At 41.8% G+C, this 72,089-nt stretch overlaps 1 protein-coding gene across 1 annotated transcript; it reads left to right on the top strand.

Annotated features, from left to right (window-relative positions):
• The first annotated feature begins 19,321 nt into the window (after positions 1-19,321).
• Positions 19,322-71,848, top strand: LOC116318446. The gene is made up of 11 exons (XM_039605360.1): positions 19,322-19,469; positions 22,736-22,837; positions 23,125-23,264; positions 23,524-23,636; positions 36,782-37,101; positions 58,305-58,457; positions 58,783-58,899; positions 59,472-59,573; positions 59,861-60,000; positions 70,170-70,276; positions 70,991-71,848. Exons 1-11 carry the CDS (start codon positions 19,436-19,438, stop codon positions 71,124-71,126), a joined length of 1,464 nt encoding a protein of 487 aa, XP_039461294.1. The 5' UTR covers positions 19,322-19,435; the 3' UTR covers positions 71,127-71,848.
• Positions 71,849-72,089: the final 241 nt, after the last annotated feature.

Below are 72,089 nucleotides of genomic sequence, written 5' to 3'. Positions count from 1 at the left end.
ATTTAGTAGAATTAAAGAGGGTCTGTAGACTATAAATACAAAGAAAAAACAAAAGAGTTAGATTAGTTTGAAGAAACAGGAAATATGGCTCTGTGTGCCTGTGGTGTGCGACAGGAAATAGTGAACAGGACGCGTGCCCATAAAAGGTAACTGAGTGTGTAAAGAAAGAACACAGAGAGACAGACGAGTTAACTCTAGGCAGACGAAGCAAATGGAGGTTTTAAGATAAAAAATGAATATGATACTAATTATATGCTTTAGTGTGCCAATACAGGTGGACTTCTCTCAACATTGGAACCTTGAGTACAGCGGCAGAACAATAGATTAACAGAATTGGGAGAAAATAAGCCAGTCTTTGGCTCAAAATTGTGCAGCTTGATCTCTCACTTTGTCCTTGACCCTGAGAAGAAACTCAAAGGACAGTCAAGGACAGTCAATTTCCTGATGAAGACCGACAGAACATCGTGGACTTGAAGAATTAACTGGAGCTAAAAGGCAGTGCAAGCGAAAGCAGTAACACTGACGACGACTGATGAGTCCAGCAGTATGAAAGAAAGCACGTGATGCAACATGCATGCTGGTGAAGAACAGTGTGATGTGTCTGCTTGAAGGCACTGACTCTCATATTTGCCATGCTTGGAGCAATCTTGGAAGAGAAGACTGAAAAGATGAATGGAGAAGAAAACAGAACAAATGAAAAGAAGACTGAAGGCACTGAATGTGATATTTTGCCATGCTGGGACTTAACCTAAAAGAAAAGACTGTAAAGAAACAGAGAAGAAGACAACAGCTGAGTTGAGCCTGTGTTTGCTGGAGCTCTGAAGCCCGAACAGGACACTGTGAATGAAAAAGGACCAGTGAGAGATGAAGCTGGACGAGTTTGACTGCGAGAATATAGGATATGATTGGATTGAAATTGAAGCCTGAACTCATGATTGTTTAGGGATGTCCACCACAGCATAACAAAGAGGTAAACAATACAAAAGGTAAAAATAATGAAAGAAAATAACTGACAACTATATTAATGAATAGAAAACACACATACACAAGTTGTTACATGTGAGATTATTTTTGAAATGAATCAGAAGTGAGATAGTTTGAATCTAAAGCTCAGTGAAAAGATGCATAAATTAGATATGAATACATAAGGATGCAACGAAGAAAGCAGCTTACACTCAATTAACATGAAATGTAACGAGGAAGAAAATGCTTACATTCATATTCATGACATAAACATGACATAATTGATATTTCTGACCAGAGAGAGAGAAATGGGTCGTTTAAACACTCGTGATAATAATGAAAATGTCTTAGTTTGTTGTTTTCAGGAGTAAAGCAGACCCGGACCAGTTCTCCACGGCAGCAGTCGGAAGAAATTATAGGTTAACATCAATGGATATGTTAAGGCAAGTTTCTGGTTGAATTGTTCACAGAATGATGTGTCCATGAACCTGAAAAGCAAGCCCTAACACCTGGCTGAAGACCAGGAGGGCTGTTAGGTAAGGTGGGAAATCAAAAATTTGGGTTAGTAATTCGGGGAAAGAGAAAACTGACTGGTTAACTGGAGAATTGGGAAGGTGTCTGGGAGACTGCGAAGCCATAGATGCAAAATAACACACACAAACAGAAAATGCATTAACCTTACAAAGACAAGCTCATGAAGATTAATGCATAGAGATTGATTAAAAACCTGGCTAAGAACACAAGCATATGCAATGAAGATCAGCTTGCTACTTGTATGAGTGAGAGAATGGTGTGAATGTTTAATAAAATAGACTTAAAGCGTGAGGTTGAAGTTGACTCAGAGAAGTTAGATGACAGGGGAGTGAGCTATGGGAAAAAAAACAAAAGAAAAGTTATTAAAGTAGTTTTTATAAGAGTGCCTTAGGAGTGCTCTCGTACTGAGTGATCAAAACAAGTGATTAGTATAGAAAGAAAATGAAAATAATTCAATAATGTGATAAGGTTTAAACATGTATTTCTCTTGTCAAGTTGGCTGTTGAGCTGTGACTCAGTATGCAAATTAGCTGGAGTGAGTGAGTGACAAAGACACTTCCTGTGTGTGTGTGTCTCGGAGGCTTTCAGTTCAAGAGAGAGCGGTGACGGTGGAGGATCATTTGGTGAAATATATAATGGTAAAGTAACAGGATATTTGATTACGGTGGTCAGGTCTGTTCAGAGGGGCAGATTTGGACAGGAAATTTATAATTTAGTGATGATACGTTGTTGAAATCGGTCTATATCTTATGCTGAATGAAAACATGGCGGAGTGAGGAAGGGAGACATTGTGCAAACGGTCTTTGATCTTTTGACGAGGTCCATGTTGCACTGAACGGGTGAACTTTGGGATTGTTTCAGATTTTTGAGGCTGTTGTTTCTATTTCAAGAGAGGGAGTTTGATTAAATACGGATATGTCTGAGAGGGGCCCGAAATTTTTGTAGTAGTGCACTCAGAAAAAACCTGTCAGGTGATTTTGTTTTGTACTTTGATGAGCTAATAATCAGCTCTCTGTTTTCATTTTTGTTCTAAGCAGGCCTGGAAGAGAGTGAACTGACGGCGCTGACAAAATTACCGAGTACGAAAATCAGGTGGGCTTTCCAGATCATAATTGGCGGCGGAGGAGTCTACCGATGGAGACCTGATTGGCGGCTAGTCTCTGTCTAAAAAAGGATTGTAGCGATTCAATCCAGTCAAAAGTATAGAGAACTATTTTCCTAAAAAGGAAAACGAAATAAAACAAATGATTGAGCTCATTTTGCTGATGTGGAGCATTTCATTATTTGCGCAGAAGGCTGCAGTATCAGCAAAAATATCATGTGTGAATGCATGTGAGTGAATGTGAGTGATTGGACCAAGGGGGGAAATAAATAAAACGTTGACAAACAGGAGGAGTGGAAGACTTAATTCTGGGGATGCTGATGTTTCCTTTGAGTGAATTTCTGTTTTATTGATTTGGGTTAGACCATGTTATTACATTATAAAATGCTAAATGCTAAAAGGGAAACACTGTTTGATGAAACTTAAGTTACCATTAACTGAGGTAACACATGATTAATAACTGTTCTGTTTAAGTTAATTTTTGTCATGATACAGACTGGATCATAACGGGGGAGTTGAGTATGAAATGTAAAGTACAGGTTTTGTTTCCAGGAAATTCCAAGGATCCAGACTTTGAAGGGAGCAGGAGTTCAAGAAGATTTGACATGATGATTAAATTGATCTTATTCCTTAAACACAGGTTTTTAGGGCCGGAGCAAAATACCAGAGAGGAGGATTGCTGAGCTGTTCTGAGAAATGAAATGACTAACCTTTTTTCCTTTTAATTTGTTAAGCTTGGGTGAAGCATTTTGAGTTTTTTGCCACATGAGATGTGTCAAAAAAGAGAGGGGTTTTAGATTTAATTTGTGGTTTTAGATTTAATTTGGTTAATTTGAAATGGGTTTTAGTATGATTTTATAACTATTGGGGTTGTTTGATAATGTAGATATGGTAAAACTGGGGCTGAGATTGTTATTTTTAAAGAGAGGATTAAAATGAACTGAACTCGGTTTAGAAGATAAATTGCTGGTGTTGATAAGAAGTTGTACACCAAACTTAAAGGGAAACTGTGGGAATAATAATAATGGGGAAGATTAGTGAAGTTTGTATGAGTAGAAAATGTGTGATTTCTTTTTGACTTTTAGAATAAGTTGTTATAATGTAGGCTTTAGAAACAGATAGTAAATAGATGTATTTCTAGGGTAGAGGAGAGCTTTTTATGAGGATGATTTCATACACATTGCATTCTGTGCCTTTAAAGGAGTTGTGGCTCAGAGAGTCGTCTCTTGAGGGTCACAAACTTTTGGTTAGCGTTAATGATTAGCCAATCTACTGTGAGAATGACCTGAGTTATTGAAGGCTGCACACGCTTACAGACATATAGAGTTCACGAACACACCTGACAGTATTGATTCCAGGCAAAAGGCCTGAAATCCATTTAGCATTTAACTGAACAAGAGTTTGCGTGTAACTAAACTGTGTGACATGTAAAATATTGAGATAACACATGCAGCTCTAAATTAGTCTTATTATATAAAAAGCAGTTACAGAATAACAAATGCTTGTTGAAGTGACCAAGTTTTTGTTTAAAACAGAAGCAAAAGGGGAAAGCTTATATACTTTGGTTAAGTCTGATAAAGTATAAATTAGAGTGTATCATAACAGTAAGAGCAGCAAAATGAAATAAAATGATATATTAGAACAGGTTATAACACAGGAAATGGGGGTTCTAAAATACAGTTAGAGTTCAGCTTTTAGCTATGATGAAATTTATCTAGGAGCAATTAACTATGTGCTTACACTTAGTGATTAAAGTGGTTGTTTTTCTTTGATCCTTTAGTAGAATAAGCGGTTATAATGATTTTCTTGATACATTTTCTTGTGATAGGTGACTTTAGATGAGAGTTAAGGCACTTGCAGCAGCAGCGACAGTTTTGTGCACAGGATGTTGATGATCAGATAAGGAGCAACAGGAAGCACATGCAGAGACGTGCAAGCAGTGCTTTAAGAGTTTTACAAATGCTGAGTGATGTTGATTAAGATATAGAAATAAATGTCGAAAAACCAAATACGTAATTAGGTTTATGTTTTGAGTAATATTAGGTTGAATCAGGTTTGAATAAAGAGAGCAATTGAGGAACAGAGTAAGTTAGAGCCGTAGGAGGAGAAGGTGTTTTCTATCCTTTGCAGGAGGCCAGATTTCCACGAGAGAGGGACCAAGGAAGAACCTAACTTTACCCATGGAGGGTTCTTAGGGGGGAGCTGGCATCTCTAGAGAGGGTCAGAGTAATGTTATAAGTGGTGTGGTGACCCTCTACGAGGGCCACCACAAGAGAGGGAATTGTCAAGAGGAGAAATATTTTACTGCTATTATTTGCTGCTATTTTTATAATCATCATTACCATTTCATTATTAATAGTGATGTTGCATCCAGATGCATTCAGATGTTCAAATATATTGGTATTATATTAGTCTTTATTACAGGTCCAAGAAGAACCACTTTAAACTGTGGAGTTGAATCTATAATTTTAAATGTTTTTCAATGCTCCTATATAATAATCTTAAATGTTTCTGTGTAGACTGCAGGGACAGGAAATACACTCTGTGCCAAAATGAGACAGGAAACATGCAGAAGTGAAACTGAAAGCCGAGGTTTAGCCGATGAAGTGAAGGGTGAAACAAAGGGCAGCAGAAGCTGACACATACACATACATATTAGATAGACTCATTTAGTAGGTAAGAGTTTAATTATGTTTTGCTTGCGATTGCAAAGTGGGGTGCGTACGTGTTGGTCTGTTCCAGGAAGTACACCAGATGTCCCAGAGATAAGCGACAGCAAAGACGAGCTGGGGGAAGCACCTGGCTTCGACGCGAAGATGATGTTCTGTTTTAAACTATGTCAAAGTTAACTGAACGTTTGTGGTTTTGCATTGACGTATGCTGTATTGTGTCTGAGAGAGGGGGGAGCAGTATCACCCCCAACCCTATAAAACCTTTGTCTGACTATTGTAAAGTAGTTCAATACTGATTGGGTTGTTGAACTCACACATGTGTTCATTAAAATGCCGTCTAATTGCACCCGGCTGGATCTGTGGTTATTTTTGGATTCCTCCTCAACATTTTTGAACCTTAACAGTAGCCAAAAATGGCCACCTCCTTTTTGTGTTCACAAAATGCTATAAAATTCATATATATTAAAACATTTTTCTACTTTCATTGACTTGATTTTTAAATTAGCACTGGTCCTAGTCATGAAAACCAAAATATAATTCAAATTATAGTAATGGCATTACTAACGGCGTCACTTTTTTCAGTAACGAGTAATCTAGCTAAATACTTTTTCTATCGTTACAGCGCTTTGGATTGGAGGATTATACATTGGAGGATTATACATCTTTGCCTCTTGTACAGGTTTGTAAGGGTGCACAGCAGCTAAAAGATCTCCTTTGTTTTATAAAAGTCAAAAATAGATCTCAGGCTGCTATTGCAGGGAACTGCATACAGGGTGAGCCCTGGTTAGATATCCGTGGGAACTGGATTGTAGAGCAGTCTCTCTTCAGTAGTGGGACCCACATGGTTTTCCCATCATGAGGGATCCACTCAGTCGCTGGCTCCTTGTTCTCAAAAAATGCAGCTATTTTCTTTTCCATCAGCTGCTTGGCCTCCACCTCCATGCCCCCCAACCCCAATCCCCGCCAAAGAAGAGGATTCAGGCACTGGCTAGTACTCATCATCAGTGGTAATGAGGTCAGCCTCTTTAGAGATTGTCCCCTCATCTTTTGGAAAGGAAATTTCTTCATCTTAGGCAGATGTCTTTTCTTCAAGGGCAGAGGACTCCTTGCTGTCCTTGCTCTCTGACCAGATCATATAGACAGTACTTGAAGCAGTCATGACCTTCTTGCCATATTGCCAGAATAAATGATCTGGAAGCTGGTTAGGTGAGGTTAGTAGCACTGTCTGGACCTTTGTAAACTCCAGGAAATAGGGGGCGTGGTCTTTGGCCTGCTGCAGAGGACCGGTGATGCAGTGAGCTCACAGGGTGGAGCTGAGGCAGGGGAGGGAACAGGTGCACAGGACTGTTTAATGAGGGAGACCTGTCTTATGTCTTTGGCAGTGAGAAGGAGAAGACACACAAACTGGGAGTGACGGAGTGACGCAGGACCAAAGACATTTTTTTTAAATAAAGGACAATTATAATCTCAACCCAGAGGTGTCTGCATGTGGGTCCTGTGCCACAAGTGGTGCCGAAACCCAGGCTACGCCGTGATGTCAAACCCCCCCTACCCGCTTAGCCCGCCGCTCAGCCAGCGGCTCAGCCTGCTGGGTCCTGTGTCACAGTTTACAAACAGTGTTTGTTGTTGTTTGTGCTGCAGCTGCAGGTTTGAATTCTGCAAAATGCCCTGTGATTGGGTTTTTTTGAAAGTTCATATTTTGGGTATGGTATCTTTTTATGAAAAAATACAAGAGTTAAAGTGCTTTTAGCATGTGCTTCAAAGCTAAGTTTGACTGGGAACCTCAAAGCTCAATAACCTGCCTACATCATCTCTAAGGAGCTTGGAAAGAAAAGTGACTGGACTCCATTAAGTTGCTTGAAGACGTTTGACCAATCATCCAAGAAGCTTCTTCAGTTCTCGGGTCAAATGGTGGAGAGTCCCAGATTTAAGCTCTATTCAATTCAATTCAATTTTATTTATATAGCGCCAAATCACAAACAAAGTCACCTCAAGGCGCTTCATAGGTACAGAGAAAAACCCAACAATCATATGACCCCCTATGAGCAAGCACTTTGGCGACAGTGGGAAGGAAAAACTCCCTTTTAACAGGAAGAAACCTCTGGCAGAACCAGGCTCAGGGAGGGGCGGGGCCATCTGCTGTGATTGGTTGGGGTGAGAGAAGGAAAACAGGATAAAGACATGCTGTGGAAGAGAGACAGAGATTAATAACAGATATGATTCGATGCAGAGGGTCTATTAACACATAGTGAGTGAGAAAGGTGACTGGAAAGGAAAAACTCAATGCATCATGGGAATCCCGGCAGCCTACGTCTATTGCAGCATAACTAAGGGAGGATTCAGGGTCACCTGGTCCAGCCCTAACTATATGCTTTAGCAAAAGGAAAGTTTGAAGCCTAATCTTGAAAGTAGAGATAGTGTCTGTCTCCTGAATCCAAACTGGAAGCTGGTTCCACAGAAGAGGGGCCTGAAAACTGAAGGCTCTGCCTCCCATTCTACTTTTAAATACTCTAGGAACAACAAGTAGGCCTGCAGTGTGAGAGCGAAGTGCTCTAATAGGGTGATATGGTACTACAAGGTCATTAAGATAAGATGGGGCCTGATTATTTAAGACCTTGTATGTGAGGAGCAGGATTTTGAATTCTGGATTTAACAGGAAGCCAATGAAGGGAAGCCAAAACAGGAGAAATCTGCTCTCTCTTTCTAGTCCCTGTCAGGACTCTTGCTGCAGCATTTTGGATTAACTGAAGGCTTTTCAGCAAGTTTTTAGGACTTCCTGATAATAATGAAGTACAGTAGTCCAGCCTGGAAGTAATAAATGCATGAACTAGTTTTTCAGCATCACTCTGAGACAGGATATTTCTAATTTTAGAGATGTTGCACAAATGGAAGAAAGCAGTCTTACATATTTGTTTAATATGTGCGTTGAAGGACATGTCCTGGTCAAAAATGACTCCAAGGTTCCTCACGGTGTTACAGGAGGCCAAGGTAATGCCATCCAGAGTAAGAATCTGCTTAGATACCATATTTCTAAGATTTTCAGGGCCGAGTACAATAACCTCAGTTTGATCTGAATTAAGAAGCAGAAAGTTAGCGGCCATCCAGGTCTTTGTGTCTTTAAGACATTCCTGCAGTTTAACTAATTGGTGTGTGTTATCTGGCTTCATGGATAGATAGAGCTGCGTGTCATCTGCATAGCAGTGAAAATTTATGCTATGTCTTCTAATGATGCTGCCTAAGGGAAGCATGTATAATGTAAATAGAATTGGTCCTAGCACTGAACCCTGTGGAACACCATAATTGACCTCAGTGTGTGAAGAGGACTCTCCATTTACATGTACAAATTGGAGTCTATTAGATAGATATGATACAAACCACTGCAGTGCAGTACCTGTAATACCTACAGCATGTTATAATCGCTCTAATAGGATATTATGGTCAACAGTATCGAACGCTGCACTGAGGTCTAGCAGGACAAGCACAGAGATGAGTCCACTGTCAGAGGCCATAAGAAGATCATTTGTAACCTTCACTAAAGCTGTTTCTGTGCTGTGATGAGCTCTGAAACCTGACTGAAACTCTTCAAATAAGCCATTCCTCTGCAGATGATCTGTTAGCTGTTTGGTCCCTCTGTTCTGTGTCATCCCTACCTGTGTACCCCTATGGGCTCAAAATGTGGTCATAAATATTTTGTACTTGTAAATCAGGATTTGTATGTGTAAATAAGATTTGTGTGTGTAAAAAGAATTTGTGTGTGCATAAAAAAGATTTGTGTGTGGACTTCGCCAAAAAAAACCCTGCAAGTTACAAGTACGAATTTTGACCCTATTTTTCTTCCTTTCATCTGATTGGTCAATGTCATGTCAATCACAAATGTAACAATCCATGACAATCCATGATCGGATATGGGTCGCATAGGGTCAAAAAAGTCGGATGATGCGTTTTCGCCTGCAGTGTGAACGTAGCCAAAGTCTTGTTAACTCGCCTTTCTTTACCTTCCATGGCTTCCTAACCCGTGGTTTGGCATGTCTGCAAGCATCAGTGAATTCTTTCATTTTCATTTGCTTATTCTTAACTCTTTCTTGGCTCTCGGCGAAGGCGGTCACACTTTTCTCCTCTCCTCCTTTCCCTTATCTTCCCTGCTTAGCCTCTGTCTTTGTCTTGTCTCGTGTTTTTTGTATTACTTTTCCCTGGAACACTCTCTCACAGTCTGTTCTCTAAAACCAAAAAGAGAATTATGGATTTGATCAACTGGTCTCTGAATGCAATTGACACCCTTTTCTCAACGAGAAGTCTGGGCTCGGGAGAGCCCGAGTGTCCTGGACGTACTTTCCCTGCCGGATACATGATGGACGGGTGGCAGAAATGGAGGATCGTGTGCCTGGCGGGACTGTCGATCGAGGACGCTGAAGATATCTACCTATTCGGAACCATGATAACAGGGTTCTTGCTGATCGGAGCTGGCTTGGCCCTGGCTTATCGGAGAATTAAGAAAGCGGAACTGGCTGTTCAAACCCCCACAAGGCTGCCCGCTGGGATTGAAACGATGGGACGAGGCGTGGTCGATGAGACTCAGAATAAGACCTCTGAGAGCAAATTGGATTACATCTTGGAGAAGTTCACTCAGAATAACACCTCTGAGCGCAAGTTGCATCACATCTTGGAGCAGCTCACTGTGGTCGTGAGTTCTCAGAATCTGCTCTTTGAGCACAAGAATGACAAGACCACGGAGCGCAAGTTTGATAACATCATGGAGAAGCTCGCGGCTCTCCAACGGGAGATCGAGAGACCAGTGTCGGACTGTTAAGAACAGCTTTGAAATTCTCATGAGTTGTTCGCACTAAAGAAAAACCACCATCATAATGCGGCTATCCCTTTGGCGCCAGCTGCTGTCTCAAGGCTGGAGCTGAACAACAACACCCTGATAACGACTGTGTTTAGACTGTTCTTCCCATTCTATGCAAGGCCACCTGGGTTGGCTGGAAGACTGTTTACTTAGCCTGGGAGGGCGAAGGACACTGTCTCAGCTGAACTCTGGACACGCACACACATACATACACTGATAAGCACTCACTCATCCCCCCCTCCCTTTCCAAATGCCTTCGATGCTTGTTCCCTCCTGGAGAACACGGCGGGTCTGGGCCCGCGCTGGAGAGGCGGCGCAGTGGCAGGATGGCTGCTGTGTTTGCTTAGGATTACTCCTCACCCCCTACCCACCCCTGTTGCTTGTTACGTGCTCCATAATGTTGTGCTGTGGACATTTATGTGCTTTCTGTGCAGAGGAGCTCCGACTTGTATCCCCATGTGATGTCTGTGTTGTGTGTGTAAGGTCGGGGGTCGGGTCCATTCCACTGCAGGGCAACCTGCATGTGGCGAATAAAGCTGATTGATTGATTGATTGATTGATTGATTGATTGATGGTATGCCTCTCTGTCTGGGGGACAGGCATATCCATTACCTGTAACTTTGTTCTCATTCATCGTCCATGAAGCAGTTCTAAAGGGGAAACTCCAGTTGTTGAATGAGGGGTTGCTCTGTAGTCCATCAGGTAAGTTCTCAGGAACGATTTCCAGGGTTGTCCTTGAATCGATGCGGTCTGTAGGCAGTCTTTAACACATCTATTGAATCTCTCAACTTCCCCGTTAGCTCTTGGGTAATACACTGAGGATCTCAGATGTTGGATTCCCCTGCTTTTGAGGAAGTCAGCGAACTCAGCAGAGAGAAATTGAAAGCCGTTGTCACTTATAAATGCCTTTGGATTCCCTTCACGAGAGAAAACTACAGAAAGGAACTGAATGATGAACAAACGCTACTTGAGGTGCTTTGTTCGAGTGGAATGAACAGTCTTTACGCAGAAGAGCTCTCATAGGTTCAACAACAGTCGCGTAATTTGGCACAAACTTGCTGTACCATGCACTCAAGCAAAAAATTAGCGCAGGGTTGCAGGATCAGAGTGACATGAGAGTCATCTGGCAGCAGACCTTCTGGACCGATCTTTTGACCCAGAAAGCTCAGAGTAGTTTGATGGAGTTGACATTTGTCAACATTGAGTTTCAGTCCTGCATTGTTGATGCTGTGTAACACAGCACGCAGGTTGGCCTCATGTTCAGCTTCTGAAGCTCCGTATATGATGACATCATCAAGATAGCATTGCACCCCTTTCTGGCCACGCAGGATTTGTGTCATCATCTTTTGGAACACTGCTGTTGCTGAACTCAACCCGTAGGGGACTGTACAGTACTGGTACAGTCCTTCATGTGTAATGAAAGCAGTGAGCCCTCTACTCTCTTCATGTAGTTTCAGCTGATGGTAGGCGGATTTAAGATCCAGGGTGGAGAACATGACAGCCCCACGCAGCTCAGACAGTATGTCCTCTATCAGTGGCAAGGGATGACTGTCAACGACCACCCCTTTGTTAGGTTCTCTCAAATCAACGCACATGCGTATGTCACCAGTCTTCCTTCTAGTGACTATGATTGGGGAGACCCATTCAGATGCATCAGTTTTCTCTATGATGCCATGTTCCTCAAGGTTCTTGAGTTCTGCGGAAACAGCATCACGGACTGACAGGGGTAAGCGTCGAAGTTTCTGCTGTATTGGCTTCACTTCAGGTCGCACCTTCACTTTATGTACAAAGTCCTTTGCACATCCGAATGCAACTGGAGACTCACATTCCTGTCAAGGACTAATTGTCCCCCTTTTATGTGTAGCTGGAGGGCAGTCACCAAGTCCATGCCCAGTATGGGTGTTCCCATTCTCACAATGTAGAGATCTGTGGAGGCACTCTTGCCATTGTAAGTAATGTCATCTCTAAGAAACCCTAATACATCCAGTTTCTCTTTTGAATATGTAATAAGCTGAACAGCTGGATTACTTAAGTGAGCCAAAATTTGTGCTGTAAACATGTTCAGGCAGTATGGAAACACTAGACCCTGTGTCTACTAGTAGCTTAACAGTATATGCCTGTGCAGTATTTGGTACAGTGACAGTAACAGTGCACATCAGTTTAGCTAGATCACTACTGACACAATTGTGAACAGTTAAAACACACATTTCAGGCACAGTCACTTCATTAACAGGCTTATGGGAAGATTTTCAGACTCTCGAAAAATGTCCAATTTTCCCACATGTATTACATTTGCAGTCTTTTGCGAGGCAGGATTTATCATTGGCTTTGTGATCAGCTGAACCACAACGGTAGCACGTCGGAGCTGTTTTTTTTTATTTTTTTAGCTGCTTTGTATTTTGGCTTGCGCATCTTTTGTATTTGAACAGTGGCAACAGGCTTTGTTTCACCAACAGCAATAGCCTTTGCATCAGCTATTGCAGCCTCTGTACGCCTAGCAATTTCCAAAGCTCTATCAAGCGTCAAATCCTCCTCCATTAGTAGTCTTTCACGTATAAGAGCATTATTTGTCTCCTCTACAAGTTGATCCCGCAACATTTCATTCTCCATAGCTCCGAACTTACATTGTGTCACGAGCTCACGCAGTGCTGCAACATAGTGATCTGTAGACTCACCAACAGATTGGGCTCGTTGTCTGAAGCGGTATCTCTCGGCGACAACATTGACTTTAGGATGAAAGTACGTTTCCAAAGCCTTTACGGATCCCTTGTAATCATCCGTAGTGAGTGGTAAGGCGCTGTAGATTCGTTGCCCCTCCGTTCCCAAGCAGTGAATGAGCAGGGCCCTCTTCCTCTCCGTAGCAAAGTCATTACCGCCGATCGCAAGTAAGTAGTTATCAAACAACTTTTTCGATGCAGCAAATGGAATTTTCGGTTCGCCCGGACAATCCAGGAACACAGCCAGGGGTTGCAAAGAGAGCAGAGCCATAACTGAATCACCACTACTCTCGTCGCCACTTGTTGTATGGTGTTAGTTCAGCAGACATTACACACACACGCAGGTAGGAACAGAGGATCACCGGAGATAACTCTGATAACTGTTTTTATGTTTTTTCCTGTTTTCTTCTTCCCAAATACCACAACAACAACATACTCACTAGCGCCCTCTAGCGCTTCTGGTAAATGCTACTACAGAACAAACGCAATAGTATGTGGACACAACAGAATATGATATGTTAACTGATTTATTCTTGTACCTCCATGTCAAAGTGGCCAAATTCTTCACCCCAGTGAAGAGGTGATCGTTATCTTCTTATTTTAATAAATTGAGCTTTTTGCTCTTTGTTCCCTAAAATATATCACAAAAAGGTTCATTCGAAAAAACTAAATTAGCTTTATGTAAGCGGCAATACTTGATAAAAACATAGGACCCACCATACAAGCTAGTTTATTATTATTTTAATAATTTAAAAAAAACATGGCTATGCAGATGCCCATAGCTTAACAACACAACCGCTATAAAAACTTAACTTTTGTACCACCAGATTTTCATATATTACATTTGAACGTGTATTCCTCTCCCGCTTTGACTAACATCTTTATAAAAAAAATCTCCTGTATGATTCATAATGAATCCTGGGATATGGTAGGACACGAAGGATACAGCTCACCTATCCTTGAAATTCAGGGAGAACAAGAACACATTTGTCGCCACATTTGGAGGAGTCTTCGAATTTGGACAGCTTTCATTGCAATCCTGTGACGTCATTGTCTCCAAATATGACATTTGAAGCATCCTTCCCTTGTATTTGGACGCAGCCTATGTGTACGCTCCCGCTTCCAGTTTTAGGTACTGGGTGATCAGTCAACCTGGAAGTGTTGCCTTGCTGAAGGCAGCCTTACCTACCGCTCGTCAGCCGCCATCAGCTGCAGCTGATTAGCCTCTTCAGGACTGTTCTACTTAAGAGTGTGGCTGAGTTCCAGTCAATGCTAGATCGTTGAGTTTATCTTGTCGGTACAGTTGTGACTAGTTTTTTGAAAACCTCACTTGAGAAGGACTCCCTAGTTTACTCTTTGCATTTACCCTCTCGAGGAATGAGGAGAGGAGTGTGTTTCCACAGGAGCGGATCCATGGATTGGAGCTGGAGTTTTTAAATTGTTTATTCACTTTTCATGGACACGAGCACTGTGTGGAGATTGTGGAGGAGATCACCTTGGGTAGCCACAGTGACGGGACTTTTATATATCTGCCTGGTACTTTTCACTGTAAATAAATTTGTTTTATCTAGAATCCTGGGTTTGGGTCTACTTCCTACCTACACTGTAACATCATCAGTCTTCTTGTTTCTTACTATGAGGGTGAACAGCTAAATTAAAACTCTCTGGCTCTATGCTGCCCCCTGTGGTGACATTTAATGATGATATGAATTATTAATATTACACTAAAATATTGCACATCCACATATTTAAAAACCTTGAATTATGGAATTCATCTTTAAATGCTGAAAGATGCTTAAACATCTAAAAATAGTTCCATGTTATTTTTAGTCACAAAATGTTTCAGCTTCACCTCTATTTGACATCCAGTCTAAGACATAACTGTCACAAGGAGGTGTGGAATAGAGGGGAGGGTTCCCAATTCTTACTAAAGATGATTCCGAGTTATTGAGGGAGCTTCAGTTTAAAAACAGAGTGACTGCATCTTTATTTTGGTAAATTACCATGACCTGGGGACACATGCAGTAAGTGGATAAGCACACTGTGGACTGGTTGGGAGAAGCTGGAATAGAACAGTATAAAAAAAGACCGTACCCTCAGTCGGGCTCAACAGCAGAGGAGCTCAGTCAAAAACATTTCATGTGTGTGCTGGAAAAAGTGTGTGAATTGAAGAGGCTGTGGTGGCCAGTCTGTGCCGAGGGGAAATACACCAGTGACACAGTGCCCAACCTCATATTTCCTGTGACACTCATGTGCTTCTATGTACTTATGACGTGTACAGAGTCATGAAATCAGTAAGGCTCATGAAAAAGGCATTATATGCAGATTATTGCTGCTGAGTTACTATCTGTTTCTGTGTTGTGACAGCCAGCTAAAATCTATGTTTATAAATAACCTTTTAGCTTTTTAAAATTTCAAATGTGCTCTCATTAAAAGGTCTGCTAACCACAATGCAAAGCAGAAATGAAGTTGCCCCTCTGTCTTTCTGATTCTGTCTGCTGCTACTTCCTGTTCAAAATTCAAATTTTAAAAGCTATATGACTCAGAAAGAAACTAGATAGACATTGAAGAATCAGACATTGAAGGCAATGAGAGGACCCAAATGCAGAACTCCAAGAAAATCCCCAGACGATTTCTCCAAAATCCCATACAGTGCTCATGTAGGTGGCGTGAATTGTTAAAGAGCAAACCCCAAACCCAAAACATGGAGCACAATGTGAACTTTCATGTTGAGAGGGAGATTCAATTGGACAAAGGAGTTTGCAAAGAAAAGCGTCTGGACTTCTTTAAGTCGCTTGAAGACGTTTCACCTCTCATCCGAGAAGCTTCTTCAGTTCTAAGGTCAAATGGCCGAGAGTCCCAGATTTAAACCCAGTGGGAGTATCCCCCCAAGGAGGGACAAAGGACCCCCTGGTGATCCTCTAATCACATGAGCCAAGGTGTGAAAGCGGGTGTGGGACCTAATCAGCCAGGGTTTCACATGAGCCAAGCTTTCACACCTTGGCTCATGTGATTAGAGGATCACCAGGGGGTCCTTTGTCCCTCCTTGGGGGGATACTCCCACTGGGTTTAAATCTGGGACTCTCGGCCATTTGACCTTAGAACTGAAGAAGCTTCTCGGATGAGAGGTGAAACGTCTTCAAGCGACTTAAAGAAGTCCAGACGCTTTTCTTTGCAAACTCCTTTGACTACGATGACCTGGATGACTGAGAACCTTCACAGACAGATTCAATCGGACAGTCACTGGGCTGACACATTGAATTTCAAAGGTACCAATGAAACGAGGTGCCAGTTTTTTGTTTCACAACGGAATGTACTTGACGGATAGCCAAACACAAAGTGGTTAAAACAGTATCTGAGTACATTATTCACTATTGCACTAATGCATGACTACACTGTTGGAGCACTGGCGAGGCCAAAAGGCATTACAAGATACTCAAAGTGACCCGGATGAGTACTGGACCGTTTTCCATTCATCTCCCTTACGGATGCGATCCTCTAACTTTCTGCTTCTAAATTCAGATAAAACTGAGGTTATTGTACAAGGCCATGGAAATCTTAGAAATATGGTATCTAACCAGCATGCTAGATATGGTATCTAGCATATAGTTAGGGATGGATCAGGTGACCCTGAATCCCCCCTTAGTTAGGCTGCATTAGGTCTAGGCTGTGTTTCTTTTTTAGTCATCTCTTTCACTCACTATGTGTTTATACACCTCTCTCCATTTAATTTTGAGTTATTATTAATCTCTGGCTGAAAGTAGTGTGAGTGAACCACTCAAAGGAAATCTTTATTTTTAGTACAGCCTTTTGGCAACGTCTTCTGTCTTGTTGAGTAAATGTTCTATGGTTGTTTCAGACCCCTCATAGTTCTTTGACTATATCAACCAAAATGAAAGGAAACTGAAGGTAACAAGATATCTTACCAAAAGACTGCCTTTACATTTTTTTCATCCCCAGACAAAAGGTGATAAACAGGTTTTGTGCAGTTGTGGTACATTAAAGTTAAAGTTTGTAAAGCTTGTTGCATTTAGATGTCAGTAGATACTTCAAGTGCATAAGTATAGCTAAAGTGGCTGCTATATGACAAACATGTTATTGTAACGGTTTGCTGGGGCAGGCAGTATGGTGGGTGAGAATTAGGACCCAAGATGCGGGCACAGCTTAAGATGCGAGTGAGCTTTATTTAAATGGTGGAAATACAAACAGAAGAGGCGATGGTATGAGCAAAACCTAAAGATAACCTATACTGGAAAAACCTAACACAACTAACCTGAAACCTTAAAAGGAGATGCAGGGAGACACGGGGCGACAACACAGACAAGCCAGCAACAAGCACAAGAGGACACACACTATAAATACACACAGAGGGAGACGCGAAATGGCAAACAGAAGGGAGACGAAGCTGAACTGAATTGACACGACAAGACAAGGAGAACACACTGACATAAGACATGGACCTTCACAATAAAACAGGAAATACACAGAGACGCAGAGTGGAGGGGGAGAGACTACTAAATAACCAGGGAACAAAACAGGAAACACAAGAAACTCAAAACAGGATAACTTGACTCTATAGCATAAACTAAAGACAAAGTGAACTTTACACATAGTACAAAATAACCAAAACACTGTGTCAAATGACCCAGGTACATGAAACTTATAGAGAGACCAAAAACATAATATTTAGATTGTACCCCATAACAGTGGCTGTTGGCCTGCATGCTTCTAACTACTGGTTGGGCCAGATCTGCCCCATAGTTTTTCCAATCTGTTGAAGGCTGTCACTCCACTGTTTTCCACAGCTGTCAATGAGGTGTAAGCATCAATCTGTATTTACTATGGAAAAGGTTATAAAACTTTGTGATAGGATTCTGATATGAGTCATTGAGTCCGTGAAGCTCAGCAATACTGAGGTTTGAAGATATGCTGAATTGTTGGTAATGCTGCTGCTTGTGCTGCTGTTAGCCTTGATTAGCCTCTGTTAGCTGCTGTTCACTGTTGTTAGTGAAGCTTTCTTTGAAGTGGCTGTAACTTTGTTGGGCTTTGACGCTGAGTGAATAAAGCCTCATATTATGTAAGAATGTAATATTATTCATGGACTGAAAAATACTAAAAAAAATATTTAGTAACTTTAGTCACATAACATCTTCAACAGTTTAACATGTTTTTCTATCAGGCAACAGAAAAAGGTGTTACTGACAAAGAGACATTTCCTGCTTCATACACACTGTGAACATGAGGTATGACTGTGGTTGTGGTTTGTTTCACCATGAACTCACCTTATGTTAAACAAAGAAAAATGAAATAATTTTTGTTTCATGCAAATGTTTTGACCGTTATTCTGAGTATCTTTGCAAATATAAATACAATGAAATGTCCCATTTGTGTGTTCCACCACACTGGAGGTTTTCTTGCATAGTAATGAAATAAAAATTTGGGTCTGTCATTCTTTGAATGCTGCCACTTCCTCAAAGCTTCTTCCTGTCTGAAAGCAGACAGAAGGCTGGACTAGAAACAGAGTACAGCATAGCTCTATATCTAACAGTGTTAGCACTGCAGAACTGTTAGAGTACAGTTTAAACTCCTGCTCAGCTGTCTCAGATCTCTCAAGATGTCCTCAGATATTAATGTCAAACCAGATCTATCAAGAAATGTGAGATGCAGCAGAAAGGAGCAGGAGGATGGAGCAGAGTGGGAGCAGAGGGAGGTGAACACCTACGAGAGTGCAGATGAGATCAGAGATAGTTATGATGATTTTCAGTCACAGCAAGGAGGTAAGCAATTTATGAAAATAAATTTAATTCCAGTTAGTTATAGTCAGTTTTTTAGACTCAATAACTGCAGCCCACCAAACATCTGTTTCTCCATGTACTGTATGAACGTTTATAGTTTACATGTTTTCCCACGTTGGTTTGTAGAGCTCTGTGAACAGGAAATTGATTTACGCACTTTAGTCACAGTGCAGATATAATATTTAATAGTTCTGTGTAAATATCATTCTGTACATACGATAATTTTTAATCCTACAACTGTTTATAACTTGCATAGTTCACATTTCTGTATAACTGTATATCTCAGATTTCTGTATAGTTTTTATTTCATATTTATATCCTGTACATAGCTTGTACTCACTACAGCCTGTACATACTTATAGTTATAGAATATTCATAACATACTTCACACCGTGTACATGATAACATACCATAATAGACCCATTTCTGTAATATACTTACATATCTATATTATTGCTAATATATATTGTAATATATCTATATCACGGCTAAAGCACTTCTGGATGGATGCAAACTGCATTTCGTTGCCCTGTACCTGTGCATGTGCAATGACAATAAAGTTGAATTCTATTCTATTCTATTCTATTCTATTCTAATATTTCCTTGTTTTTTTGAAACTGGCCCAATTATGAAGCTAAGCTGATACAACCACAACCACAGGTCTATTAAACACAGAGTGACAGGAAATAAGCACAAACCAACATCCACACTGCTTTCTAACAGGACCACAGACTCAGAGTCCTCCTTCAGTCCAGAAGGGCTCTTTCAGATGTGCTACACTGGCTCTAAGAGTGCTGTGCCTCCTGATGTTAGCTGGGATCATCATCCTGTCCATATGCTGTAAGATAAGATACAACCTCTGAACTTCTCCTGCAAATGAATGTATGACTGATACTGAATCCCAGCAGCCAACAAACATGCAGCTTCACAACCAGAACGTGTCCTTCTGCCACAGCAAATACAGGAAGTACATGAAGCCAACACAGAAGTACCAAAAGCTGCAGTTCCTTTAATGACCACTGGAGGCTGATGCTGAAAGCGAGTCAGTCCCCACAGACTCCCATGTTAAAATGAGCACCTTTCCAGCATTAAAAACATGTTTGCATTCAGGACTAAATGAGTTTTGGTCTCTAAGGATAGTTTCCCTCTTCATAAAAACTGCACGGTGGCATTTTAAATTCTCTGATCAATAATATGAGCTGCTGTGTGGTACAGCCTGACCAACAAGTTGGTTTTGCTGACTGAGCTTCTAGTATTTCATGAGTCTGTTACTTAGCACTGATTAGCAGGTGTGTGTATGTGTGCATGATTCCTGGCTCATATCTTGTGTGTGTTGTGGAGGTGGAGTGAATGTTCTTGTTGTTCCTTCAAACTCTTCACTCAACACTTCTGTGATTATATCAACAAAGCAGACAGGCAGCAGAATCTGCTGCAGACTGATGCAGGTGCAGTCACACTATGTTAGACAGTGGCCGTCTGTCATTGTGTGACTAGTTAGTTCACTTGGTGTATTAAGCAGCTACCTAACAAGTTAATGTTATTTCCATTTATGTGATGGGAAAATTTAATTCAGTTCAATTTTATTTATATGAAGTGGTAAATTAAAACAACAGAACAATATAGAGAAAACTTCCAGCAGCTGCTGATAGTTGGATTTAAAAAAAATATATTCATTTTATATTTAAAATCTGTTGATGACCTTCTGCCCTGGTCAAGGTCAAGGTCAAATTTATTTATATAGTACATTTCCAAACAGATGATGCTGCACAAAGTGCTTAACAATATAAAAATGCAATTAAAAAGAAATAATGTAAAACAATAATAACAATATAAAATAATGACAGGACAATAAGAGTTAAAAGAATAACTAAAACTATTAAAATAAGACCAAAATGTTTGGGTTATAGTGTGTTAAAAGCCAGGGCATAAAAATGTGTCTTTAGTAGTGTTTTAAATTGATCAAGTGTTTGTGTAGAGCTAATATTTAGGGGAAGACTATTCCAAAGTCTGGGACCTGCCACAGAGAGGGCTCTATCACCACGAGATTTGAGATTAGTCCGTAGGATGGACAGCATTAATTTTGAGCTAGACCTCATGGTTTTTCCTACAGCATAAACAGAAAGGAGCTCAGACACGTAAGAAGGGGTTCGGGCCTTAAGTGACTTAAAAATAAAAAGTAATAGCTTAAATTGGATCCTGTAGGAGACAGGAAGCCAGTGTAGAGAGGCTGAAACTGGGGTTATTTGCTCTCTCCGTTCGGTACCAGTTAGCAGGCGAGCAGCTGCATTTTGGACCATCTGAAGACGATGAATGGAGGCCTGGTCGAGACCAAAATACAGTGAATTGCAGTAGTCAAATCTGCAAGTAAGGAAAAGGTGAATAACACGTTCAAAGATGTTAGCTGGGAGGTATGGCTTTACCTTGGCTAGCTGTCTAAACTGAAAGAAACCGGACTGGACTACTGCACTCACCTGCTTATCCAATTTAAAAGAACCATCAATGTAGACACCGAGGTTTTTTTACATGTGTTTTACAATAAGAGGAAAGCCCAGAGTGCTATCGATGTGATTAAAGTTGCCAAAAAGGACAACTTCAGTTTTTTTTTCATTTAGCTTTAGAAAATTTAAATACATCCACTGTTTTTATGTCTTCAAGGCAGCGTAATAAGAGCTGGGGACGGTCTGACCCTGCTTTAAAGGTAGATAAATCTGTAAATCATGAGCAAAACAGTGGAATGAAATGCTGTACCGCGAGAAGATGGAACCCAATAGCAACAAATAGAGAGTGAACAAGGCAGGGCCCAAAATAGAGCCTTGAGGTACACCGTATTTAAGAGGGGCTATTTTGGAGCTATGGGGGCTCATATTGACATAAAAAGACCTTCCTGACAAGTAGGACTGAAACCACTGTAGGGCAGATCCTTTTAGGCCAGCATTTAATTATCTAGTGTGTTACCTTTTTCATGCACGGGACCGGTAACCCACTGGGTCAAGTTAAAAGACTCAATAATATTTAAAAAGTCCTTGACCAGAAGTTTAGAGTCACAGCAGACATGGATGTTAAAATCACCAAGGATTAAAAAAACTGTCGAATTAAAGAACAATTCCAGCCATAAAATCTGAAAACTCTTTGATAAAATCCTAATAAAACTTGGGAGGACGGTATATGAGGGCACACAACAAAGGCGAAGCAGAGTTCAGGTGTAACTCAAACAGCTGGAGGTCAGAATTAGAAAATGAATCGTGCTGTAATGTTTGATGGCAATGAAATCGAGCGTTGAACACGGTGGCTAAGCCTCACCCCTGCCCCCATCCAAAGGACTGAGGGAGGCTGAAGAAGGAGCAATTAGGAACCAGTTCTGAAAAAGCTACAGACTCACCAGGTTGAAGCCATGTTTCTGTCAGAAACAGAAAGTCCAGCTGATGTGACTTGAGGAAGTCGTTTAATACAAACATCTAGTGGAGGTGTGACGGGCTTAATGCTGAATCAGCAGAAACATCACGCATCTATGATGTGAGAACAGAGACGCATGCAAAAGGACATCCAAAAGCAGGAAAAACTGTAACAAGAGTTCCTGGAAGCAGCAGGAAGAACCATTTATTAATGATAAATAAGCTGAATAAATAAGAGCAGGTTTTGACTGAATTTAAATGGTAAATGGCCTGTATTTGTATAGCGCTTTACCTAGTCCCTATGGACCCCAAAGTGCTTTACACTACATTCAGTCATTGACCCATTCACACAAAAAGACATATTTTCAGTGAGAACAGGCACATGTCACATGAGTCAGAATCTATTCTTTCACAGCATATAGAGAACATCTCTGACTACAGGTGTAAAAATGCTGTTTGATTCTTCACCTTCTTCCTCCACACTGAAGCACAATTATTTTGAATCTTGTCAGTGGTTTTTGTTCACAGTTGATACGTATTTAGCTCATCAGATTTCCTGTAGTTCTAACAGCTCCACCCACAGGACATGTTAAAGAACAATGGCTGCACAAGTTTCTGACTCTTATTGATTAAATTGACAATGAGTAAGAAGATTATTTCTGTTCAATGTTTCACTCATTTTTATTTTATTTTGGTTTCACTGAAATATTTCAGTTGGTTGGAGTAACAGTCAGTTACAGAGCAGTTATGATAAACTGAGTAAAAACCACAGTCAGCTACAGGAAGAAGTGAAGAAGCTGAAGGAGAAGATAGAAGGTAATAAAGTTTGAATAACTAATAGAAAACATCAGTGTTACACAGTGATAACCTGATTGTGTCTTTATTTTGAATCCTAAATGTTTGATGCTGTGTAACAGTTTTTCTGTATAAATGTAAGTTTCAGTTAATTATGAATAAGAGAGAAAACCTGAGTTTAAATGAAGGATTTACAGGGAAAATGACAGGAACCAAAGATTTTTGACTAAAGACTGAAATCAGAGATCTTATTAATGTGATACAACATGACACAAAGTCTGTCTTTAAAACATGTGTTTGACTTTAAGAGAAGTGTCCTGATCGATGGACGAGATTTGGAAGCAGCTGTTACTTTAAATCCCATGAGAGGAAAACTTGGTCTGACAGCAGGAGAGACTGTCAGGATAAAGGAGCTGATCTGGTGATGATAAACAGCAAAGAGGAACAGGTGGGTGTGTTTGTTCATGTCTGTGTGATCTTTGATGGAACTGACAGTCATCTGTTACTTGTGTTTTTGACCTGCTGTCAGTCTGTGACCTGCTTCCTGTCTCCACTCTGATGGATTTCTTTCTGATTTCTGCACAATGGAAGAACTGAAAAGTTTCATCACATTTATTCTTCCTTCAGACAGATTCACAAGATGATGTTACGACAACAGAAGTGCTGAATTACGACTGGAGCAAATATTTGTGTCTCTTCTCAAACAGGAATTTATCAATGAACTGAACATGAGAGGAGAGTCCTGGATTGGTCTGAGAGCCAAACAGACATCAGGAGGATATAAATGGGAATGGGTGGACGGATCAGCTGTGAATGAAACGTGAGACATTAGTTTGTTTCTATTCCAGAGTTATTATTTCGAAGTGAAACATTGATGTTTTGGAAGATAGATCAGCAATACATGAGCTGAGCTATTTTCCAACAGCCCCACAAACTGAATGTAAAGAAAAGCAGAAATCCTTCTTTGAATGAACAGCTGTGCTTGAACTCTCTTCATCTGCAGTCTGTGATGACGTTCAGTTACAACAAGTCAGTTTGAAGAAATCAGGATTGAAAAATGTTCAAAGCAGCGACCGACACATTTCACTTTGTTCAATTTGTCTTCATGTTTTTTGTGCTGTAATGTTTCTTTTCTCACAGAACAAAAACTGTTTCAGAGAATTCCTGTCTCTTCTTCTTTGGTGTTTGTAAAACTTCAGAACATATGAAGGAAGAAGCTTCAGTAAATATGACCTGATAGACACACATTTCAAAGTGATGTCTGTAAACAGCTGACAAAACCGTTTCAAACAGCAGAAAGTCAGCTCTGACTTCTTTTTATTCTCCATTTTTACAGCAGGAAGATTTCATATTCATCAAAGCTTGAAAGCTGTTTTAGTGTGCATGATGATTCTCAGAGAAAAGTCTAAAGGAGGGAAAGTGGGCGAGAAACCTGGGAAAGAAATACAGCAAATATTGGAAATATTCCAAAAGAGACTCATATTTATATGAATGTGACAATAGTTATGAGTTTAGTCCAGTTTCATATCAGATTTGATCTCTCTGACAGGTTCTGGGCAGAAGGATATGAGATTCCCAGTTATGGTTACTATGGAGTCTGCTGTGACAGTGATGGGAGATGGACACAGTCACCTGGATATAATTTTGGTGATCGTGTTTCAAAGACCTTCATCTGTGAGAAATGAGTTTTGGTGCTTTGATGTAAATGTTTGAATAATCCAACCAAAGACACCTCACTATGAAATGTCCTGCATGAGCCTCAGACTCAGCTCACAGTTGTTACTTGTTCATTCTGCATCATATATTGATTACATATATTGTCCCTCTGTGCTCTGTGCTGTACAGTAAGGTTGGAAGTCATTCATCAGTCTGTTGTTCCTAAAACTACAGTAAATGTCTTATTTCTAACAGTTCAGCAAAAAATATGTTTGATCAATAAGAATTCTAAAGATTCTGATCAGTTGGAATATCAGAAGGACAGTTTTATACCTCTGTATATGTGAACATAAAGAAATGAAACCTAAATTTAATTGTGTTATGTGAGTCATTTATCCTAATGATAAATGACTCACATTACACAATTAAATTTAGATTTAATATTGCATTCAATATGGAAGTTGTCTTTCAATTTTTTTGTAAGATGCAAGATGGAAACCAAATATTTCACATAAGGTTTTCTGTGTTGATGACTTTGTATAGTTGTTTTTGCACTACAGCATCAGGTCAGACCACAAGTGTGTTGTTCTTTTACAATAAACAGCAAAAATCAGAAAGTGTGTTTGGATTGACAACAACTGTGATGACACATTATAACCTGTTATTAAAGTTCTGCCCCTGCTTTGATCAAATGTGGGTTACTGCTGGTTAGTTAGTGTGACTTCATACAAACCTGTGTTACACCAGTGGAAGAAGCTTTTCCTTCATCAGTCTTCTTGTTTCTTACTATAGGGGTGAACAGCTACACTAACACTCTCTGGCTCTATGCTGCCCCCCTGTGGTGACAGTTGTAGTCAGTGTTGGTATGAAATGTTTGAAAGCTTCAGCACCACAGACAGCTACAGGCAGCTCCACTCTCTCTGTACCATGTCTTTCTTAAATGGAAACAACAACAAAAAAAAACAGTGTAAGAAAATTATAAAAGGCCAATTCAAATATGAAATAGACACAGCGACCTGCAGCATCAGAAAAAGTGACACAAACAGGTGCTGAGATGAAGTGAACATAGAGCAGCATCATTATTTTTCAGACTAGTGGATATGAAATAATACATACAAATATTTAGATATTTATTTTACTGTATGTTCACCACACACAGACACACACAGACACACAGACACACACGCACACACACACACACACACACATATACACATATATATATGTATATATATAAATACACATTTGGATAGAGTAATGGCTAGACTACACGCCGCTGGAGCGGAGATCAAGTTCCATTCCTGCCTCCTGGGTTGTCTTTATCCAGTCTTTATCCAGTAAGGGTCCTAAGGCTAGCCCCCCCCCATGCTAAGCGAGCCTACCGCAGACATGAGCAAGACAGATACATATGCTACCAGCAAGTAAACCTGGCGGAAGGGGTTACATGAATAGGATGAGGGATCTATGGATTCTTTGATACCCATCATCCACAATGACAGCAAAACAACTAGTAGCTCGAAAGAAGGGACTGCTCTCACTAGAGATTACAGCTAGATTGACGAGGTAGCCAAGCATCCCACAGAATGCATGTTGAAGTTGAACAGCCACAAGGGGCAGTACCCTCCATGGAGATCAAGGTAGCACGGAGGGAGGTTAGCCAACTATCAGAGTTGCAGAAAGGTGCAATGAAGAAGGTGCCTAAGAAGTACAGGAAGCTGTCCATACCTGAGGCCTTGGAAACTGCAGCCTCAACTCACAGCCTTGGCCAGGTGCTTGAAGAGGTACACCAGACAGATAGAAGGCAGGAGAATAAACCTGCTGTTCTCCACAGAACCAGCCAAGGTGTACTCTCAGTAGCAGGGGAACAATATGAGAACAGCATCACCAAGGTTTGAGACAGAAGAGTACTGAATACTGGAAAAGCATATGGGAAAAGGACACAACCCATAACGGCAATGCTCAGTGGTTAGTGGATCTGAGGGCAGACCACAGCGACCTCCTTGAACAGGGCCCAGTAACCATCACAGTGGCAGACATCCAAGAAAGGGTCTCTAGTATGAAGAGTTGGACAGCACCAGGCCCTGACATGGTTCACGCCTACTGGCTGAAGAAGCTGACTGCACTCCACGAGCCTCTGGCAGCACAAATGAACCAGCTGCTAGTTGACGAGAGCCACCCAGAGTGGCTAACTGAAGGCCGGACAGTCCTGATGTTCAAGGACCCCAGAAGGGACTGGTCCCCTCCAACTACTGACCAATTACCTGCCTCAGCACCACGTGGAAGCTGCTGTCAGGCATCATAGCGGCTAAGATGAACAGGCACATGGGTGAATACATGAGTGGGGCACAGAAAGGGATGGGCAAGAATACCAGAGGCGCAAAATGCCAGCTACTGGTGGACTGAGCAATCAGCCAAGGCTTAAATCTTTCCTGTTTTGCTAAAGCATATAGTTAGGGTGGACCAGGTGACCCTGAATCCTCCCTTAGTTATGCTGCAATAGACGTAGGCTGCCGGGGATTCCCATGATGCACTGAGTTTTTCCTTTCCAGTCACCTTTCTCACTCACTATGTGTTAACAGACCTCTCTGCATTGAATCATACTTTTTATTAATCTCTGTCTCTCTTCCACAGCATGTCTTTATCCTGTCTTCCTTCTCTCACCCCAACCGGTCACAGCAGATGGCCCCGCCCCTCCCTGAGCCTGGTTCTCCCGGAGGTTTCTTCCTGTTAAAAGGGAGTTTTTCCTTCCCACTGTCGCCAAAGTGTTTGCTCATAGGGGGTCATATGATTGCTGGGCTTTTCTCTGTATCTATTATTGTAGGATCTACTGTGCAATATAAAGCTCCTTGAGGCGGCTGCTGTTGTGATTTGGCGCTACATAAATATAATTGAATTGAATGGAATTGAATTGACTGCAAAACTAGACTCACCAACCTGTGCACTGCCTGGATTGATTACAAGAAGGCCTATGACTCTATGCCCCACACCTGGATACTGGAATGCCTACTATGTAAGATCAACAGGACCCTAAGAGCCTTCATCAGGAACTCAATGGGGATGTGGCGTACAACACTAGAGGCCAACTTCAAGTACATAGCAACAGTCACCATCAAGGGCGGGATCTACCAAGGAGATGCATTGCAGACATAGAGGACAGCTACAAGTACCTGGGGATCCCACAGGCAAATGGGAACCATGAAGAGGCCGCTAGAAAAGCTGCAATCACCAAGTACCTGCAGAGGATCAGGCAGGTCCTGAGGAGTCAGCTGAACAGTAAGAACACGATCTGGGCTATCAACACCTACGCCCTGTCCGTGATCAGGTACCCTGCTGGGGTAATAGGCTGGCCAAAGGAGGAGATAGAAGCCACTGACATCAAGACCAGGAACGGAGGGTTTCAGGGCAAGTCCAGCACCCTGAGGCTGTACGCTAAGCGGAAGGAAGGGGGCCGGGGACTGGTGAGTGTCAGCACCACGGTCCAGGATGAGACAACAAACATCCATGAATACATCACGAAGATGGCCCCAAATGACTGTGAATACCTCTGGCAGCAGAAACTCAAGAAAGAGGAGGATGTATGTACCACTGGCAGATGGCGGAGGTGGCTGATATCCAGGAATCCTACCAGTGGCTGGACAAAGCTGGACTGATAGACAGCACAAAGACACTAATCATGGCAGCACAGGAACAAGTTCTCTGGTTCTTGGGCTGGTGTCTCTGGGTCCGTTAGCTGTCCCTTGGCTCCTGCAGTGTTTTTGATCATGTAACAATATACAAAGTTAATTTGAGAAAGAAACAGAAACTCAAAAGCTTTTTCCGGTAGTATGTACCTTCACAGCTTTGAAGCTACAAAAACCCTTAAATTATAACTTCCTTGTCTCACAAAAACGTACTCTGAATATTACCTGGTAGTTCATTATTTTTTGCTTTGAACAGAATTTGTGTGGTTGGAAATTTCACTACATCAGCAATTTTCAATATTTCAGACAGCAGGAATAGTTTGTATGATCCCTGTAACTTGCATTACATTTTACATTGAAGAGTAAAAACTACATGTAATGTACTTTTATAGTTTTTAAACCAGTCCTCTGCACAAAAGTCTAAGTAAGGTGAAACCAGTGAACAGTGGAAGAGTAGAGAATATGAAGTGATGTCCCGTCTAATACCTGCTTTGCCTTGTTTGGATTGCAATGCTTCGTGATACTTTGAAATGAATATATCTTACGTGAGCTCTCCAGTTAAGTTATTCATCTATTATTACCCCAAGAAATTGATTTTCACTGACTCTTTTAATATCAACACCATTTATTTGAATCTTAACGTTTGCACTTTAACTGCTATTTCCAAATACCATAATTTTAGTTTTATTCAAATTTAATGATCATTTCTTTTTATCAAGCTAGAACTTCAGTTTACTTATTTCATTAGTCATCTCACCCAATAAATGCTACAGATCATCACCAGAGCAGAAAATGTTTGTATCATCAGCTAAGGGTACAATTTTTAGTACTTTGGACACTTTAGAAATGTCATTAATGCCTAGAGAAAAGTTAGTAACCCTTTGGTTACTAACTTTTCATACACTATGCAAAAATGTGCACAAGCCAGTTGCTGGCAGTTTCCAATGGTCTTGCAAACTTTGTGTGCAAATGATCAAGTGTGTTGCATCGAGTGTGATGCAAACTAGAAACAGAGAACATTTAGCTTCAAGGTTAAAGTTGCTAAAGCCAGTATGTTTTAAAAGGTTTAACTTTTACTTTGAAGGTGAATGTTACAGAAGAATCTTCTTAATACACAAAAGTTAATTATGGAGTGAAAAGCCTTCAGCTGGTCAAAAATGCTGCATTGAGAGTACTGACAGGGGCTAGAAAAAAAGAGCATGTTTCTCCCATACTGCCTCCTCCTCATTGGCTCCCTGTTAAATCCCGAATCAAATTTAAAATTCTGCTCCTCACATACAAATTCTTAATCAGGCTCCATCTCATCTTAAAGACCTCTTAGTGCCATCACCCATTAGAGCAGTTAGGGGTGGTTGTAGCCCAGGAGGTAGAGCAGGTCATCTACTAATCTGAAGTTTGGTGGTCCAATCCTGGCTGCCCCGGTCTGCATGCTAAATTTCCTTGGGCAAGATACTAACTGTGAATAGGTCAATGAGTCATGTTGCATAAAGTGCTTTGAGTACTCAGAGTAGAAAATGTTAGATGCTAGAAAATGCTAAAATTCTTATTTAGCTAGAAAATGCTAAATAAGAACCTATTTACCATCTGTCTTCCTCCCATCACCTAGCTGCCCCTCCCTGAGCCTGATTCTGCCTGTAATTTCTTCCTGTCAAAAGGGAGTTTTTCCTTTCCATTGTTGCCAAAGTGCTTGCTCACAGAGCGTCGTCTGATTGTTGCAGTTTCTCAATATGATTGTGGGGTGGTTACGTTACAGTGCCTTCAACACCACATGACTGCCGGCTGATGCAGCAGTCATGTGGTGTTGTGAAGGAGGACTCAAAGGCAGGCACAAAGGCTGGCAAAAGCTGTACTGCAAGTAAGCTTTAGTTACTGAGTTGCAAAGTGACAAACAGGAAACGAGGAACAAGCTAGACATGAACTAAACTGGGAAAACCAGAAACCAAACCTGAAATCATAATATACGGAGACACACGGGATAAAGAGTAGAGAGATGCTAATAACACCAGTTAACACAGACTGAGCGACAATGAACACAGACGAATCCACACTATATAAACACACAAGGTAACAAGAGATACACCAGAGGAGGAAACAGCTGAACCTAATTAGACATGAAAGACACAGACCTTCAAAGTAAAACAGTAAATTCACAAACTAAGCATTCACATTCTTTCTCTCTCTCAGTGAGCCTAAGTTACGACCATGGCTTCCTGTTTTTCTCCTCCTGAGATGGGAGAATCTCCCGTGCAGTATGTCCTGTTCTCTTTGCAATCAGGAAAGCAAGGCCATGATTATATGCAAACAGTATTTTCTTATAAATCAGCAGCATAATGCATCATAAAACAGTGTAATATTCAATTCCTGTTTTTTCTCAGAATAAATAATCAATTAATTTTATTACATGTACTTGGGGATTTTCATAGCTCAGCATCCAACATCAACATCCACTGGGGCAGTCCCAGCAGCACACATTTATACACAGAAATCAACAACCTTTGTCTCCCAAAACTAGGTGTCTGCTGATCCCTCTCTATCTCCTGCCTCCCTATTTCGTGTCCTTGCTGCCCACTTCTTCAAACACTATGTTCTCCTTGCTTTGGCTTACCAACTCCTTATCCCACTAACAGCAGCTCTGTCGTCTCTGCTTCTCACATACTGTCATGGTCCTGAGTCTGACGACTCAGTGTTTTGTGTTTCTTTATATTATTCTGTGTTCTTGTTTGTTCTGTTATGTCTTTTGTTAAGGTTGGCCATTTGTTAGGGTTTTGCTCTGTGCCTGCCTGCTCCCACTTCTCTGTTCCCTCTGTCTGTCCATGGTGTCACTGTGTCTGCTTGTAAGTTCAGTGTCTTGTCTGGTTCTCTGTGTCTGTAAGTTTCCTGTTTTATTCTGAAGGTCTTTGTCTCATGTGAGTGTGTTCAGTTTACGTTTCCCCTGTCTCGTCAGCTCTGATTTCTCCCAGGTGTGGAAAATACATTATTAGATAATAGGGCTTTTATTAGTGACATGTTAATTTAGAAGCTATTGAACGTGCATAACTCAGGGCCTTAGGAAAAGCATTCTGCTTGTAACTTGTAGACGTGCCTGCTCAGCTACAGTTACGTACAGGATGTGCCCCAGAGGGGTACGAAAAGAATAGGAAACATCTGCAGTCTAAGACGACTGAAATAGTTCTTCAAAACATACAGAAGAGTGTCAATAAAGGAAGTGTCTAAAGGTCATTAACTGTAACTGATGTATGATATGTTGTCTGCTTACGCATGAGGAGGCTGGACTGTGATATACAAAAACAGTGTGATGTGTGTTTTTTAGTTGAGATCTATGCAGACCGTGAGGTTGTGTACTTCTCCCACACGTGTGTTTAATAAATCATTCTTTTCTCTCTACTTGGCTGGTGTATTGGTGGTTTTGTTCTCAACCCCACATCAAAGAATCGGGACAGTTTTTGGTGCTGTGACTCCGGATGTGGTGTGGTTGAGGAGGTTTGACGGAGGAATCCAGAGTCCAAGTGAGAGTGGACAGGCAGCATCCGGCAGATTGACCGAGTTGGACTGGGCCCATGAAATAAAAGATAAGCACAGCCTGTTGATTACTATCTGAAGTGTGCTGAATTGGAAAACTAAGCTAAATTATAAAGTCTGCTCGGTAGATTTCTGGTGAATACCCGTGGTGATATTGTGTAATTTGTGAGAATGAAAGAAAAGGTCTGGAGAAATATCTGATGAATGTTTATTGCTGTAGATATTGGGGTGAGCTTTAAAGTTGACGTGTTTTGTGTATTGTTAAGTGTATTTTGTCTACCAAGAGAAAGGAAACTGAGATAGGTAATTGGGAACAGTTTTATGGGTATTAAGTCCCAGTGGACAGAGGGCAGGCCCGGCCATCAATTAGAACTGGCGGTTCAACCCCTTCTGTGATGCGGTTTGAGTCTTCAGTGATGGTTCTAGATTTATCTGAACAAATTAATTAGAACTGGGGTCGGCGTACCCCTAGGAGCGCGAATTCTGTTCCAGGCTTGGAATCGGGAAACAGGTGTGTTGCCCTCCTGTCTTCCATCCCTTGATTACTGCTGTGTGTATTTAAGCCCTGTGTGCTCTCCTTCCTGTTACTGGTTCGTCTGTGTTATTCCCCTCCGTCATCCTGAGTGGTTTCCTTGCATCTGTCTACGTCTCCCTGCATCTCCGTTTGTGTCTCTAGGTTTCACCTTTGTTTTATGCTTAATTTTCCCAGTTTAGGTTTTCTCAGTTCTGTTTTTCGCCACCCTCGCCTTTTTGTAATTTCAACCTCCATAAATAAAGCTCCTTCACATCAGTAGTGCCTGCATCTTGGGTCCTTTAATAATTCCACACGGCTCGCCCCGCCAGCTTTGACACATACACCTCTGACCTATTCTCCCAGTTCTATCTACTCTGTGTGTGAATGTTTAGCAGCTTGACCTATGGCCTACTTAAATGAATAATGAATATAATGGTTTACTATCGTTAATACAAGTAAATCCCTACTACGATAATCTATTCTTACAATCTTATGATATATATGTGAATAATACTTGAACTAACTATATCAAATATATAGGTTAAAGGCTTTAACATAGTGATAAACACTCCAGTGCAGATTTATGGTGTGTGTATACATGATTACATAATCCTTAAGATGATTTTATTGTAATGTGTTCATTACTTCTGACTGTAGACAGGTGTTGGTTTTGCAGATCTGTGGTATACACATCATTCAAAAAATCCACTACAATGTTTACGCGTCAGTAAACTGTCAGGATCTGCAGATTGTGGAGTGTGTGAATGTAAGGTTGAAGACCCAAAACACAGACACACAAGTTAGATAGGGTTTGACAAAAAGCGAGTTTTATTAGAGAAATGTAAAAGACGACAATGTCCATAAATTCAAAGTCGACTGGGAAAAACAAAAAATCCCAAATCCCCTTCAAAAATGGTTTCTTGGACCTGAAAGACTTCACTGAATCTGACACTGTGTCCGAATTCAGGGGAAGGATGCTCCGAAGGACACTACCTACCTACGTCATGTAGGTAGGTAGTGTCCTTCGACGGACAGGTACTCAGGAAGTGAGCGGCTGTGGACAGCCCCCTTTTTTTTTTCTCCATAGAAACTTTATTGAATAAACAATGAGTATCCAACATAACAGATGGGATGTGGACAGCCTTCTAGCCTTTAAGTCCACCTTTACTTGCATGTTTTTCCGGTCACTAGCGCCACAGCGTGAAAACTTTAAAATGGACCCAGAAATGTCGGTCCGTTTCTTGTACATTTTTAATTCTAGAGGAGCTAGAAAAACCTTATCGTCGCTGCCGGCATGCTCTGTACCATATCTTTATGTATGTTGGTAAATAGACTTAGGTGAACATGGTTTACTAAGGGGTTTCATATATTTAATAATTACCTGTTGTTCGAGTATCTTTATAACTCTGGTTATAATGTAGGTACAATTGATATATTTGTTGCACTGTCTGCTGTCCTCTTGGCCAGATTACTCTTAAAAAATAAATTTCTAATGTCAATGAAGGATATATAAAAGTCACTGCTAAAAACTGATTGCAGCTTCTACCTTGTTACAGGAATGTTGCTGGTGGCTCAAAGTGACTTGATATCATTAATGTGGGATACATTTGACATGTTTCACGTATTATAGACCAACAAGTTATTTATAGCAGGTTAAATACGAGCAATCAGTTTAGGGCAAAAACCGGAAATCAGTTTTTGGCAGACGATCATTTTTTGCCACAACATCGGTCATTCTCACACATGTACTGTATCATATAAAATATATAAACTAAATATCTTTGAAACGTATAGAATCTATTCTTTTGTTTGTTTTTTACATAGCACTTTATCAAACTGTTGTCTGCTACAGAGTTACAAGTATTATACTAATAATATAGCATCCACCATCTCCTGCTTGCATATTTCTGTAAACATCTTAGTGGTGTGGCAGCCATGAGTGAGCCAGCCCTGCAAACCCTGTGGATGGACGATGGAGTGGACAGTGGGAGGAAGCATCCTAAAGCTCTCTTTGCAGACCACCCTGTGTGATTCTCCACTCGCCCACCAGAAAAGACAAACCGCAGATCTCAGTTGCAGCAGCCCATCCACGTCTGATCTTGCTCGGGCAGATTCAGCAACACTGCCAGAGACTTCCTGTAATCTATTACAGTTGTTAAAGAAACGGTCCAGGAACAGGTCACTCAGGTTAATCCTGTGTGAACAACTGAAAATATTGTTTTTCCATCTTTACATACTGTGTATTTGAAATATTCTTGTTTAATTGTTATTGTTATTTACTTTATTGCTATCAAATAAATATCCAAGTAATATTGTTCAAAGTTAGCGTTATGTTCATACGTGTTACAAATGCCTGTAAATCAAATTGAGTTCAGTGACAATTACTGTTTGTTTGAATCAATTTATTAATATCATAAAACCTTTAAACTAATGCAACACATATAACAATGTAACAAATTTATTCAAATAAATACATTTCTCAATACATAACTCATTTGGGAACTAATCTTTCTAGAAGTGAAAACAGTCTGTCCATCCTCTCCCTGCTCTCCTCTCCTCAGCCTCTCTTTGCTGCCTCATGTCCTCTCTGATGAGGTCTAGCAGCTCATCATCTCTTTTCCTCTTTCTCCCTGTCGTAGGTGGCTGAGCAGCATCGTCATCGCTGTCATTTGGTCACCCACTGCTGTGCTTGGCCCTGGAGTGTCCTCAGGGAGAGAGGAAATGGGACAGGAGGCTTAATGGAAGGCATCTGTCCTATCACCTCATCCATGAGGGCAAACCAGGGCCAAGTAGCAGCAGTGGGCTTCCCACTGACCCCCTCTCCTGAGTCTGGATACTTGTAATCCTAAAGGCAGAGGAAATCAAAAATGACAGCAGGCAAATAAAACACCACAACAACTCTTAGTAATTGCACATTTATTAACTTGTGTTCTTGAGAATTATCTTCTTGATAACACACATACGTATTTTTTGTATTCTTTAAAGTTATCTCATGTCTTCTGGCCTGCAAGGGGTGACTTTCCCCTGCAGGCCCATCCTCTCAGAATTGTCCTGATCACACACAACAAATAAGAGAAGAAAGGAAACCATGGCAACTATGTTAATCCCTAAGCCCAAAGGTTTTCACAGCAGAACACCAGAGGAACACCGTCTGGACATCACAGCTTCTGTACAGCAGCGGTCCGTGAGTCGTTTGGTACCGGGTCACAGAGTTAAGGCTCCGGTGTGAAATTTATGGTTTTCAGGGTTTTTGTCATTAACTCGATTTCCCTGGGTCTTTTCCTGTGTTGTAGTTGTGTGTCTTATTTTGAAAGAAATATTTACACGTTACCATAGCGACTGGGGCGCATTAAGGGGCAGAGAGGAGGATGTTACGGTCAATATTGGCGCATTTTCAGGAGAACGCTGCTAATAAAGTTACACAATGACACAGTTAATTCGAGTTTATTAATATAATTACAAAATACCACAGTTGTTGTCTTGGTCGTATCACTTTATTTTGTTGTATTTTTCCGCGATACCTTAAAGGCCGCTCCGTGTCTGACATAAACCGGTCTGTGGTGCAAAAAAGGTTGGGGACTGCTGCTGTACAGCATGAGGGTTAATAAAACCGCACTCATATGAATATGATGCGTAAATTGATTTATTCTTGTACCTCCATGCCACAGTGTCCCACCCCAGTGAAGAGGTGATCGTTTTCTCCTCGTTTTAATAGATCAAGCCGTTTGGTCTTTGTTCCCCACAACATATCAACAAAACATGAATTCACAAAAATCGAAATTGGCTGTATGTAAGCAGCAATACATGAAAAACTGCAGGACCCACCATACAAGCTAGTTTATAGTTATTTTAATTTAAAAAAAAAAACATGTCTATGCAGATGCCCAAAGCTTAACAACACAACCGCTATGACAATTTAACTTCTGTACAACCAGATTTTCATATACTTACATTTGAAAGTGTTTTCCTCTCCCGCTTCGACCACCATCGTTATCAGAAAAAAAATCTCCTGGGATATGGTAGGACACGAAGGATACATCGGACCCATCCTTAAAATTTGGGGAAAAGTAGGATGCATTTGTAGCCACATTTTGAGTATTCTTTGAATTCAGACAGCCTTTGTCGCATCGCTGTGCTGTCATTGCCTCCAAATATGGAATCGAAGCATCCTTCCCTTGAATTCGGAAACAGCTAACCCTCAAATTCGCGGAAAAATAGGATGCATTTATCGCCACATTTTGAGTACTCTTTGAATTCGGACACCCTTCGTCGCGTTGCTGTGAAGTCATTGCCTCCAAATACGTCCTTCGGAGCATCCTTCCCCTGAATTCAGACACGCCTTGAGACTTGCTACTTCAGCAAGTGCACAGAGGATGTAATGGTCTCCAGAAACATCACCATGAGAGCCAATGAGAAGCCATAGTTCACTGCAATGGTACATGCATGTCTGAGAGAGCGTGATCCTACTTTCCATTCTGAAGATAAAACAGCTCTCAGAACAGCCAGAGCCAACCTCTCTTGCACCATCTCACAAGAAAAGTGTGCACATGCACAAAAGATACAGAGCCACTTCCACTACACAAAATCCTCTCGCAGGTTATGGCAGGGCATTCAGGCCGTCACACAGTACAGGCTTGCACCTACCAGCTATGATGGAGATACCACACTTGAGGAGCTGAACAAGTGCTACGCATGGTTTGATGAGCTGAACAACACACAAGTGAAGAAAGCCACGCTGAGAGGCTTCACTGATCAGCTGGCCAATGTCTTCTCAGACATTTTCAACTCATCACTGAGCCAGATGATCATCCCAGCTTGCTTCAACACGACCACCATCATTCCGGTGCCGAAGAAATTCTCAGTATCCAGCCTGAATGACTACCGTCATTCGGAGGGTGTATTGAGCGGTGTACAAGGTGCACAAGGATTAGTCATCTGTGATGCAGCCATGCAGGTTTTGAATATTACCAATTTTTTTTTTTTTTTTTTTCTAAACTTCTGAACAAACTTGCCCCGGACAACAAGTTGTTCATCTCCTGGCGATTTCTGGAATCGGTTTGTACCTTTGGCCCTGCCCGCATTTCAGTGTTCAGGTTTCACGGCATCCATCCCCTGATCTTCGCAGAGGTGGGTGGATCACCAGAATAGTGATGTTTGATTCGTGAACGAATCGTTCAATACTCGAGAATCACTTTACTGACTCGTGAATCATGATTCACAAGCGCAACTGACTCACTGACTCATCCCTGTTGCTGTTCGCAAGCTAATTCCATTAGTAGAAATATATCTAGCTTATAATTAAAATTGTGGGGGGAAAAAACAACAGCCAGTTTCTTAACAAAAACATTTCTGCTCTGAACTGGAAGAAAAAACCCTGAGTAGAAGCTCACATCAAGACAATAGCTCCTCAGTTCACAGTAGCATCGCTCAGCTAGCATGCTAACAGCACATTTGAGTTACTCACCCCCTCCCTTGCTGTGCTGAATCATAGCGTAAGGCGAATCACTCACCCCCTCCCTCCTGGCTCACAGCTCAAACGAGTTGAACGAATCACTCACTCACTCACCCCCTCCCTCCTGGCTCACAGCTTCTTCTTCTCCTTGGTTGGCAACCAATGTTAAAGCGCTTTACCGCCCCCTGGCTCACAGCTCAGTGGACATTTAGATGAGAAAATATATATTTGACACATTTAAGGAAAATACCAATAAAATAAAATAAAAATAAATAAATGTTCCCTTTAGAATTTTTTTGCTCTTTAAAGAAAATAGTTGTTTTGTTTTACAATCATTCATCTTAGCAGTAGGATTTACATTAAAAGAGAAACAAATTAAGTTTGAGTGAAAATATACACTTTTGCACTCTCTGGTCAACTGACTCAGTGACTCAAATGACTCAAGAAACCCGATTCACTTTGGTGAGTGACTCATTAAAACTCGATTCAGTAAAAAGAATCGAATTTACCATCACTACATCAGAATCTCTGTCCTCTGGGTACCAACCCTGTGTTAAATGAATTAGACTAACTATTCACTTTAGCTAAAGTTATTAAGTTAGCTAAAGAGTTGGGATGCTGTGTAAGACATAAATAAAGCTAAAATACAAAGGTTTGGACACTGTTTTGCATGTTTCCCTACTGTAGGGGTCTCTGCAAGCATACAGGGCTCTGACAGGGTACAAGATGACAACTTTGGAATCCTACTAGAAACAGTCGATCATATTTGTTTGTCAAAGCTGAATCCAGGGCAAACTAGGCTAAATTAGCGTTTTTAGCTAACAGCTACAATAAGCATAAAAGTTACTGTACGGCTATCAATTGTTAACATGACGTTTGTTCTTATACATGTAATACATTTATTACCAACCTGAGAGTTTATCCGCTGGTCATTCGACATGACGAATGACTTCTGAAGTCTTAATTCAGCTCAAGACGCTGTAGATTCCCGTCAGTAACACTTTCGGTCCGCTAGTAAAACGTAGTTCTATTAATCTGCGCTCAATTACTCTTGAACCGGCACCGGATGTAAGTTCCAAAAAACTGAATTTTGGAACTGAAATTGAATTGTAGAACTGAAACTGAATGGTGAGAGTGAAACTGAAATTATTCGAGAGCTGAATTTTTAAAGGATAAAATGCAGTTTCAAAGCAAATGAATTCATTTTCAATATATAAAATTCAATTTCAATTTAGTGATGATCATTTTCAAACCATAAATTCAATTTCAAATTAGACTAATTCAAATTCAGTTTTCAAAAGCATTTATTCAAGTTACAATTCAGATTCAATCTGAGCAATTCAAATTCAAATTTAACTTATTCAAATTCAGTTTCTGATGGCACAGATTTCTGCCCATAGAAACTCAGAATGAGCAGAGCTGCTGTAACAGGCTGCCGCACATGGGGGGGCGCCGGAAGTATTCAAGAAGAAACTATTCAGACAGTGAAGGGACTGATTCTTATATAGCGCTTTTCTAGTCTCCCGGATTACTCAAAGTGCTCTATACAACATGCTACATTCACCCAATCACACACTTTCTCTAAACTGAGTGCTTCCTAACTACATTCATACACATTCACACTCTTGACATGCAGACTGGAGGAGCCAGGGATCTAACCACTAACCTGGTTATGTGGTGACCTGCTCTACCTCCCGAGCTACAGCCACCCACTGGCAAAGACAAGTAAACCGTCACTAGGTTTTGGATAGAGTGTACACTCAGAAACCTGTCAAATCTGCAGTTGAAATGTTGGCTACCATAGCAGTATAGTATTGCAACATGAAATTTGGGTCTTCTAACTAAAATAGGAAAATAGGAATATAAATAGTGCCATCATTGCCAGACCTGAACGGAGTTAGCGGTGTTAGCCATGACTCCGTTAGCATCATCCGGTCTGTCAACCATCCGGTTGACATACACCCTGCCATGACACGGTCAGTCAGAAGTGCCAGCTTGATGCCAGATCCAGGGAAGACCTGTTTTCTATAGGCCTGGGCCACATAACCCAAACCACAATTGGGCCAGATATGGCATGCCATCGCATAAACAGTGCCATCATTGCCAGACCTGGCCCATATCTGGTTGACATACACTCTGCCATGACACCAGTCAGTCCGAAGTGCCAGCTTGATGCCAGATCTGCCCAAGACCTGTTTTCTATGGGCCTGGGCCACATGAACCAAACCACAACCGAGCCAGATGTGACATGCCATCACATCTATCTATCTATCTATGCCAGGCCTGGCCTATATCTGGATGACATACGTCTTATCATGCCAGAAGTCAACCAGCAGTGCCGACTTGATACCAGATCCAGGCCAGACCTCCTTGCTATGTGGGATCCTGAGTCCGCTTAATCCATGGCAGCGGGATGATTCTGTCACGGTCTGTGTGGCAGACCTTGGGAAGTGGGGAATGAGGACCCAGATTCAGGACCCTCAATGATGAGCGGTGTGTTTATTTAGAGTGATATAAACAGTTCACACAAAATCAGTTATCGTAGAAGACGTTACGCTGTGTTTTCAGTTTAGGGGTTATATCCTCGTTCACGGCGTTTCTCAGGAGGATCTAAGTTATTGAATTATTCCCTGCATAGTTATTGAGTTTAGTGCTTGTCGCATGCTCACTTTGTGGTTTCTTGGACTCTGCAATAAAGTTTTGCTTTGCTCATACTCTCTGCATCTCAGAGTGGTTTCCACATGTAAGTCCATTTACCTGTGTCTAGCTCTCAGGCTGTAACACTGATGCCTTGATTTTTCTCAGGGTCTCCTCCATTGCATTTCCCTGTGTAGACCTGCAATTTCCATGTATAAGATGAAAAAGCATCACAGGCAGCCCAAATCTTTATACCATACTTGGCAGGCTTGGATGGTATATACTGCTGAAATGGGCAGCGGCCCTAAAATAGCATCAACAGGCCATCAACGGTGACAATAGGGCCAGGGTTGTAAAACAGGGGGAGACCATCTACCCACGTCCTGAAGGCAGCAACCCTTGTCTCTTTTCCATCTAGCTGGTCTATCATCATCAAAATGGATGGTTCTGGAAATTATTTTGAAAGTCTTCAGAGACATCGTTGACCAGAAAAGTTCTCTGACATTTTCTTCATCCAACAGGGATTCCGTGGCCTCCCCTTTGGACCTGAAAAACGCCAGCAAGGGCAATAACCGTAAAGTAAGCATCCAAATGGGTTTCGTTGAAAACCACATCTTTCCAAAAGCTCAGGCTGGTCCTGAGGCTTGCTTGCGTTTTGAAGCTTGTTGATGGGCTGGTCCCATGGCTGGCTGCTCACAGGCTGATCCTGAGGCTCTTTTACATGTCAGAGGTGGCTGATGTTCATCATCCTCTTCAAACTCAGTGTCACACTCTCAGTTTTCAGAAATGTGATGCTCACATTCTGAAACCTTTTCCTCTGCCTCAACATCAAAACCTTCTGTCTCTTCCAATATCAACTGTTAGGCAGTCCGAACAGAGAATCTCTTTGCCATCTTGATCAGTTGTGGTATGGAACCACAATGACAGAGATATTTGTAGTTTCACGCCCTCAAGATTCGTTCCTGTAAGACAGAGGGTAAAATGTGTGGGAATGTAGGTGCAGACAGTTGCTCTAATTTTGCAACAATGTTGTAACCTTGTGCGGGAACAGCACTGGTGGGTCACATCTGGGTCAATTCACATGCTTTACTTTCTCCTTCAGTCTCTCTCTCTCGCTCTCTCTCTCTCTCACCCACTGATTTTCACACTTTCACTAGCCACGAGTCCAGTGGACCCGAAGACCCTGTATGTGATACAAATGTGAAAGGGGATGACAAGGCGGGAGGTCAATGTGAATGTTTTCTGATTTATGTTTCTCACCAAAAATGAGCCACGGCCAGTGAATCTCAATTTGAAAAAATAATTGTTTGTATAATTTTTTTTACGCTAAAAACTGAAAAGGTTTGTGTGGACCCAAAGGCCTTACAAGGGGTAAGTCAGACAGCTTTGAAAACAAAACACAGAGGAAGTAAAACTAGAAGAGAGACAGTTCTTCTGACACGTCACGATGTGTGAAACTGTTAGTTATGTACAAATGAAAACAACATTCAACAAGATCTGAAGTTTAGTTACATGAATTTAAAATACTGAAATTAAACAGACATTTAAAATTACATAAAAATACAAATAACAAAGTTTATCAGCAGTTTAAATACATCATCATTAACAAACATTTCATTAAAATACCTTCAGAAAGTTTCTCTTTTTAATATTTTTTATCATATCACAGAGATATTAAGGTTTAACTCAGCATCTGCAATCTGTTTATAATAACATGGCCTTGTTGTCATGTGTGGCTGTGTGGCAGGATGTAGGACCCAAACCCAAGACTCAAACATGGGAAGTTAACTGAAAATGGCAGCTTTATTCCTGGAAATAATTCTACACTTTTACAGAAAACCAAACTGAAATCAAGGAACTAGAAATGAGAAACTCAAACCAAAAAAAAGGAACTATGATACCAAGGAACTACATTGGGAAACAGAGAGCTAGCACTTTACTAGAAGTATGGAGGTAACACACAGCACAGAGGGTGTACACTGAAAAAAAGAACATGTTGGATTTACTTAATTCAGTAGTGGCCAGTATTTGCACACAAAGGTTTTGCTTTGGCAGTTATTCATATTCAATAAACCTGTGCATTTTGTGTTGATAAAATATGATTGAAACATGTTAAGATGAAGTAAGCTGAGCTCTTGGAAAATGTTTACCCTTCACAAGTTTCTTTATTCCAACATAGCAGACAGCTTTGGCCCGGATCTGGTGTCAAGCCGACACTGCTGGCTGACTTCTGGCATGGTAAGTGGTATGTCATCCAGATACGGGCCAGGCCTGGCGTAGATGCACTGTTTATGCGATGGCATGCCATATCTGGCCCGATTGTGGTTTGGTTTATGTGGCCCAGGCTCATAGAAAACACGTCTGACCCGGATACGGCATCAAGCTGGCACTTCTGACTGACTGGTGTCATGGCAGGGTATATGTCAACCAGATATGGGCCAGGTCTGGCAATGATGGCACTGTTTATGTTCCTATTTTCCTATTTTAGTTAAAAGACCCAAATTTCAAGTTGGTTTGACAGGTTTCTGAGTGTACACTTTATCCAAAACCTAGTGAGGGTTTACTTATGTTTACATCCGTGTGGCTGTAGCTAAGGAGGGGGAGCAGGTCACCTACAGATCGGAAGGTTAGTGGTTAGATCCCTGGCTCCTCCAGCGTGCATGTCAAGAATGTGTATGAATGTATTTAGGAAGCACTCAGTTTAGAAAAAGTATGTGATTGGGTGAATGTGGCATGTTGTATAGAGCACTTTGAGTAATCCGGGAGAGCAGAAAAGTGCTATATAAGAATCAGTCCATTCCCTGTCTGAACAGAGTTTCGTCATGTTACTTTTGCACTATCATGTTCTGGCACATGTTGTTATTTCATGGCTTGATTAAGGTACACATTAGGCTGACATCTGGGGCCAGAGCTGAAACTGTTCTGGGCCAGCACAGGGCCAGCAGTGTGTCTGCAACTGGCCCGTGGCTGCACACAACTTACACATGGCCCACATACTGCAAAGAATGATGGCCCTTTAGTGGCCTAGATCAGGTTTGCCAGAGGTAATCCACACATGGGCAAGGAGAGGACCACCAATGTGTCTGCAACTGGCCTTGTGCTGGCCCATGTGTGGGCCACCTCTGGCAAACCAGATCTGGGCCACCAAAGAGCCATCATTCTTTTCGGTATGTGGGCCATGTGTAAGCACATTGTGTGGGCCAGATCCGGGCCATACTGATTTTGCTATGTGGGATCAATAACTTTTAACCCAATACTACTTGGTCACTTAAATACTACATGTTATTTTCATATTACATAATGTTCAACAAAATCTAGAGTCTGGTTAACATAAACGTTTAATTGATTTGCTACAACTTCCACTCCGTCCATCCTCTTATCTTTTTCAGGGTTGTGGGGGTTGATGGGACCTATCCCAGATGTGATAGGAAAAGAGCCAGGTACACCCTGGACAGGGCTATCACATTTGCACTCACATTCACACATAGTTTAGAATCACCAGTTAGCCTAATCCTAATAACTGCATGACTTTAAATATAGAAGGAAACCTACTATAGTAACCAGAGAGAACCACGGAGATTTGAACCCAAGACCTTAACAATGCTAACCACGCTGCCACCTCGCTGACAAAAGAACCTTACCAAAAGCAGGAAAGCTATGATTACATTTATGACCACATCAGATTGTGGTCATAAATGTAATCAGTCTACTACTGCACTTGTAAATCAAATGCGTATTTGTGTACTGAGGTTTGTAACCTTGTAAAGCAAAATATGTGAAAAATTTACGTTTGTGCATCTACAGATGAGAATTTGTGTAAAATATATTTACGTGAGTTACAAAATTTTTTTTTTGTTAAGATCTGCTTACAGATACAAAGCAAAAAACTATGTGTAAAACTCTGCGCTCCGGTTCCCTGGCTGTTTGTGACTCTCAACTTGCACGTACAAATTTTGACCTGATTTTTCTTCCTTTCAGCTGATTGGCCAATGTTATGTCAATCACAAATTTAACAATCCAATCAGAGACCAGATGGGTTTGGCTGTTGGAGGGGTGCTTTACAGAGCTTCAGGTCCTGGAAGAATTAATGGCCTTTTAAATGCCAGCCCAGCGCTTTCCTTCATCACCATGAAGGAAAACAGTCTGTGCATGTCCGAGTTCAGTGATTTTTTTGTGTTACAGGTTTACGTGCTTATACAGAGACCTACAGAGCCTTTTCAACAGTGCTGCGGACCTGGGGATAGGTAGAAAGCTTTCTTCGTTATGAATTAGTGATACATGTTTTTATTGAACATTTGGAGATAAAACAACACAAACGCGTGTAGAAGATATAAAGTCAGAGATAGAAATGACAAGGAGCCGGCGCATCTAGTACATGTTGAGCTGCCGCAAAAGCCCACAGAGCTCAGCAGCCAGCGCAACAAATTCTGGATCCTTGGCAGTTAGCATTAGCAGCACATGCTGTGACCGCTGTGAAAGGACCTTTATGCTGCGCACTGTGACTCACAGCAATGGTCCCGGGACCAGTGTTGGGCAAGTTACTTTGAAAAAGTAATTAATTATAGTTACTAGTTACTTCTTCAAAAAAGTAACTGAGTTAATAACTGAGTTACAAGATTCTAAAAGTAAAAAGGAACTATTGCGTTACTTTAAAAAAAATGTTTAACCCCCTGGGGTCCAGGGTATAATTGGCCATTTTTAACTACTTTTGATTTTCCCTCCACATTTCACCTTTAAAAACTATTTACTTTGCCTTGTTTGGTGTCATTGTTTTCAGCACAACCTCACGTGTCTGAATTTACAGTTGTGTTTTCATTTTGACATACTGTATTAACACAATTGATCTAAACTCAGAAAAAAACCATAAAATCTCAGTAGAAAAAATTATATTTTTTACTGTAACAACCACAAACATGTTTAATGAATCATATTTCATAACTTTAAATGTAAATATAAATTGTCAATTTTAAAATCATATGCACAAGTTTTGCAAACAACTAAGTTATTTCGTCTTGATGCATTCTCAATCATCCAGGAAAGTAAATCTCCAAAAGTTGATTCTGTTCATCTGGACGTAGCGTTTTGTGGGAGAAATGTTTCATCGCTCATCCAAGTGACTTCTTCAGTCTCAGCTGACTGCAGGTTTCCCCAATCTTATAAACAGTACATTTGCATAGTGACTGAAACCAGCCCACTGAAGGAACAATGGGCTGTGAGGTCAGTTCCTTAATCAATGCTGTGATTGCAGCCATTCCCCAACTCTCTGTGAATGGGACTCATGGCCATTGATCAGTGTTCTTTGATCAGTGGGTTTTGGTCAGTGATTGTTGATCAATGGTCATGGGAATTTGCATAATTATGATTAAGGAACTGACCTCACAGCCCATTGTTCCTTCAGTGGGCCGGATTCAGTCATTATGCAAATGTACTGTTTATAAGATTGGGGAAACCTGCAGTCAGCTGAGACTGAAGAAGTCACTTGGATGAGCGATGAAACATTTCTCCCACAAAACGCTACGTCCAGATGAACAGAATCAACTTTTGGAGAACTAAGTTATTTGCAGCCATTTACCTTTTACCCTTTTTTTATAACCATTTAAAACTATTTACATAACAATCAGGTGTTCTGCATTAAATACGATGCCACACAAATTATTTGTGCCACTCCAAAAAATAATTTCTGTCCACTATCACAGCCTGATACCTGCAGGTCTGACAGCAGCAGGTGTATCACTCCTGTTTCTACCTGGAGACAGCAGTCGCCTCATTGTTCTGACACACAACACAAAACTATCCACAACACTACACACTAACTACACAAGACAACACACTAACTACACACTCCAAACACGCTAAACGTCACAAATCTCTCACATCTCAAAACTCGCTCTCTCTCTTTTTCTGCTGTCTCTCTTTCTCTCTCTCTCTTGCCGTCACTCCTAAAACTTCCCCCTCTTCCTAAACAACCAAATGTCATGTTGTCATATCATTTTTTGACTGGTCGACATGGTGCATTTTTCCACCAACACGAAAGGGCAGTCTTTTTTTTTGGGTCATGAGCAGAGAGTGCTTGCTAGCGCTGTCCTTAGACAGTAAACGTGACGAAACTATTGAGGAAAAATGCTGCGTATATATTGTTTATCATGACTCTGGTTTTACGTAGCCTATCAACACAATTTATAAACTGGTATATATCACCTTGTTGCTTTGTCATCTTGAAGTGGTCATGTGATTGGCTCACCACAACTACTTTATTCTTCCTCAGTCAAACAGCAGCACTCATGCAATTGTTTTACCCCTTAGCTCCAGGTGTTGTGCCTGAAAGTGATTACCGTCCGCGGGAGCGCGTGCAGCAGCTTAAAGCTGTAGCGCCCAGGTTAATTACAGCTACTTCTGTGCAACTGATATAAGGTGCGGTAAGCTGAAGACAGCTTCAACCGTCTGTTTGTTGAAAAATAGTAACGCAACCACATTTTCTTGTTGGTAACGATAACGGCATTGCAACGATAGAAATAGTAATTAGTTAGATTACTGGTTACTGAAAAAAGTAACGCCGTTATTCCCATCACTGCCCGGGCCAGCCCTGACGTTGTGTGAAACTAATCCTAAAGTAATAATGGTGTTTCTAACCACTGATACACCACAACTTTATCCTTTCAACAGCTACCGAAAGTAAGGGGACCTGGCTTGTGTGACCCCTATGGGATCTAAGGAGCTTGGAAAGAAAAGCGTCTGGACTTCTTTAAGTTACTTTAAGACGTTTCACCTCTCATCCGAGAAGCTTCTTCAGTTCTAGGGTCAAATGTTGGAGAGTCCCAGATTTAAACCCAGTGGGAGTATCCCCCGAAAGAGGGACAAAGGACCCCCTGATGATCCTCTACCTAATCACATGAGCCAAGGTGTGAAAACGGGTGTGGGTCACAATCAGCCAAGGTTTCGGGTGTGAAACCTGGCCCCACCCTATCATGTGATTTCCTGAGGTCAGATGGCCCAGGATGTGAGTGGGCGTTAAGGCGTCTGGGGAGGGAACTCAAAACTGGATTATAGATATCAAACAGTTGGTGTCGTAAACCACCGCCTCTGTTCAAAGATGGTCGCTCACAGTGGACATAGATGGCCTCTTTCACTCCTCTTTCAAACCATCTGTCCTCTCTGTCCAAAATGTGAACATTGGCATCCTCGAAAGAGTGACCTTTGACCTTTAGATGCAGATGGACTGCTGAGTCTTGTCCCGTGGAGGTGGCTCTTCTATGTTGTGCCATTCGCTTGTGAAGTGGCTGTTTGGTCTCTCCAATGTAGAGGTCTGGGCATTCCTCACTGCACTGTACAGCATACACCACGTTGTTAAGTTTGTGTTTAGGAGTTTTGTCTTTCGGACCCCTATGGGATATTTATATAGAGATCCTCTAGCTTCAAACTGTATTACCCTTCCATGACCTGAAGCTCTGTAAAGCACCCCTCCAACAGCTCAAACCCATCTGTTCTCTGATTGGATCATGAAATTTGTGCTTGACATGACATTAACCAATCAGCTGACAGGAAGAAAAATTGGGTCAAAAGTTGTACGTGTAAGTTGAAATCCACACGCAGTCAGGGAATCTGAGTGCAGAGTTTTACACCTAGTTTTTTGCTCTGTACCTGTAAGCAGACCTTAACAAAATTTTTTTTAACTCATGTAAATATTTTTTACAAAAACAAATCTTTTTTACACACTGTAACAACCCTTTTGGGTTATAGCACCACTAGGGGGGGTTGCCCTACTATTGTAATAGCTTTGGGGGTCTCCTAGTGAGTGTGTGTTGTTAGCGGCAGCCATTCCATGCTGCTCATGTTCTATTCTCCAAGAAAACACTTTTCTGTTGTAACAAGCTGGCGTTGGCGATACCAATCCCCACACATGTATGCTCGGACGAGTACTGCCGAGGGGACCCGGCTGTTAGGTGCAGGCTGTGTGCAGACAGGAATAGGACCCAAGGTGCAGACTCCGGAGACCAAAGGTGAACTCAAACAGCTTTAATACTGAACTCAAAAAGGGGTAACATAACATGACTGGAAAAAAAATCAAAATAAACTCAGGCAAGCAGACAGAAACACACAGCATAGTAAACGGTAGAACGCGACAGAGAGCACAGGAAAACACAGGGCTTAAATACGCAGAGGGAGTAATCAGGGAATGGGCAACAGGAGGGAAACACAGCTGGGGCAAATCAGGACTAACGAGACAAAGAAGCGTAAACTGAACACACTGAGAAAAGACAGAGACCTTCAAAGTAAAACAGGAAACACAACACAGACTGAACTTACAGACACAGACTGACTGGACACGGGGATATAGCAACTAAGGATACACAGAGACGCGAACTAGACAAGGGGATACCGCTGACAGGGGAGACAGAGCAACTAGAGACGACAGAGACATAAACCATAAGACAGAACTCAAAGAAACCAAAGACTAGAAATTATAAATAATATAACAAACTCAAAAACCCTGGGTCAACGACCCAGGCCTCCTAACACCGGCTTATAAAGTGTAATGTTGCTGACGGCGAATAAAGGTCTGTTATTGGATTTAACCGACTGGCTACGGGTATTTCAACTAACCTCCACACCACATGCCCGCTGGACCTGCTAGCCGCTCCTGCCTCGTCAGACTGCTGTTACAACACACACACAAATTCTTATCTGTAGATGCACAAACATAAAATTTTCACATATTTTGCTTTACAAGGTTACAAAACTCAGTACACAAATGCGGATTTGATTTACAAGTTCAAAATATTTATGACCACAATTTGAGCCCATATATATGCTCACAGCTGTATGGTGTCTTGACATCTGCTTCTTTTGTTTCCCCAGGAGGAGTGTGGAACGCCAGACAGCAGCGAGCATGGGGAGTGCCGAGACACGGGAGCGGAGACCACAGACTTTTTGTGTGTCAGTTCTCCAAGATGAAGTTAATTCATGTGTCTGCATTTTTATTTTTAGTAATGTTTCTAACTTTTTTTATTTTGATAGTTACTAATGTCTTGTGTATAGTTTTACTTTCTCTCCTGTCTCATTGTCTTTGATTATTATTACTGAGGTCTTGTCTCCTGTTTCCAATCTTCTGATCTCCCTCATGTGTATAAATTGTGCTATTTTCCACTCAGTCTTTGTCTCATTCTCTGTTGACCTGTCCTCCTTCGTTCCTGGTTATTTGAAAGTTTTGTATTTTTTTATGTTTTTTTTTCCCCCAGTGGACTTTGTATTTTGGACTTTATTAGAATGATGTAAAAACTAAACTCCTATGTTATGATTCAATGAAATGTTGTGGGCAAGTGATCACATGCTGTCAGTTCTGATGTGTGGTTCCTCCCATGTTGGTGTGTGGGTATGTGTTTTTTGAATCTCCTCCCTCCAGGCTTGGTGTGTTTGGGTGAAACAGGCTGGATTGGCTGGTCCAAACAAGCTCCTGAAGTCCGGATTAGATGATTGACGGACAGCAGCCTTTTAAGATCCATCTGAAAGTCATCTGCGCTTCCTTTATCTCCTGTACACCCAACAAAGAGCCAGCCGGTAATTAAGTAGGAGTGAGAAGCCTTTTTGTTGAAACCTTTTCCCAAGTTTTTCTTTTAGCTAAGAGCCTAGGTAAGAGAATCTTTGTTTCTTTTTATTTTCTGACAGGGAAAATTAGGAACCATTTTTTTTTTTTTTTTTATTGTGACATGAGCGGTGCCAAACACAAACTGCCATTTAGCACCTTTAGTTACTGTGTTGCAACCTTTCTTTGGAGTCAAACTAAACCTCATGCCTTGGAAGGTGTGGGTGTCACCTGCCCTCCTGAAATAACAAGCCCACAAATGAGAAGGTGGAGGTGTGAAACTCACACTTCTGTGCTTTAACATACAACCAGAAGAGTCTGTTCAGTGACAGGTTGCTTCTCCCAAAGTGAAGAACCAACAGACTTAAAAACTCCTTTGTCCCACAGGCCATCAAACTGTTTAACTCCTCTCTGGAGGGGAGAGGGAGGGGAAACAGGAGGACAAAGGAGGGGGGAACAACTAAGCTGTAGTGCCTTTTTCACTGTGCAATACTTTTTGTTAATATCCAACGGTGCAATAGACTCACATACTTTAAATGTGCAACTCCCTTGCATTCTTATTCCTATTTATTCTATTTATCCCTTTTGTATACTCTGTATTTATATATGTGTATATATTTCTGCTCACATTCTGTAACTTCTGTCGGTGCTGTGCTATTGGAAACAGAATTTTCCGGAAGAACCCACCCGGGGGATTAATAAAGTTTCATCTAATCTAATCTAACCGTCGGGTAACTCCATACGATGTGTTCCTGGCCGGAAATTGTCATTAAACTTCTTAAACGCTGTTTCATCAGTAAGGATGTGGGATGTTTCACCAGTATTCATCATCAGGCCTTTGGTTCTGATGTCCTGTTGCTGTTGAAATTCCACTGAGTCATCGCTCATCCAGAAAACACAGGCGTCGCCGCTCTCTGTGTTGCTTCTCTCTTTCGAGGCTGTGTGCTTTTCATCGTTCTGTTGCCTCCTCCTGCAGGTCGACTCTAGATGCATGTTCCTTCTACAGTGATAAAGCAGACCGTGTGTACTGTGTCTCCTGTGGTCACAAGCAGATGCTGCAGGTCTGGCAGTAGGTTGCACTCTCGCCTTCATGATGTTATGCTCTTGTTTCTCAGTGTTCTAGTAACTGCAGAGTTTTGTTTTAAGTTCTGGGAACATCTGAGGCCCCCCCAGGTGTGCTTCTGTAACGTGGCTGCTGGGTGACCCCCTGTCTGGGGCTTTCCTTGGCTCTTTCCAGGAGAATGGTATGGCTGCCCCTCCGGTGGTCTTCTTTGGGCTCTCATGCTCTTGGGGCCCTCTAGATGTGTGGGTCCTGGAGCTCCTTCCATGCCTGCTGCATGTCCTGGGGGGCAGGGCTATGGCTCCCCACACCTATTATTAGACACTTACATGGAGAAACCTTATGAATACAACCGCTCTCTTACACACAGACACACTGTCTTGGCTGCTGCCTCCAAACATATCATGCGCTGTCAATTGTGTGTAGATTCAGTATTTATTATTTACTGTTACCTATGGTTATGTTGGTTGTTCCTGTAATTTCTACTTTTCTTTTTGCCTGTTTTTTTTATTTATCAGCATGTTGTGAAGCAAATTTTCAGTGTCTTTTCTCTCTGTCCCTTTTCTCCTCTATGTTTCTTTCCCTCTCCTTTAGTTAACTCTCTTCCCAACTTCTCTTTTCTTCTTAATTCTCTTTGCTGTCCCTGAGTCCTGTCTGGTCTGATTGTCATAACTTAAAATAAAAATAAATAGTAAAGATCCAATAAACTATCACAATCAAGTGGACCAGTATAGCAAAAGGTTTACTTGGGAAAGTAAATCTGTTGGGCATTTTTCTTGGCCTTCAGACAATAATTCTGATTGCTACAGTGCCGGACAGGACAAAAACAAAAACAAAACTGGCCTCGCCCATTGGCCACTGGATTCCCCTGCACGCTTACTCATGGTGCTAACTTAGCATGCTAGTCCTCACCAAACAAGCTGTGCTTTGCGCCTTTTCTGGTGGCAAACTCTTCCCTGGTGTAACTTCAGTATTTTACTGGGTCCATAACCTGTTAGCAGAATCTGCATGAATACTGAAGATACTTATCATATAGATGAAGAAATAATACAAGTGGGGCATCAGCCAACCTTGGAATGTTCACCAATGGGTCTTTTTTATAAACTCTCAAGTATTCTCAGCAACAAGACAGGAAGTGTCAAAATAAAATCTTGACAGATGACAAATGAGAGGATACATAGCAAATAACTCAACAAAACATAGGGCTCATTATACTGGACTGAATTAACTCCCATATAAATGGCTCATACGGATAAAATTAGAAGCTAAACAAATCACACTACACACTATGAGAACCATAGAGGCAGGGTGTTCCCGATTAAATGATAATATGAAGCCACGTTATACTGAGGCCTACCTGAAAAAGTTGATATGGAAATCGGTTGAATTCTACAGATAAATTTGACTACGAGTTTCACTAATTCATAACTTGGTAGTGAAAAACTTAAAAGCCCTTAGCTGATAATTATTGCAGCGCAATGGCCCTATGCAGGTCTGGCTTTGGGAATACACCTCATGACTCTCCATGATTCTGTTCATCTGGACGTAGCGTTTTCAGTGGGAGATACCTCATGACTCTTGGAACTAAAAGGACAATTATTTGCGCAGTTTATTTAAAGCATGACTCTGCTAAAGATTTTTAAACAAATGGGTTATGAGCGAATGCTTAGCGCACACAGTTAATAGGTTATTGAAGACCATTCTCCAGACGAGTGAATGATTTTTATAATTGTGGCTAGATTTCGTTATGAGTAAATATCTGTAAGGTCTGAATAGCAAAGGGACTTGAGCCAGTTTCACCATTTTAGACTGGTTACTCTAACAGAACATAATTTACTGCCAAACCTAAGGCTGCACTCAAAGGAGGAACATTGCCTTCTGATTACAGCGGCAGGATGCAAATCATGAGAAAACAAACTTTGAATTTACTCACTTTGGATATATTGCTCCAGCGCTGCGAGCTTAGGAGAAAGAAACTGCACAAGGTTAAATGCGATAGTTTTTGATAGAATTGATTTGCAAGCAAGCAAACAATTTATTTATATAGCACTTTCAAAACAACTCTCAGCTGAAAACAAAGTGCTGTACACATGACATAACAAACAATAAAGTGAAATAGTATATCTAAAAATTTAATACAATTTTTTTTTACAAAATTAAAAAAAAATGCAAATTCAATTAGATTAAAAACATATAAAAAGTCCGGGTCAGACTGTGTAATAAGCCAGCGAGTAAAGGTGAGTTTTAAGACTGGCTTTAAAGGTGGATAATGATGGAGCCTCTTTTATGTGCTGAGGCAAATTGCTCCAGAGATTTGGAGCAGCAAGAGAGAAGGCCCTGTTCCCTCTGAGCTTCCTCTTAAACCTGGGTACCTCCAGGAGCAGCTTTACAGCTGACCTGAGAGACTTAGGAGGGGAGTAAGCACGAAGAAGCTCAGAGAGATAAGGTGGAGCAAGACAATTTAAACATTTAAAAACAAATGTTAAAATTTTAAAATGAACTCTAAAATGAACAGGCAGCCAGTGGAGTGTAGCCAGGATAGGAGTTATATGCTCTCTCTTACGGGTTCTGGTTAGAAGTCGTGCAGCAGCATTTTGGACCAGCTGCAGATGAGAGAGAAGACACTAACACCAAAATAGAGCTTGACAGACCACGTGACTCTCGCGCATTGCTTTGTGGGTACCCATGGCAACAAAATCAAAACACTGCATCAAGCGCTAGTATTTCCAGCACCGGTAATCATTAATTCTGCGGTTTTAATCCCTACTTGCATTTTATTTGCACCAAAAACAGTTGTGTACAAAACGACGGAGAACACGGCAGGTCCGTACAAAGACAGACTTGATGAAAAGCCCCCCCAAAAAAAAGTACGAGTGAAAGGGTGAGACCCATACGAGCGTACAGAGTGGAGTAAGGACGTTAGCGCGCTGCCCCAACTTTCATCACGCACATATTTATTATTATATGGTCCTAAGTGTGAGTGCAGACACTCACAAGATGTTTATTAACTTCAGATCCCTGCAACAAGCCCAGGCCCAGTTTACTTTGGTGATTTGGACTATTCCATTTCACAGCTGTTGATCTAATAGAAATAAAATGAGTGTTTTGTAATTCATTCAACTTATTGTCTTTATTTATAACTGGCATTATTGTTTCATTCTATTATAGAAACTTACAAGAAAGAGGCAAAATTGTATTCCATCATGCTTTATTAGATGCTTCGGTGAAAACAAATCAACAATGCAAAAGAAAAAAAAAACATTGCAAAACAACATACTGGAAAACATCTTGATGCATTCTCAATCATCCAAATCAATATAAGACTTATTTGTAACCTACATCAACAATTATGTTATGATAAATTATGTAATAACTACAAAAGAAGACGTACCTTTGTGGAAATGCTTGGAGCAGACTAACATGTGAGCTGAAGTGTTCTGGGATGTTATATTTGGTCTTCGAATGGCTGCAATCCAGGCCATCCATCGGCTCTTTGTTACTTCGGAAACATGGCTTGAACAATTTCTCTTACACGACGTAATCCGATAAAAACCGATCTCTTTACCCGTCGGCTTCCCGTGGCTGTGCGACCGGCTATTGCAGTTAATAATACAACAACTTCTTGCCATGTTTTGTGTTTCTTTTTATTGCTGTGTGACTGTTTTCATATGAAAGCCTGCGTGCGCTAGTACTGTTTGCCACTCGTTCCCAGAATCCTTTGCGGTTTTACCCCAGAATGACGTCACATTTTCAATCTCTACACATTACATTACAGTAATCCAAACGAAATGAAATAAAAGCATGGGTTACGGTTTCAAAATGCGGCCGAGATAAAATAGATCTTAGTTTTGCTAATCGCCTTAGGTGATAAAAACTGGACTTGAGAGTTGCCCTAATTTGAGTGTCCAATTTAAAATGGAATGGAGGAGGCATCTTTCTGCTCCAGAGGCAAATAAATCTGACAGTCGTCAGCATAGCAGTGGAAAGTTATTCCATGCTTTCTAAGGATGGTACCCAAAGGCTGTAACTATAATGCAAAAAGCAAAGGCCCTAAATCTGAGCCCTGTGGGACCCCAAACTGAAAAGTGGCAGAAAAGGACTCATACCCTAAAAAATTAACATTAAAAGTTCTGTCAGTAAGATAGGACCTAAACCAATTCAAAACCGTACCACAGATGCCTGCAAGATGGTGTAAGCGAGACAATAAGATGTTGTGGTCTACGGTATCAAAAGCAGCTGTTTGGTCAAGAAGGACAAGAACAACATGATTACCTGAATCACAGGTAAGAAGGATGTCATTAAAAACCTCGAACTGGTCGAAAACAGCAGAGCAAGGGATTAAAACAGAGGGGTCAGACTCAGGGGCAGAAATGAGGTCCTGCGTGGTTGCAACCTTATCAATAAAAAAACAAAAAACAAAACATAAAATCATTAGATAATTTGATAGAGGCGTCTAAACAGCCACTTTGTGGAGCATTTAAAACTAAACCAGTAGAGTTAAATAACACACGGGGATTATGACTGTTGGAGGAAATGATCTTGGAAAAGTATTCCCGCTTAGCCTCTTTAACCGTATCCTGATAGAGACGCCAGGAGTTCTTTAGGAGTTGTAGAGACACCTGTAATTTGTCCCTCTTCCATCAGCATTCAGCTCTACGACATTCCCTCCTCACAGCCCGAGTGGTGTCGTTAAACCAAGGCTCGGTTTTAGCTTTGGGCTGCCTGGTTTTAAATGGAGCCAAAGAGTCCAAAATAGTTAGGCACGAGGATTCAAACAAAGAGCTAAGGACCTCTGTGTCCAGATCAGAAGGGACAGACAGCTGGCTAAAGTCAGAGGAGAACCGGGCAGCAGTGGAGGGGTTGAGGATGAGACAGCGGCGAGCAGGAGCACTGTTTTGAACTGTAGTGCGCGAAAACACAGTATGAAATTACACAGCCTTATAGTTGGAAAAGATGGTGTCAAAGATTTCCACATTAGACACAGGTAAACTCTAAGATAAGACCAGGTCTAGTGTGTGTCCGTGATAATGAGTAGGGCCAGACATGGATTGAATCAAGTTAAAAGAGTCAATAAGGTTTAAAAACTCCTTCGCCAGAAGTTTGTCAGGACAGCAGACATGAATGTTAAAATCTCCCACAATGAGAACATAATCGCAGTTGGGATAACCCCAGATAGAAATTCTGAAAAGTAATTTGTGAAGTCCTTATTATATTTAGAGGGACGATAAATAACAGCAGAGAGCACTGAGATAGAGCAAATAACTTCAAAACACATCAGCTCAAAGCTGGAAGATAAAGGCTGTAAAACACGTTGTTTATATTTAAAATTCTTTTTAAAAACAACCGCTGTACCTCCTCCTCTTCCTGATGTCCTCGATGTATTAAAATAAAAACAGTCCGCTGGTAAAAGTTCGGAAAAGATACTGGACTCACCAGTCTTCAGCCAGGTCTCAGTGACACATGAAGTCCAGACTCCAGGAGGTGAATAACTCCTTCAGAACAAAAGATTTGTTTACCAGCGATCTGGCATTTACCAATCCAACCCTGACAGAAGCTGGGGCGGAGGTATGGGCCTCAGCAGCGTAGGGAACCCGGCACAATGGCTGCAGATTGTGGAGGTTTGTTTGGCACACCTTCAGCCGAGGAGGAAAGTGGCAACGAAAAAGCGGAGTATCATCCCAGTTGCTCACGGGTATGAGGCAAGCTTCCACAGGGTCCAAGAATCGTTGATGCACAAAAACTCCAGGAAATAATTGATGTACTCCTTGGGCAGCAGTGGGACGATGCGCCAAGGAGAGCTTGAGCTTAACCAGCCAACCACTGCGCCTAGCCTGACGCCTTCGCCGGGCAGGTAGCATAACAGCACGGCATAAGCAAGTTGGTATTTGTGACAGCAGCGGACAACAGGAATTCTGTTTTCCGTTAGCAAACAGAATAGTATTTTGACCAGAGCTTCAGAGATGCAGACGCGATTGGCGATCGTACACCAGTAAAGACCCGACTTCCTGAGTAACACATAGCAGGAACAATATAAAAACAAACAAAACTGACAGCGGCAGACGATCAGCCACATATACCGTCGCCATCTTTTTTCAGGCACAGTCAGAGTCAAGTGTGTCTTTGTGTGTCTGCATCAATTTTGGTCATATGGGATTAAACAGCATGCTTATAATAATTAATTAACATGCATGACTGAATAACTGGGCTGCTGGAATACACGGGGTGAGATATTAGACTGGAGCTTGTTAATGTGGAGTGGCTGATTTAGGCAAGTATAAACTGATCTGAAATATACTGTGCCTGGATTTAGTGTTAAATGGAGAAAATTTCAGCCACCTTTAGATGACTGTTAAATAGCGATAGAAAAAAGAATGACAGCCACAGACAACTGAAATTGGATTTTACCCTGGCAATACTCTTTTGCAAACATTAAAGACACATGGAAGCCCAGAGATGGATGAATTAGTTTGATGCTGCTGCTTAACAAAACTTACTGAATCGAGTTAAGGCTTGCAGATATGAAAATGGAAATAGCTTGTGTAATTGAATGATTGCATAGTGCTGAGGCCAGAGCTAGGTTGGCACTGCTGACCCTAGAATTGCAGATGGTTGGAGCAAGGTGTAATGTGATGCAGGATCAGCAAATTCTGGCATGAATGCTGATTGGCCTGGAGAAGGCCAGGAAAAGGTCATTGGACTAGACCAGTGATAACACAAACAGCTTGACAGTGTGGGAAAGTGGAAGTGATAAAGCTTAGATTTAGTCAGCAGCACCTGGCAGTGGACAGAGGTGAGGCCATAGATCTTCCTTATTGAACTTGAGCAGAAGGTTAATTTTGATGTCAATTCATGGGCTGAGAAATGATCGAATACTTAAATTTTTTTTAATAACTTTAGTCACATGAAATCTTAAACAGCTTAACAGTTTGGTTTCTATCAGGCAACAGAAAAAAGTGTTACTGAAAAAGAGACATTTCCTGCTTTGTGCACATTTGGTGCACGTGTGTGAGCATGACGTATGTGTGTGTGTGTGTTTTGTTTTTGTTTTTGTTAAACAAAGAAAAATACATTTATTCCTGTTTCATGCTAATGTTTTCACAAGTTTCTGAGTGGCTTTGCAAATATAAATACAATGAAATGTTCCATTTGTCTGTTCAGGGACACTGGAGGTTTTTGTGCAATCAAATGAAAGTGTTGGTCTGTGGTCCTTTGCATGATGTCACTTCCTCAGAGTTTCTTCCTGTCTGAAAGCAGAAAGAAGGCTGGACAAGAACATTACAGAACAGCACTTTAACAGTTCTGCAGTACTAACCCTAGTAGATAAAGTACAATTTAAACACTGTAAGTGCAGCTTCTGCTCAGCGTCTCAGTCCTCTCAAGATGTCCTCAGATATTTATGCTGAACCAGATCTATCAACGAAGGTGAGATACAGCAGAAAGGAGCAGGAGGACAGAGCAGAGTGGGAGCAGAGGGAGGTGGATACCTACGAGAGTGCAGATGAGATCAGAGATAGTTATGATCATTTTCAGTCACAGGAAGGAGGTAAGTAAATTATATTAAAAAAACGTTCTTCCAGTTTGTTACAGTCAGCTTTTAATGCCAAATAATTGCAAGCCATCAAACATCTGTGTCTCCATGTGCTGTATGAACTGTTGTAGTTTACATTTTTTCCATAGTTGGTTTGTAGAGCTCTGTGAACAGGAAATCCATTCAGGCACTTTGGTCACAGTGCAGATGCAATTTTTCGTTGTTTTTTGGCTACCGACCCTTTTATGAAGCTAAGCTGATACAACCACAACCACAGGTCTATTAATCACAGAGTGACAGGAAATAACCACAAACCAACATCCACACTGCTTTCTAACAGGACCACAGACTCAGAGTCCTCCTTCAGTCCAGAAGGGCTCTTTCAGATGTGCTACACTGGCTCTAAGAGTGCTGTGCCTCCTGATGTTAGCTGGGATCATCATCCTGTCCATATGCTGTAAGATAAGATACAACCTCTGAACTTCTCCTGCAAATGAATGTATGACTGATACTGAATCCCAGCAGCCAACAAACATGCAGCTTCACAACCAGAACGTGTCCTTCTGCCACAGCAAATACAGGAAGTACCTGATCACATGGAAACACCTTTAATATGAGGAAGTGTTGAAGCCTCAGAGCAGCTTTGACTGAATGTAAAAAGACATATTTTCAGTGAGAACAGGCACATGTCACATGAGTCAGAATCTATTCTTTCACAGCATATAGAGAACATCTCTGACTACAGGTGTAAAATGCTTTTGGATTCTTCACCTTCTTCCTCCACACTGAAGCACAATTATTTTGAATCTTGTCAGTGGTTTTTGTTCACAGTTGATACGTATTTAGCTCATCAGATTTCCTGTAGTTCTAACAGCTCCACCCACAGGACATGTTAAAGAACAACGGCTGCACAAGTTTCTGACTCTTATTGATATATTTGACAATGCAGAGGAAGAAGATTATTTCTGTTCAATGTTTCACTCATTTTATTTTATTTTATTTTATTTTGGTTTCACTAAAATATTTCAGTTGGTTGGAGTAACAGTCAGTTACAGAGCAGTTATGATAAACTGAGTAAAAACCACAGTCAGCTACAGGAAGAAGTGAAGAAGCTGAAGGAGAAGATAGAAGGTAATAAAGTTTGAATAACTAATAGAAAACATCAGTGTTACACAGTGATAACCTGATTGTGTCTTTATTTTGAATCCTAAATGTTTGATGCTGTGTAACAGTTTTTCTGTATAAATGTAAGTTTCAGTTAATTATGAATAAGAGAGAAAACCTGAGTTTAAATGAAGGATTTACAGGGAAAATGACAGGAACCAAAGATTTTTGACTACAGACTGAAATCAGAGATCTTATTAATGTGATACAACATGACACAAAGTCTGTCTTTAAAACATGTGTTTGACTTTAAGAGAAGTGTCCTGATCGATGGACGAGATTTGGAAGCAGCTGTTACTTTAAATCCACTGAGAGTAAAACTTGGTCTGAGAGCAGGAGAGACTGTCAGGATAAAGGAGCTGATCTGGTGATGATAAACAGCAAAGAGGAACAGGTGGGTGTGTTTGTTCATGTCTGTGCGATCTTTGATGGAACTGACAGTCATCTGTTACTTGTGTTTTTGACCTGCTGTCAGTCTGTGACCTGCTTCCTGTCTCCACTCTGATGGATTTCTTTGATTCTCCTTTTATGTTACAGACATTCACATTCAAATGTAAAGTTTTTACACATTTGACAAATTCAAAGCAAAAATTTAATGTTGGGTTTATTAAAGTGTCCTGCTGGAACACAAGACCAATAACTGCACGACAAAACAAGGGGCGCTCTTCATGTTTGTGGCTCGCGAGGGAAGTCAGCCCAGGTCTTCACCTGTCCTTAGCCAACTTCGACTGATTCCTTCGCTACAGCCCTTTTTATTGTCAGCAAGCAATCATTCATGAATATGCAATTACAAATACACGTGACATTCTTAAGCAGGCATATCTGAACAACATCAGTGTCTGTATTCTGTGTGTGTGTGTGTGTGTGTGTGTGTGTGTGTGTGTGTGTGTGTGTGTGTGTGTGTATGAGGTATGCAGAAAAGCAGAAGTAAGCGTCTCGCTAAATGATAAGAACAGGAACTTGCAATAGGTCATGTCTCAGACGAACATTTAAAGGTGTGAAGTCTTGCACTTTAAGAAACAACAGTCTGGTTTCTAAAGCTATTATGGAAATTATAACGTCGAGGCTGCTTCCTCTCATCTCATGGTACAGAAGTGCACACAGAATCTTATCAGACCTAATAAGGATATGATTCTTATCAGCATACAAATGATTATATATTTCTGAGGATAAATGAAAACATAAAAAATATCAATCCTAACATTTAAATCACATAAAAATTAGAATAATCTTCATAATCCAGATTTTTTTTCTGACTACCGTTTTTTCCGCAGTATAAGAAAAGAATAGAATAGAATTCAACTTTATTGTCATTGCACATGCACAGGTACAGGGCAACGAAATGCAGCTTGCATCCATCCAGAAGTGCTTTAGCCATGATATAGATATATTACAATATATATTAGCAATAATAGAGATATGTGAGTATGTTACAGAAATGGGTCTATTATGGTATGTTACAATGTACACGGTATGAAGTATGTTATGAATATTCTATAACTATAAGTATGTACAGGTTGTAGTGAGTACAAGCTATGTACAGGCTATGAACAGGATATAAATATGAAAAAAACTATACAGAATATGACAGGGGTATTAAACTAAAATTTGAGGAGGTCCAGTTGGAAAAAATCTCCTCAAGCAGAGGTCCAGGACATCATAATGTCTAACTTGTGTTGTGATTTTGATAGAGAAGCAGCCTTTTTTTTTAAATCAATATCTGAACGTATGAACAATAGTCTGTCAAATCAATGAAAAAACAAGTTAAAAACATTTCAACAAAATTTATTGTTAACACTGAAACACACAGTAGACCTACATTAGATATAGGGCTGCTGTTTAAAATGAATAACAGAAAATAAATAAAATGGCAAAATTGTGCATCTTAAAACAAAGTGCTTAATTTCAGAAAGAAAATAGCAGCAGCTTGAGTTTCCCTTTTTCTTTACCTTTTACAAATCGGCTTAACAGTCTCAATACATTTTCAACAGATAACATCAAAACACTTAACAATTTTACAGTTTCTCTTTTTTTTTTTTTTAACCTGTCCCGTTTGGTTCTTTTGCCATCAGAATTGTTGTCTAAAGGTGAAGAAAGATGCCCAACGGATTTACTTTACCAAATGGACCATCCCAGCCTTGCCGTAATGGTCCATTTGATTCACCTTTTATTGTTTATTTTATTTTCACTTGCTGAATACGGGACAGACTTGACTGGTGGAAAGAAAGAGGAAAGAAAAACAGCTGAGAAGAGGGACGGGGAAAAGGGCAAAAACAAAACCAACAGAATAAGCAGACAAAAAAAAAAATACATATCGATCACCTGGATCACCTGTTGAGAAAGAAAGAAGAAAGCAAGCAGAAGAAGACAAGAGTAATAAACAAGATCACAATGATCTATGGGAATATGACAGTAAATACTAAATATTAAATATTATTGTGCAGCACGTGAGATCGACAGCGCACAGTGTGCTTTGAGGTAGGAGCCAAAAGGGTGTAGTTTGTGTGTGTGATCACCCGTGTGTGCACCTGTGAGCATGAACGCTTTGTTTTTAAAAAGGTTCCTTCATGTAATGATCTGCTAGAGGGTGTGGGGGCCACAGCCCCGTCCTCCAGGGCATGAAGCAGGTATGGAGGAGATCAAAACTCCAGACATCCAGAGGCCCCCAGAACACAAGAGACCAAGGAAGACCAACAGAGGGCAGCCGCGCCACTATCCCAGAAAGAGCTGAGGAGAGTCCCAGATGAGGGGTCACTCAGCAGCCGCGAGCAGAAGCCAGGGGGTTGCAGTGACGTGCCCGTGAGCTCCGCCGGCAGCCAGCTGTGCCTGAGTGACCGAGCCCGGGCTGAGAGGCCGAGGCACCCCACCCCTGAAGTGGCCCGAGCGAGCCCCAGGCTCCATGCCCCGATAAGCAGCCGCCAAGGAGTGAGCCGGTGGGTACCTGGGCGCCCACCCCGGACACAAAGAACCACCAATGCACTGATGTCTGAGGCGTCTGCCACCGGGAGGGAAGTGGTGGGGAGATGGGCCTCAAACCTTGGAGGGCCTGAGATGTCCCCAGAGAGGTGGCGTCTGATACCCAACCTGACATATAGACACAGACAAACAGGCACACACAGATACAAACATCTATTCCCACCCTCATGCTCTCAACACTCACCCAACGTGGAGACAGACATAGAGACACTGTACACACAATCACACTCCCCAAGCGTACTCTAAGCCCCGGGTCTAGGTACTCTTGCCCTGGAGGGGAAACTGCACCCAGACCCAGGTGGTGTTACCCTTTTCCCTGCGGTGGGGAGAAGCAGACCGCCCCGACTCCGCAGCAGCAGGGAGGCCCCACATTCCAGACCCCAGTCGGACGGCCAACTCCTCCTCCTAGCCCCCGCCCAGCAGGCCGCAGAGAACGGGGTGTGTGAAGACTCCAAACCTCCCTCCACCCGCTCATATGTAGTGTTGATGTATGTGTGTTCTAAGGTGCATTTAAAACCCAGGAGGGCATGGAGCTACCTGCCAGAGCAGCAGGTAAGCGTATAGCCCCTCCTGCTAGCCCTCAATGTCTACGTGTATTTAAAATTGAGAGGTGGGCAACGACGCCAGGGGTGAGGTGTACACCCTGATGGTGATTGGAATCCGTGTAGCGTGCCCACCCCCAAGATCCTATATGTATGTGTAATGAGAGTGTGAGTAATGTGAATGTCTAAGTTGTGGGATAAAATTGAGGCAGAGGCAGCCAGAAGGGGACAGAGGGGGGGATGTCTCCTCTGCACCCTGGTGACACACCCCTACCCCAAGGCCCTGCATGTGTGGGTGATTGTGGTGGAGCAGGAAGAGGGAGGCAGCTGGAGATGGGGAGGGAAGGAAGGGAGGGGCAAGTGACCCCTCCCTGGGGTCAGCTCCCCCGCTGACCCCAATAGGCACCCCCATACTCTGCAACCCGCCAGGGAAGTTTCTCTTTCTTTCCCCCTTATATTCCACTTCCCCACTTTCTGTTGTTCAGTGAGAGAATTGAGCTTTAGTTTGCTCTACTAGGATTGTAAATCTGGGCTGGAATGGTGTCAGGGCCATTCTCATACACACGTGTAGGTGCTCATTGGTGATCCTGGAACGATACTTAGTTTTTATTGTGTTCATTGTGGAGAAAGCTGCCTCACAGCTGTATGTGGAGCCAAACATGGTCAAGATGCACAGGGCTACTTTCCTCAGATTTGGGAAAGCTGTCTCAGAGACCATTTGGAGCCAGAAAGTGGCAGGTTCAGTTCTTCCAAACTGCTCTTTCAGGGCCACATCTGCTTGGAGATCAACCAGCTGCATTTGAAGAGGCCCAGCATTTGCCCACTTGAAGTGCTGTGTGACTTCCTTTGAGAACCCTCTGACATCAGTGATGAGAAATGGGTTCTTTATGAACATGGTGAGCTGCTGTCCAAAGCTGAAGCTATCAAAACGTTTGCTGAAGTTTTCAATCAGCTTATCAACAAAGTCAACAAAAGCGGACACATCTCGCTGTCCCTGAACCTGTTCCTTCACTGTTGGGAAGTGTGCATAGTCTCCTTGCAGGTCTTCTTTGAACACTTCAAGTTTCCTCTGAAAGGAGTGGACAGCTGTCATCAGTTCACAAATTGAATTGTCCTTACCCTGCAGCTTCAAATTCAGTTCATTCAGGTGTGAAGTGATATCAACCAAAAAGGCCACAATATCCATGTTTTTCCCATCATTTAAAAATAGAGAAAAGTTTGTTGCTTTCTGACTTTCCAGCTCTTCCAAGAAAGCTGCTACTTCACTTCTGATGGACCAAAATCGCTCCAATGCCCTGCCTTTGCTAAGCCATCTCACATTGTTGTGAAGCAGAAGATCATCAGCGTGTGCATCAACTTCTCTGAGGAATTCCCTGAGCACGCGATGCTGACAAGAAGAAGATGCCCTGAGAAAATGTATCATTTTCATCATTGTTTTCATCACCTCAGCATACTCATCTGACAGCGTGGAGCATAAGACAGACTGATGAATAATGCAATGGTAAGAGATTAGCTCGGGATTGTCCTCTTTCATTCTTGCTACAGCTCCTTTCTCTCTCCCCATCATAGCAGGGGCTCCATCTGTGGTTATTGAAACCACTTGGTTTGGCTCTATTCCTCGCTTTGTTAACATTTCCTTAATGGCCAGGTAGATATCCTCTCCTCTTGTAGTGCTGTGAAGGGAAGTTACACCTAGCAGGTCTTCACAGAACTCTTTCTTATCATTGTTGAAGAACCTTACATAAACTAACAGCTGAGCATTGTCAGACACATCAGTGGACTCATCTACAGCCAAGCCTACACATGGTGTCTTATGAATAGCTTCTTCCAGCTGGGACAGGACATCCTGAGCTAATATTTCACTTCTCTTTGTGGCTGTTGATGCTGACATAGGTATTTGCTTTATTTTGTCACAAAGCTCTTCTTTTTGTTTACCCTCAAGTAATGTTTCTGCTACTGCACTCATGCACTCTTTGACAACACCTGCATCTGCAAAGGGCTTTTTGTGTTGACCTAAAATCCAAGCAACTCTTAGGGAACATTCATGAGCACGTTGTTGGGCGGTGAAAGAACTGGTTAAGATCCTTGTGGATTGATCATATTGGGCTCTGAGACTGCTAATTTTCTGGGACCTGAGCTCAGACTTGGGTGGGTATGATTGTTCAAAGGCTTTGTGCTTTGTCTCATAGTGGCGTTTGACATTGCCACTTTTAATCAGTGCCACGGTTTCTGAACATATAAGACACACTGGTTTGCTGCTTGCGGCCGGAAGAATGAACATATATGCGTCGGTCCATTCAGCCTTGAAAGTTCTATTTTCAGGATACAACAGGATAGAACAGAAGAGGGAGGGAGAGAGAGAGGCAGTCGCTCCATATATCGGTTGTTAAGCTTAATGTGGGTACACTTTACAAACATTCAGAAATGAACTTACACACTTGCTTTACTTCTCTCTGGGATAACTTTCTCGGAGATGAAATGCTGGTTTGGTAGTGAGGCTACAAATACACACAGCCGCTCTATCACGTGACGCACACTGCTCCGACGTGCTACGGTTATGAGCCGAGTTACGCCGTGTCGCAAGTTTTGTGAGGTGTTTTTTTGATATTTAATGGATCGGATTACATTTTTTATTTCTCGCCGATATCCGATCCAGTAATTTAGGTCAGTATCGGACCGATACCGATACGTAATATCGGATCGGTCCATCTCTAATATAAAGTGCTGGTGGTTGTGAGTGGTGGTTCAGTCCATGTTATTATTGTGTGTTTGAGGGTACAGTTGTCCATTGTGTGTGTGTGTGTGTAGGTGGTTGTGGGTGTGTGTATGTTCAGTCCATGAGTTTAACGTGGGTCAGATGTCAGGAGGCAGAGTTCAGGAGTCTGACAGCTGTGGGGAAGAAGCTGTTCTGGTACCTGGTGGTCTTAGTCCGGAGGCTCCTGTAGCACCTCACAGAGGGCAGGAGGGTGAAGAGTCCATGTGATGGGTGACTGGGGTCTTTGATGATTTTCCCAGCCCTTTTCAGACACCGCTTCCTGTAGATGTCCTTTATGGCAGGAAGTGGTGCTCCGGCGATGCGCTGGGCAGTTTTCACAACCCTCTGCAACGCCTTCCGGTTCGAGGCAGAGCAGTTCCCGTACCAAACTGTTATACAGTTGGTCAGGATGCTCTTGATGGTGCAGCGGTAGAAGTTCACCAGGATGTCTGAGGACAGGTGGTTCTTCCTCAGAGTCCTCAAGAAGAAGAGGCGCTGGTGAGCCTTCTTGACCAGCTTGGAGCAGTTGGTCATCCAGATGAGATCCTCAGAGATGTGGACTCCCAGGAACTTGAAGCTGTTCACACGCTCCACAGCCGTCCCCTTAATGTGGATGGGTGGATGTGGGTCAGCATTCCTCCTGTAGTCCACGATGAGCTCCTTGGTCTTCTCGGTGTTAAGCAGCAGGTTGTTTGTGTCGCACCACTCAGCCAGACGATCCACCTCCCTGTAGGCCAGGGGTGGGCACCGAGGGCCGGTGTCCCTGCAGGTTTTCCATGTGTCCTTGAACCAACACAGCTGATTTAAATGGCTAAATTATCTCCTCAACACGTCCTGATGTTCTCCAGAGGCCTGGTAACGAACTAATCATGTGATTCAGGTGTGTTGACCCAAGGTGAGATCTAAAACCTGCAGGGACACCGGCCCTCGGGGCCTGGAATTGCCCACCCCTGCTGTAGGCGGTCTCATCATTGTCACTGATGAGGCCAATCACCGTGGTGTCATCTGCAAACTTAATGATGGTGTTGGAACCATCAGCAGGTCTGCAGTCGTGGGTGAAGAGGGAGTAGAGGAAAGGGCTCATCACACAGCCTTGTGGTACACCGGTGTTCATTGTGATTGTAGATGAGCAGTGGTTATCCAGCCGGACATGCTGGGGGCGGTTGGTCAGGAAGTCCAGTAACCATTTGCAGATGAGGGAACTGATGCCCAGGTCTGTCAGTTTCCTGATGAGTTGTGAGGGGTGGATTGTATTGAATGCTGAACTGAAGTCTATAAACAGCATTCTGGCGTAGGTGTTGTTGTTGTCCAGGTGTGAGAGGACAGAGTGCAGTGCGATGGAGACTGCATCCTCTGTGCTCCTGTTCTGGCGATATGCGAATTGGTGGGGGTCCAGGGTGGGGGGGAGACAGGATTTGAAGTGTGCTAGGACCAGCTGCTCTAAGCACTTAGTGATGATGGGGGTGAGTGCTACTGGGCGGTAGTCATTGAGGCAAGATGGGTTGGAGTTTTTGGGTATCGGGACGATGGAGGTGGATTTGAAGCAGGCCGGTACCACAGCGTGGGCCAAGGACAGATTGAATATGTCTGTGAGCACTCCTGCAAGCTCCCAGAACACGCTCTGAGAACACGCCTGGGATGCCATCAGGACCTGCAGCCTTGTGGACATTGATCCTGCTCAGCACTGCTCCTACATCGGTGGGGGAGAGAGTCACAGGTTGGTGGTCTGGCGTCATGTCTGTTTTGGTTGTGGTTGTGGGGTTCCCTCGCTCAAAACGAGCATAAAAGTTGTTGAGCTCATTGAGGAAGGAGACATCAGAGGATGCGGGGGAGGGTTTGGTGGTCCTGTAGTCTGTAATGGTCTGGAGTCCTTGCCACATGCGTCGGGGGTTGGAGTTGGAGAAGTGTTCTTCTACCTTCTTTTTGTAATGGTGTTTGGCTTTTTTGATGCCCTTCTTTAGATTAGCCCTGGCTGTACTGTAGGCGTGTGCATCTCCTGACCTAAAGGCAGTGTTGCGGGCCTTCAGGAGGAGACGAACATCCCGGTTCATCCAAGGCTTCTGGTTGGGGTACATGGTGATCCGTTTCTGGGTGGTGACACTGTCTGTGGTTTTGGAGATGTAATCCAGTACAGATGAGGCGTACTGGTCCAGGTCTGTGTGGGTGAACATATTCCAGTCTGTGTTTTTAAATCTGTCCTGGAGCACTGCGTCTGTCCCCTCTGGCCACACTTTAATTGTCCTCACAGCAGGTTTCACACGTTGGATGAGTGGTGAATACCTAGATGTGAGGAACAGGGAGAGATGGTCCGATTGTCCAATGTGGGGGAGGGGTGTTGCTTTGTAGGCTCCAGCCAAATTGGAATAAACATGGTCTAAAGTCTTGTCTCCTCTGGTGTGGCAGGAGACATGTTGGTGGAATCTGGGGAGGACTGTCTTTAAGTTGGTGTGGGTGAAGTCGCCAGCAACAATAAAAGCAGCCTCGGGGTGTTTATTCTGGTGTTTGTTAATGGCTGCAGAAAGTTCTTTCATGGCCAACCTAGCATTAGCGTCAGGGGGGAGTGAGGCAGTGAGTATGACAGAAGTGAGTTCTCTGGGGAGATAATAAGGTCTGCATTTGACCATTAAAAACTCCGCATTAGGTGAGCAGTGACTCTCAGTAGTAGTGGAGTTCATGCACCAAGCATTGTTAATATAAATGCACAAACCTCCACCTCTGGTCTTGCCGGAGTCAACTGCTAGCCTGTCGGCTCGGTGTGTGTGGCGTCCTGCTAACTCGATAGCATTGTCCGGGCAGCTGTTGTTCAACCATGTTTCGGTGAAAAACATGACATTTGAGTCCATAATCCGTCTGTTGTTAGTGATGGAGAGCCGTATCTCATCCATTTTGTTTGCCAGAGAACGGACATTGGCGAGGAAAATACTGGGTAAAGGCAACCGGTGTGGTGTTAGCTTTAGCTTAGCCCGTAGCCCTCCGCGCCTACCTCGCTTTTGTTCACGTTCTCGGCACCGTCTGCGTGCACTTCCGCCCGGCCGAGGAGAGTGGGCAGCCTCCGGTGTTCTGGAGATCTCTGGGATGAGTCGGAGATCGGCGATAAAACTGTTGGAGTTATGAGTCCAGATGTCCAGAAGCTCTTGTCTGCTGTAGGTCAGCAACGCACAGCAATTCTGGATGAATAATCCGGTTAAAAGTAGATAAAAAAAAAAAAAACGCTAAACAGCAGATTCTGGAGGGACACTGAGCCTCGCGTTGTTCACGCGCAGGCATCTTGGTCTAAGGCGCACTTAAAATCCTTTCATTTTCTCAAAAATCAACAGTGCGCCTTATGTATTCATTCTGGTTGTGCTTACTGACCTCGAACCGATTTTATGTCGTACACGGCGCTCAAAAATCTGTCAAGAAATGTTTTAGTATGACTTTGGTAAGCTACGAAGCCGCAACGCTTGATGGATTGTGAAAGCATTACGGCTACTGTAGTCAGGAGCATCGCGGAGTAATCTGGGTCTGCGGCATCACTGAGAGTTACAAACAGTCTAAATTGTTTCATCTTTAATAAAATGAGCAGCGTTGCTGCTTTACCAGGTGTAACAATTAAGTTTAACATCCAGGCATCCATGAAAACAGAATTTATGAAATTTAACGGAGTTAGAAGTTAGCAGGAAGTATATAGGTATATAATGATGTGCTACGTGATTGCTAGCAACACAGCTATGTTAGCATAACAAACACAGTGAAGCTGGAGGATGAACGCTAACTTTTTTCCACAAAAGTTAACGTGAGGGTCTGATGGTGAGGGACAAATGCAATCGCATGGCAGGATGTTGTAAATGGACCAAACTTCAGTCAGGAGAACAACTGAGATAATCCATCCACAATACGAGGTTAGTCATTAATATACTGCAACAACATGGGAATAGAGCAGCTACCAGAGAATTCAACATTAATGAATCAATGGTACGGAAGTGGAGGAAGCAAGAAGAATGAATTGATAAGTTTAACTTATCTGAGTGTTTGTTTTTGCCTTATAATCCAGTGCACCTTATGGCCCCCCAAAATACGGTAAATCCAACTGAATCAAATGATTTGTTAACACTGATTCCACTGCAACACTGACTGAGCTACAGGAGGAGCTGATATTCATTGATTCTTTGGGTCTTTCTGATTTCTGCACAATGGAAGAAAAGTTTCATCACATTTATTCTTCCTTCAGACAGATTCACAAGATGATGTTACGACAACAGAAGTGCTGAATTATGACTGGAGACAATATTTGTGTCTCTTCTCAAACAGGAATTTGTCAATGAATTCGGAGGATTCTTCTGGATTGGTCTGACAGCCAAACAGACATCAGGAGGATCTAAATGGGAATGGGTGGATGGATCAGCGCTGACAGAAACGTGAGACATTAGTTTGTTTCTATTCCAGAGTTATTATTTAGAAGTGAAACATTGATGTTTTGGAAGATAGATCAGCAATACATGAGCTGAGCTATTTTCCAACAGTCCCACAAACTGAATGTAAAGAAAAGCAGAAATCCTTCTTTGAATGAACAGCTGTGCTTGAACTCTCTTCATCTGCAGTCTGTGATGACGTTCAGTTACAACAAGTCAGTTTGAAGAAATCAGGATTGAAAAATGTTCAAAGCAGCGACCGACACATTTCACTTTGTTCAATTTGTCTTCATGTTTTTTGTGCTGTAATGTTTCTTTTCTCACAGAGCAAAAACTGTTTCAGAGAATTCCTGTCTCTTCTTCTTTGGTGTTTGTAAAACTTCAGAACATATGAAGGAAGAAGCTTCAGTAAATATGACCTGATAGACACACATTTCAAAGTGATGTCTGTAAACAGCTGACAAAACCGTTTCAAACAGCAGAAAGTCAGCTCTGACTTCTTTTTATTCTCCATTTTTACAGCAGGAAGATTTCATATTCATCAAAGCTTGAAAGCTGTTTTAGTGTGCATGATGATTCTCAGAGAAAAGTCTAAAGGAGGGAAAGTGGGCGAAAAACCTGGGAAAGAAACACAGCAAATATTTATACTCATATTTATATGAATGTGACAATAGTTATGAGTTTAGTCCAGTTTAATGTCATATTTTATCTCTCTGACAGGTTCTGGGCAAAGGGACATGAGATTCCCAGTTATGGTTACTATGGAGTCTGCTGTGACAGTGATGGGAAATGGACACAGTCACCTGGATATAATTTTGGTGATCGTGTTTCAAAGACCTTCATCTGTGAGAAATGAGTTTGGTGCTTTAATGTGAAATGTAAGATTGAAATGTTTGAATAATCCAACCAAAGACACCTCACTATGAAATGTCCTGCATGAGCCTCAGACTCAGCTCACAGTTGTTACTTGTTCATTCTGCATCATATATTGATTACATATATTGTCCCTCTGTGCTCTGTGCTGTACAGTAAGGTTAGAAATCATCCACACAAAAACTTGAAGTACTTCATTACTCTGTAGTTCCAGCAAATTGTTCTAATACAAGTCAAAGTGCAGCTTGTCTTTACTTTGGTTTACTTGGTTTCTTCATCAGTCTGTTGGGCCTAAAATTACAGTAAATGTCTTGAGTTTCTCTCAAACAGCTGAAAGTAGCTGCTTCTTTTTGTAGTAAAAATGAGGAACATTAAAAGAGATTGAAATGCAGAAAAAGCATGTTTGGCAAATTTCAAATGTGTGAATTAGTGAAGAATATTGATTTCTGATGCAGCAGTAAAGTAATGGTGTTGAAATCTGGGCCTGCACCCTCATGTAATACCACTTTGAACCACAAGATGGTACAGTAAGGCAGCATCTAGTCTGCACTGAGTTCAAACTTGTACTGTTGCTTGCACTACAGCAAACTCTCTGGTTGTATGCTGCCCGAACAGTTTTATGTAATATTGGCATGAAATATTAATACTGAAAGGAATGGAAGCAATGTCAGATTTAAAAAGCCTGAACTGTTAAATGTACCCCTACATTTAAAATAGATAAATAATACAATAAAAATGGCAATTAACATAAATCGTATTTTGTTGAGTCAAGTCTGTGTCTTAGATCAGTGGTTCTCAAACTTTTCACAATAAATACCACCTCATAAAATATATGGCTCTTGAAGTACCACTCGTATCTCTCGTTTGGCTCTCGGAGAAGGCGGTCGCACTTTTCTCCTCTCCTCCTTTCCCTTATCTTCCCTGCTTAGCCTCTTATGTCCTTGTC

The sequence above is a fragment of the Oreochromis aureus genome, linkage group 22 (assembly GCF_013358895.1).
Source record: "Oreochromis aureus strain Israel breed Guangdong linkage group 22, ZZ_aureus, whole genome shotgun sequence".
NCBI lineage: Eukaryota > Metazoa > Chordata > Actinopteri > Cichliformes > Cichlidae > Oreochromis > Oreochromis aureus.
This window is presented reverse-complemented; position numbering and strand designations above follow the sequence as displayed.

What these genes read in the sequence shown, in the direction of transcription:
- LOC116318446 (XM_039605360.1), top strand. Translation starts at nt 19,436, where the DNA reads ATGTTAGCTGGGATCATCATCCTGTCCATATGCT. An exon ending in CATCATCCTGTCCATATGCT is followed by an intron (nt 19,470 to 22,735) that starts GTAAGATAAGAT and finishes GAAATATTTCAG; the next exon opens with TTGGTTGGAGTAACAGTCAG. An exon ending in TGTATTGAGCGGTGTACAAG is followed by an intron (nt 37,102 to 58,304) that starts GTGCACAAGGAT and finishes AGATGTCCTCAG; the next exon opens with ATATTTATGCTGAACCAGAT.